Source organism: Miscanthus floridulus, chromosome 10, assembly GCF_019320115.1.
Source record: "Miscanthus floridulus cultivar M001 chromosome 10, ASM1932011v1, whole genome shotgun sequence".
NCBI classification, from domain to species: Eukaryota; Viridiplantae; Streptophyta; class Magnoliopsida; order Poales; family Poaceae; genus Miscanthus; species Miscanthus floridulus.
In genome coordinates this window covers 83,017,113-83,089,201 of record NC_089589.1, presented here as the reverse complement: position 1 = coordinate 83,089,201, position 72,089 = coordinate 83,017,113, and the positions used below count along the sequence as shown (strand labels likewise).

The window sequence follows — 72,089 nt, the reverse complement described above, 5'->3', positions numbered from 1 at the left end:
CTCCGATCAAAGACATCTCAAACTCCTTTGACATCAATTCACTAAACTCTTTGTAATAGTCTTCATTTGATGAGACAAATATGATATCATCAACATATACTTGACAAATGAAGATCTCTCCATCAAGCTTCTTGGTGAATAGTGTGGTATCGACCTTCCCAATGGTGAAGCCCTTCTCAATGAGAAAATCCCGAAGGCGCTCATACCAAGCTCTTGGGGTTTGCTTAAGCCCATATAGCGCCTTGGACAACCTATAAATATGATTAGGATATCTAGGGTCTTCAAACCCAGGAGGTTGATCAACATAGACTAGTTCATTTATGAAAACCATTTAAAAATGCACTTTTAACATCCATTTAATATAATTTCATTTCATGACGGGATGCATATGCAAGGATGATATGAATGGCTTCAAGTCTTGCAACCGGTGCAAAGGTCTATCCAAAATCCAACCCTTCCACTTGGGAGAACCCCTTCGCAACTAGCCTTGCCTTGTTCCTCACAACGATGCCTTGATCATCTTGTTTGTTGCGGAACACCCACTTTATTCCAATGACTCTTGATCTTGTGGTCACTCTTCAAGTGTCCAAACTTCATTTCGGGTGAAGTTGTTCAACTCTTCATGCATGGTATTTATCCAATCCAAATCTTGAAGAGCTTCTTATACATTTTTAGGCTCAATGCAAGAAACAAACGAGTGATGTTCAATAAATGAAGCAAGTTTTTTAGAGCGAGTCATTACACCCTTTGAAGGACTCCCTATGATGAGATCTTGTGGATGTGCTTGTAGTAGTGGTGAATTTCTTCTATCAACCACTTGAGGGGGAGGTTGTGGAGCATCAACATCTTGAACTTGTGTCACCATTTGATCATGGGAGACATAAGTATCTTCATTTTCTACTCTCCCATATTTATCATCATCTTGTGGCACCTTAGATGAAGAGGGTGGATCAATCACTTGTACATCATGTCCATCATCTTTGGGCTTGATGTCTCTAATCGGAATGTTCTTCATGGCCTCCCTCAATGGTTCATCACCTACATCATCAAGATTCTCATGTGCTCCTTGGGAGCCGTTAGATTCATCAAATTCCACATCTATGTTTCTTCAACCAAGTCGGTGGCATGATTAAGTACTCGATATGCTTTGGACTTTGATGAGTAACCAACAAGAAAACAAATATCACAACGTCTTTGGAACTTCCCTAGGTGTTGCCGCTTCTTGTAGATGTAGCATTTGCAACCAAACACTCGAAAGAATGAGACGTCTGGCTTCTTCCCATTAAGCAACACATAAGAGGTATTGCCAAGAAACTTTTGAAGAAATAGGTGATTGGATGCATAACATGCGGTGTTGATAGCTTTCACCCATAAAGCTTCGGGTATATTGTACTCATCAAGCATTGTTCTTGCAAGGGTGATAAGTGTCTGGTTCTTTCTCTCTACTACACCATTTTGTTGAGGAGTGTATGTTGCGGAGACCTCATGCTTAATCCCAAATTCATCACAATATGCTTCAATATTTGTATTGTCAAATTCTTTTCTATTGTCACTTCTTATTTTCTTGAGCTTTACTTCAAATTCATTTTGTGCTCTCTTGGCAAACTTCTTAAAACATGCGACCACTTTGGTCTTATCATGAAGGAAGAACACTCAAGTATATCTAGAGTAGTCATCAACTATCACAAGACAATTGAGATTTCCTCCCAAACTCTTGTAAGTTGTAGGTCCAAATAGGTCCAGTGAAGAAGCTCTAGCACTCTTGTTGTTGACATGTAAGCTTTCATTGGATGAGTGTTTGCAACTTGCTTGCCGGCTTGACATGCACTACAAAGCTTGTCCTTATCAAATTTCACATCCTTCAAACCTCTCACCAATTCATTCTTCATTAGCTTCTTGAGTGAGCTCATCCCAACATGTGCAAGTCTTCTATGCCATAGCCACCCAAGTGATTTTTTGGTGAATAAGCATGTCTTCAAGTTTGCATCTTCGGAGGTGAAATCCACTAGATATAGGTTGTTGTATCTAAAACCCTTCAATATAACTTGATCATCATCTTTCTTTGACACAACCACTTCCTTCTCGGTAAATAAACATTGAAAGCCAAGATCACACAATTGACCAATGGATAGCAAGTTGAAACTCAATGAAGCAACATATAGCACATTTGATATTGAATGATCATTTGATATTGTAACTTTGTTGAATCCTTGAACTTTGCCCTTTGAATTATCACCAAATGTAATCCTTTCTTGACCATCTACTTCTTCATCTAGTGAGGTGAACATACAAGGATCACCGGTCATATGTGAAAGGTCCTTGTGTGGTTTTGGTAATTGAGTGACAACCTAGGTGGACTAATTGTGTTTATGTGAGATACACAGGTGATTAGTCCACAGGTACATGTGTGTGAGCAACATATGCCATGAAGGTGAAAATGGCTTGGAGATGTTGCAAAGCTCACACATGTGATGATGAAGGAGCTCATTGCACATGAGACATGACATTGAGTCATGTGATCAAGGTGGAGAAGATCAAGACAAGACTTGGCTTGATGGACCGGTTGCAAGCGTGAAGGGCAAGTCGGAGGCTTTGGAGCGATGGACCGCATGGCGGTGAAGCTTGAGCAAGACTTGGCACCGATGGACGAAGGCAATGGTGAAAAGCAAGTGAAGTCAAGATCGATGAACCAATATGATCACTGTGATGATATGAAGTGGATCATATCATTGTTGATCGTGTTGGTGCATGTGTTGCATCGACATTGGAGGAGATGGAATGGAATGCGCAAGGCAAAGGTATAACCTAGGGCATTTCATTTCACCGGTCATAGGTGTGTAGAGAAGTTTGTGATTGGGTTTAGGATAGATGGCCGTACTATCAAGAGGGGCAAACTTGTTTGCATATCGATCATCTAGTGCCACTCGAGTGATCTAACTTTGCATCGTCGCTAGGATTGAGTGGCATGGCAAGTTGAGTGGCTAATCCTTTGAAAAATGATTGTGAAAATGCTAACACACATACACATGGTGGTTGTTGGCACATTTACAAAGGAGATGAAGTTAGAGTTGATGTGGATCAACTCGGCGATGGAACGGAGGTGAGAAGGGTTCGGAACTCCACCGGCGGAGTGTCCGCCCGTAGAGTGCGGACAGTCCGATGGTGCCACTGCCGCCCTATTCTGAAAAGATAGGGTCTCACAGAGTGGACCGGACACTAGTCACGTAGTGACCGGACGCTGGGTTCCAGCGTTCGGTCAGTAGGGGCAGTCAGCAGGCAGGCGTCGGTCTTTGACCAGACGCTGGCGCTAGAAGTGACCGGACGCTGACAGGGTGCGTCCGGTCAAGGTGATGTGTGATGACGTAGGCAGAGCAGAGTTGCTAGAGGTGACCGGACATGGTGCTGCGTCCGATCATGACTGACCGAACGCATCCGGTCATGTCTGGTACCTTACTAGAAATGACCGGACGCTGGGGTTGTTGCGTCCAGTCAGTTCAAGCTACTACGTCCGGTCGACAGATGACCATTGAGATCAGGCGAACTGTGTTTGAAGAAGGGGACACTGGCGTGCAATCGCACGACTGGACGCTGAGGTCCAGCGTCTGGTCGTCGGACCGGAGCATCGATCGTCCTGACTTTTGCCCAGTGAAGGGGTAATGGCTCTATTTGTTTATGGGGTTATAAATAGAAGCCATGGTCGGCCTTGGGCGGTAGCTTAAGCACACTAGAGCCTTGGTGGCTTGTGTAGTAGTTCTTGGGAGCCCTCCATCTCACATACACTTGATAGTGAATCATTCGATTGTGTGAGAGAGATTCTAGTGCGATTGCATCGTGAGGTTGCATCGAGTGGCACTAGGTGATCGAGTTGCAAGCCGGTGGTGCTTGTTACTCTTGGAGGTTGCCACCTCCTAGATGGCTTGGTGGTGGTCTCCGTCGAAGCCCGCAAGAAGCTTGTGCGGTGCTCCGGAGAAGAGCTTTGTGAGGGGCATTGTGCTCGCCCCGCGGGAGCCACGAAGAGCAACTCTAGTTGAGCGTGTCATTGAGCTACCCTCACTTTTGGGGTAGGTTCTTGCGGTGCCCGACGTGCGGGCTTGGCGGGTGATGCCAATTAGCCACCGAACCACCAAGTGAGCGGTCGACACAACGGGGACGTAGCGTGTTGGCAAACACGTGAACCTCGGGAGAAAAATCATCCGTGTCAACCTTGTTCTTCCCGTTGGTTTGCATCCTCGTTACACAAGCTTGTAATTACTTTCATATACATTGTGCTTGTGTAGTTGCTCTTGTAATTAGTTAGCTTGTGTAGCTTACTAGTTACCTTCTTGCTTGTGTAGCATAGAAGTAGCTCCCTTGCGTGGCTAATTTGGTTTGTGTAACCTTGTTAGTCACTTTGCTTAGTTTGTGTAGCTAAGTATTTGCGCTCTCTAATTTGGCATTGGTTGCCTTGTTATTGAGCATTGCTAGTGAGCATTAGGTGGCTTTGTGCTTTTGCTTACTAGCATGTGTAGGAGCTCTCCTTGTTGCTTAAAGTACTAGTGGCATAGGTTTGTGTGACCTTGCTCCTAGAATTGGTTAGGTGAGCTCTAGCTAGCCCTGCACCTTTGTTGCTTGATTAGTATCTTTGGAAGGTGCTAGAGAACATAGATAGAGGGGTGTAGTCTTGGCTAGACCGATAGTTTTAATTCCGCACTTGTTTCGGTTAGCCGACGCGATTAATTTTAGAAAAGACTATTCACCCCCCTCTAGTCCGCCATCTCGACCCTACAAGTGGTATCAGAGCTAGGTCTCTCATTTGTGGTCTTCACCGACCTGAGAGGATGGTGGCTTATGGGCTAGATGTTGATTGTCCACACATTTTTGATGGCACACACTTTACACGATGGAAAAATTGGATGATATGCAATTTTAAGTTTATTTGCCCTCAAATGTGGTGGATGGTAGATGTAGGCTTTTCTCATGTGTTGGATGAAGATAATCTAACTCAAGCACAAGAGAAATGCCTAGATCTCGACATCCAAGCTACTAACATCATGTATAGATCTTTGCATGATTGTATATTTGGAGAGATCATTGACATGAAGACCGCCCATGAGATTTGGAGTTATCTCAATGAGAAATATGGGACGGTCTCCGATGATGATGATGAGTCCAAGATAGAGGCACATGAGTGTGTTGAGCATAACCACAATTTGGTGATTGTGGAAGATTGCTCCACCTCATGGTCAAGTGATGATGATGATGATCGATCTACCACAAGTTCACTTGACAAGGTTGATGATGATGCCACAAGTGTTGCAAGTGATGATGCTACCCCATGCACACTTGATGGTGATGATGGTTCATGCTCAAGCCTTGATGAAGATGCTACTACAAGCTCTCCAACTACATCACCACATTGCTTCATGTCACAAGGTGACACCAAGGTAACAAATGATAATGTGGTTGATCATGTTGATTCATATGATGAGCTTGTTAGTAGACTTGCTAGCATGACCATGTCTTTAGAAAATGAGAAAGCTAAAACATTGAAATTAGAAAATGAAAACTCATTTCTAAAGAACTCTTGTGAAGAACATAAGAAATTACTTGATGCTTATAAATCTTCACATGATGAGCTAAAATTGAATCATGAGACACTACTTGCATCTCATGATGAATTATTAGAACAACATGCTTCTCTCATTAAAATGTTTACAAAGAAACTTAAAAATAATGAGAGCTCATCACATGGATCAAATGATAAATCACAAATTGTTGCTAACCCTTGTGATGTAGGCAAGAAGCATGTATCCACCTCTTGTGATGATTTATTAGATATGCCATGCTCTTCACATATAGATGCTTGTTCTACTTCTATATCTTGTGAGACTAACCTTTTGAAGGAGAACAATGAGCTCAAAAATGAAGTGAAGAACTTGAGCAATAAGTTAGAGAGGTGCTACAACTCAAAAGTCACCTTTGAGCACATGTTGAAGACTCAAAGAAACTATGGTGACAAGTGTGGCCTTGGCTTCAAGAAGAAGATGACAAAGGGCGAAAGAAAGAGAGAAAGAAAGATGAAGAAGCTACAACAAAGAAAGCTCTCTCATACCATGTGCTACCGGTGTCATGAAGCGGGACACCTTGCAAATGGTTGCCCTAACATTGAGAAGCTCAAGAAGATAAAAGAAGAAGAGAGGCTAAAGCATGTGAAGTGCTTCAAGTGTCGCACATTGGGGTCATCTTACCTCAATGTGCCCAACCAAGCAATTGGTGAAGCAACTAGAAGAGCCTCAACCAAAGCCACAAGTTGAGCAAGAGAAGACTCCCCAAGAGCAAATCAAGATCAACCATGAAGATGGTGGTGATTTGATGATAAGAAGAAGAAAACAAGAAGGGGTGGAAAGGCAAGGCATCCAATGCAAACTCAAGATGCCAAGATGATGAGCAAGAATGAAGATGAGAAGAAAGATTATGCTCACATCAAGTGCTTCAAGTGTGGAAAGTATGGGACACTTTGCCTCTAAGTGTCCTACCAAGCTTGAGAAGAAGGCTCAAGCAATCCATGAGAGGCAAGGCAATGAGAAGCACCACTATGAGCAAGGAAGAGAAGGCTCAATCAAAGAGAAAGTGCTACTCATGCCGGGAAAGGGGACACATGGCACATTCATGTCCCCTAGGTAAACTTCTAAGCCTATTTCAATTGATGATGATTATATGCTTAGGAAGGATGGTAATGGTACCTCTATGGTTGCTATTGCAAAACATCCCGCTATTCATACTAAGGCTATGCCTAAGTATGTTGCTCCTAACTTGAGAGGACCCAAACTTGTTTGGGTACCATCAAAAAGTGGATGATTGATTGTAGGTACCATCGGCATTGGAGGCTTGGTTCAAATGATATTCATCTTGTTGATTATGTAGTTGAGCCAAGTATTGCTAAGTGATGATCATTGTCCCAATGCCATGACAAATTGAGTGAAGTCCAAATGTGCTACAACATACAAGTGTCAAATTCAAGTTGTTGGTAATTTATTGGATATATTTGATGACTTGCAAATAATTGAGTTGAAGCTTGCTAGTTGGATGATCATGAGCTAACCAAGGTATATCTCTTGTTGATCATTTCATTTGGGTGCATATGAGTTGATTGAATTGGATAAATATGCAAAGTTGCTTGCTATAAGTTGATTGAATGGATAATTGATTAGTAGTCAAGGTTGGATTGATTTGTGTTGGATAAATTCATAAGATGACTTTTAGTAAGTGGTTTGAATGGATATATGTCTTATGGAAGTATTCAAACAAGTTAGTTTCAAATTTGATTCATATTTGATGAAGTATAGCTCAATTGTTGAAATATGTCCTATAATTGAGAATCTGAGCTAGCTATGATCTTAGCCATGTTTGAGTGATCAAAACTTATTGGATTGGCATTAAAATTGGTGTACATGCTCTAGACTTATGGTATGAGATGTTGTAGAAATTTCATGAAAATTAGGATAAGAAATGCTTTGGTTTTGGAGTGGTTCTTGTCAGCTATAGTGCAGCAGTTTTCAGCATATAGCAGTGGTGGAAGAATTGAAATCTGGTAGCAATCTAGAAGTCAAATAAAGCTCAAATTCTTACAGCTGCTAGATAACTTAGTGAAGTACACCTCCACAACATTTATGGTACTTGGATTTGTACTTTGGGAGATATGCTTATTTCTTTGAAGGGTACAAAATCTGTTAGAAAAGTGACAAATGTTGGATTGATCTAGAGTCACTTTGATTGAAAGGTCCTCAAGTTGGAAACATGTTTATAAGTATTGAGGCTACCTAAGTTTGGTTTTGAGATGATCTAGAAGCATGACAAGCAAATAGTACAAGGCTATTTGATTGTGGAGTGTACTTTGCACACATTCGGTACTCAAATTGAAAGATCAAGATCAAACTCAAGATGAAGTATGAAGTTTAAGTTCTAGTGACTATTGGAGAATCATTTGGTAGAAAGAAAAGGACTTAAACAAGTAGAAAGAAAAGGACTTAAAGAAGGAATCAAGGTTACTCATCAAGTTAAGTCCATCACTTGGATCAATCAATCAAGTCATTTCAAGTGAGTATCAAGAATGATTCTTGGAGAGAGGTCACTTCTCCCTAGTGTAGGGGCTTGCCGCCTATGTGTAGGTGAACCAAGTGTGGTACTTGGAAGGCTAACATGGAAGTGGTGATCCGAGGAACATTTGAGATGCTTAGTTGAAGCAATCAAAAGGGTTGATCAAGAAAAGCAAGCAACACCCAAAAGAGAGCTAGTCATGATATTTCAAGTGGTATTCTCAAATTGATACTCTCATGCAAGCAAAGATCAAAAGATAAAGCAAGCCAACCACAACAAGAAAGTGCACTTGATCATAAGTGGTATTCATTTCATATGGGTGAAGAATGAAATTCAACATGGTATCTATTGGTCTTCACCAAGCTTATAATTGGACTTCACATTGCTATTGGAGTAATGAATTGGAATCTATGTGACTATCCTCTACTCCAACATAGCAAAGGTATCATTGTAATGTGCATGATCATTTCATCCCTTACTAGTATGCGGTTAGTGCATATAGTACATGCTTCATAGGATCATGCATAACAAATGAAATGCTTAAATTCATAGCCTACCACTATTGTTTGAATGATTACTTGATCTAGTGGTTAGTATATGAATTTGTTCATGAGCTAGTGAACCCAAGTACTTGACTCAATTTGGATTGCTAACAAGTGACAAGTACAACATTGGCAAGATAACCCTTGCAAGAGGTGTGAAGAAGCTTGTCATTGGTTCAAACCGGACTTGGAAGCTTAGGCAAATCAATTTAGTTCAAGTCAATCATAGAAGCTCATGATAGTGATAAGAGTACAAGCACAAGACAACAATGCAAATGGATATCTAGTTTGTTTGTTTCAAATGGTATCTAGACTCAAGTATTTCATCAAGAATCTACAAGTAATGTCTAGATCAACTCACAAGTGATATCCTATAAGTGGTACTCATGAAGATAGCAAATGTTCAAGAAATGGTTCTTATTGATAAATCCAACAAGTGGTTCCATACTAAAAGATTCTTTCAAGTGGTATCACATCTACACATGGTATCAATCATCCAAGATGATGGTTCCACAAGTGATCCTCAACTTTAAGTGATCATCAAATGAAGAATGCATCCCTCACCTACAAGAGCTCAAGTGTATCAAATGAATGACCCATGCTATCACATAGGGGGAGGTGTACCACAAATTGATATCAAGATTAAAGATCCTATGTGTGGTATCTCAAGAAGCCCTACACAAGATACAAGTGGTATAAGTTACAAGTGGTATTTCAAGTGGTGTCATTCCACCAATCAAATGATGTCCATAAAAAATGCAAGATTCAAGCCTCAACCATCTACCCCAAATGCATACCTTTGCATCAATGAGAAGCACACCTTTTATGGAAATTGATGACAAAGGGGGAGAGATTGTACAAAGATATGAAAGCTTTGAGATTGAGATTGTACAAGGAGGAGAGATAAGATATAAAAGCTCAAAGAAGTAGAGGTTGGACATGGATATGGACAAAGAGGGAGCAACATTGAAGAAAAGAGATGGATCAAAATTTCTTGGACAAGAGAAGCACACAAGTAGGGGGAGCAAGCTCATGAACTTTGATTGATTGCATTTGATATGTGCATATTCATGTGCTTGCTTGCATTGCATAAGCTTTCAAATTCAATATGCATGCTTGTGTGGTGTATGCTAGTTGTAGAACTTGAATAATGATTTGATAACTAGCATGCATAGGATGATAGCTAGACACTTGGTATGCTTTTCAAGTAATGCTAGTACCTTGCTTTTAATGTTGATCTCACAAGGTATCTAGTGTTTTTATTTCCAAGTGATATCTAGCTAACCATGGTGCTAAGGATGAACTTAAAGGTGCAACTCCGATTGGTACACGCTTCAAAGGTTTATTCTATACACCTTAGCATCATTTAGTAGTAATTACTCTCCCACAATTTTAATCTATGCATATGTGCGAGCTTCAAATCAAACACTCTAGCACATATGTAGGGGGAGCTAATACTACCATCTTGGGTTTGTGGTACTTGTCCAAAATCATTTTCACATGGTAAAATTGCTTGGGCAAGCAACATGAATCCAAAAGAGCTTAATTTCCATATCTTTGTAGAGTTGTCATCAATTACCAAAAAGGGGGAGATTGAAAGGTCCTTGTGTGGTTTTGGTAATTGAGTGACAACCTAGGTGGACTAATTGTGTTTATGTGAGATACACAGGTGATTAGTCCACAGGTACATGTGTGTGAGCAACATATGCCATGAAGGTGAAAATGGCTTGGAGATGTTGCAAAGCTCACACATGTGATGATGAAGGAGCTCATTGCACATGAGACATGACATTGAGTCATGTGATCAAGGTGGAGAAGATCAAGACAAGACTTGGCTTGATGGACCGGTTGCAAGCGTGAAGGGCAAGTCGGAGGCTTTGGAGCGATGGACCGCGTGGCGGTGAAGCTTGAGCAAGACTTGGCGCCGATGGACGAAGGCAACGGTGAAAAGCAAGTGAAGTCAAGATCGATGAACCAATATGATCACGTGATGATATGAAGTGGATCATATCATTGTTGATCATGTTGGTGCATGTGTTGCATCGACATTGGAGGAGATGGAATGGAATGCGCAAGGCAAAGGTATAACCTAGGGCATTTCATTTCACCGGTCATAGGTGTGTAGAGAAGTTTGATGACCAGGGTTTAGGATAGATGGCCGTACTATCAAGAGGGGCAAACTTGTTTGCATATCGGTCATCTAGTGCCACTCGAGTGATCTAACTTTGCATCGTCGCTAGGATTGAGTGGCAGTGGCAAGTTGAGTGGCTAATCCTTTGAAAAATGATTGTGAAAATGCTAACACACATACACATGGTGGTGTACACTTGGTGGTGTTGGCACATTTACAAAGGAGATGAAGTTAGAGTTGATGTGGATCAACTCGGCGATGGAACGGAGGTGAGAAGGGTTCAGAACTCCACTGGCGGAGTGTCCGCCTGTAGAGTGCGGATAGTCCAACGGTGCCACTGGCACCCTATTCTGAAAAGATAGGGTCTCACAGAGTGGACCGAACACTAGTCACGTAGTGACCGGACGCTGGGTTCCAGCGTCCGGTCAGTAGTGGCAGTCAGCAGGTAGGCGTCGGTCTTTGACCGGACGCTAGCGCTGGAAGTGACCGGATGCTGATAGAGTGCATCCGGTCAAGGTGACGTGTGATGACGTAGGCAGAGCAATGTTGCTGGAGGTGACCGGACGCTGGTGCTGCGTCCGATCGCGATCGACCGGACATGTGCGGTCATGTCTGGTACCTTACTGGAAATGACCGGACGCTGGGGTTGCTGCGTCCGGTCAGTTCAAGCTAGAGCATTCGGTCGTCAGATGACCGTTGAGATCAGATGAACAACATTTGAAGAAGGGGACACATGGCGTGCATCGCACGACTAGACACTGAGGTCTAGCGTCTGGTCGATCTGACCAGAGCGTCCGGTCATCCCAACTTTTGCCCAGTGAAGGGGTAACGGCTCTATTTGTTCGTGGGGTTATAAATAGAAGCCATGGTTGGCCTTGGGCCGGCAGCTGAGCATACTAGAGCCTTGGTGGCTTATGTAGTAGTGCTTGGGAGCCCTCCATCTCACATACACTTGATAGTGATCATTCGATTGTGTGTGAGATAGATTCTAGTGTGATTGCATCGTGAGGTTGCATCGAGTGGCACTAGGTGATCGAGTTGCAAGCCGGTGGTGCTTGTTACTCTTGGAGGTTGCCACCTCCTAGATGGCTTGGTGGTGGTCTCCGTCGAAGCCCGTAAGAAGCTTGTGCGGTGCTTCGGAGAAGAGCTTTGTGAGGGGCATTGTGCTCGCCCCGCGGGAGCCACGAAGAGAAACTCTAGTTGAGCGTGTCATTGAGCTACCCTCACTTTTAGGGTAGGTTCTTGCGGTGCCCGACGTGCGGGTTTAGCGGGTGATGCCAATTAGCCGCCGAACCACCAAGTGAGCGGTCGACACAACAGGGACGTAGCGTGTTGGCAAACACGTGAACCTCGGGAGAAAAATCACCGTGTCAACCTTGTTCTTCCCATTGGTTTGCATCCTTGTTACACAAGCTTGTAATTACTTTCATATACATTGTGCTTGTGTAGTTGCTCTTGTAATTAGTTAGCTTGTGTAGCTTACTAGTAACCTTCTTGCTTGTGTAGCATGGAAGTAGCTCCCTTGCGTGGCTAATTTGGTTTGTGTAACCTTGTTAGTCACTTTGCTTAGTTTGTGTATCTAAGTATTTGCGTTCTCTAATTTGGCATTGGTTGCCTTGTTATTGAGCATTGCTAGTGAGCATTTAGGTGGCTTTGTGCTTTTGCTTACTAGCATGTGTAGGAGCTCTCTTGTTGCTTAAAGTACTAGTGGCATAGGTTTGTGTGACATTGCTTCTAGAATTGGTTAGGTGAGCTCTAGCTAGCCCGGCACCTTTGTTGCTTGATTAGTATCTTTGGAAGGTGCTAGAGAACATAGATAGAGGGGTGTAGTTTTGGCTAGACCGATCATTTTAATTCCGCACTTGTTTCGGTTAGCCAACGCGATTAATTTTAGAAAAGACTATTCACCCCCTCTAGTCCGCCATCTCAACCCTACAATATGTTGAGTGCAACCACTATCAATAACCCAATGACTTCCACCGGCCTTGTAGTTCAACTATGCACAAGAGATCAAGCTTGTTGTTTAGGGACCCAAACTTGATGAGGGCCCTTAACTTTCTCAACTAGTGACTTTGCAACCCAAATTTGCTTAGGCATATTCTTGTTGGGTGGACCTAAGAACATGACTTTCATCTTTCCACTAGAATCATTTCTAAGCATATAGTGAGCATTAAAGGCAAAGGGTCTAGCATGCTTGGGTAAGGGTTGTGGTGGTGGAGTTTGACACTCATGAGCAAAGTGTCCTTCTTGTCCACACTCAAAGCATGTCTTTGGCTTAGGCTTTGACTTGTATTGTTGTTGATGTTGAGCTTGAGTTTTCTTCTCTTGATTTGCCAAGTACCCAATACCACTTCTATCCATCTTCATCATGGTGTTCATGAGTAGCTCACTTTGGAGATATTGGCCTCTTGTGAACTTGCTCAAACTGGTCTTGAGATGTTCTTTCTCCAACTTGAGCTTCTTGTTTTCTTCTCTAAGTTCATCATGATCTTTCTCAATCTTGAGTCTCTTGTTCTCTTCTTTAAGCATCTAATTCTCAAGAGCCATATCATAATCTTTGTCAAGATTCTCTATCACAATTGTGTTGGTGGATGATAGCTTTTCAAGATCTTTCTTGAGCTTTTCATTCTCATTCTTGAGCTTGACATAATCATCATAGTTGTCGGACTCAACCACTTTCTTGCCTTTGCTACTAGAACCTTGCTCAATGCTCTCAATAATCAAGTCATCACATGATGTAGCTCTATCAATCTTAATAACATTGTTAGTAGCATCATGTGGCTCATTGGATAATAACTCATGAGAAAGAACAAGATTGTCATGATTAATCTTGAGATTGGTGTACTCTTCTTTTAGCAAATTGTAACTAGTGATAAGCTCATTATGTATCCCCTCAAGTTTATCATGTTTTTCTCTAAGCTCCTTTTTAGAGGTTTTGAGGTCCTTAAGTTTGGATGACACAATTTTATTTTCTTCTCTAAGCTCAACACTAGCTTTTTCAGCTATTTCATACTTTGCTAAGAGTGAGTCCTTCTCAAGTTCTAGCTTTTCATTTTTAGCTCTTGTCTTTCTAATGATTTTAGTGTATTGGTTTAGCAACTTGACAAGATCATCATAAGAAGGTGATTCAAATTCTTCATCACTATCACTACCACTTTCATCATTGCTAGCATTATCATCACCACTACTGTCATCATCCTTTTGTACCTTTCGTTCACCCTTGGCCATAAGCATAGGTGTGTAGAGGATGATGGTGGCGGTGTCGATGAAGATAGTGAAGAATCAATCATAAGAGCGGCCACCTTCTCCTTCTCATTTTCACTTTCATTGTTGGATGAGCCACTTGATGATTCAATGTCCATGAGCCAATCACCAACAATGTATGCCTTGCCATTCTTCTTCTTCTTGTGAAATTCCTTCTTCTTGCCATCCTTCTTCTTGTATGGCTTGTTCTTCTTCTCATCATCATCTTCATCACTTGAGTCATCTTTCTTTCCCTTGTACTTCTTCTTGTACTTGTCTTTCTTGGGTTTGGGGCATTGATGAGCTAGATGACCAAGTTCTCCATAATTATAGCAATCCATTTCGGAGATGGGCTTTCTTCTACTACTAGTGAAGAATTTCTTCTTTTTGTCATCAAACTTGACACCATTCTTATTTAGCTTCTTGAGCATCTTGGCGGTTCTTCTCACCATGAGAGCAAGACTTGCATCATCAATCTCATCATCACTTGAGCTATCATGATCAACTCTTATTTTGCCCCTCTTCTCTTGGCTAGCCTTGAATGCCAAATCTTTCTTCTTGGTGGAAGAAGATCCATCTTGTGGAGTGATGTGCATGTACATCTCATGTGTATTGATCTTCCCCAATATTTGGGTTGGTGTAGCGGTGGAAAGATCACCTTGATGAAGCACCGCAATATGCCCATACTTGTCAATGGGGAGGACACTCAAGATCTTTCTCACAACATCGGATGGTTGTATTTGTGTGAGTCCAAGCCCATTGACTTTCTCTACAAGAACATTCAAGCGTGAATACATCTCATTGGCACTTCCTCTAGGAAGCATCTCAAATGAGTTAAGCTTTTTTATCACAAGGTCATAGCATTCCTCACGCTCACTCTTGGTTCCCTCATGGAGTGCACAAATGTTCGACCATAGTGCATGGGTGTCTTTGTGGTTCCGCACATGGTTAAAGACATCCTTGCAAAGACCTCTAAAGAGGGTGTTTCTAGCCTTTGCATTCCACTTCTCGTAGTTAACCTCATCACCTTGAAGATTGGCGGGATCCTTAAGTTTTGGGAAGCATTGCGAGGCAGATCTAAGAACTCCAACATCTAAAGTCTCTAGGTATGCTTCCATGCAATTTTTTCAATAAGGAAAATCATCTCCCCCAAAGATAGGAGGAGGTCCATCCCCGTGGGATATCTTGCTCTAGGCGGTTAAGCCTAATTTATGGAGCACGAGGCTTCGATACCAATTGAAAGGATCAAGATGCCCAAGAGGGGGGTGAATTGGGCTAATTCTAAATTTATGCAATACTTAAGACCAACACTTAGCCCATATCATCCCTTGTGTCTAAAATGTGTTTCTATTGTTTTCCCGCACAAAAGTTTTGCACCCTAGGTTCCAATCCTACTCTAGCATGACAATTCTAGGAATGTAAAGACATGAAATAAATTACTCAAATGTAAATGCTCAAAGTAAAGAGAGGGAAAGGAACACGGCGAGGTTTTCCCGAGGTATCGGAGAGTCGCCACTCCCCACTAGTCCTTGTTGGAGCACCCATGCAAGGGTGTAGCTCCCCCTTGATCCGCGCAAGGATCAAGTGCTCTCTACGGGCTGATTCTTTAACATTCTATCGCGGTGAATCGCCCACAACCACTCACAACATGACTTAGGTCATCCACAAGCTCCGCCAGATGATCACCAAGCTCCCAATCACCATCGAGTCATCTAGGTGATGGCGATCACCAAGAGTAACTAGCACAAACTCTCACTTGACCAAGACGACCCTAATGAGAAGGGTGGATGCACACTTGCTACTCCCTTTGCACTAATGAGGTCTATAATCTTGGATTATCAAATCTCAATCACCTCACTTGGCTCTTGCTCTCCCTTGCACTCCAAAGATGTTTCTCAGTTGAACAAATGGGCAAGAGACCTCCCATGGACGAGTGGAGTAAGTATTTATACCCCCTCATTCATAACATAACGTTTGGAGGCTGAGTCATCACTCTGATCGAACGCTCTAGTCAGTTGTGCCCTCCACTGTGTTAGAGAGAGCCATAAGCTCTGACCGGACTCTGACCAACGTTCGGTCAGCACCCTCCAGACGCGTCCGATCATCAAAAATCCTCTCTAGAACCTTACTGATGTTGACCGGACGCAGGCACCCCAGCGTCCGGTGCTCCTCCACTCAACGTTCGGTTAGTACCAGACAACTGTAGTGGATCAAATGAACTGACCGGACTCACCTTCCAGCGTCCAGTCACAATCAGACCAGCATCCGGTCAGTACCAGACAACTGCAGTTGGTTAAATGAACTGACTGGACGACTGCAGTTGGTTAAATGAACTGACTGGACTCACCTTCCAGTGTCTGGTCACAATCAGACCAGCTTCCGGTCAGTACCAGATGATTGCAGTTGATCAAATGAACTAACCGGACTCACCTTCCAGCATCCGGTCACAATCAGACCAGCGTCTGGTCAGTCATTTGACCCTCCATTCACTTGCAACTTGAAATCCTATGTGAATGAAGTTGACTCCATTTGATCTTAGGGCTATTCCTGAGCTACCTAGTGCTAGGTTTCACAAGTGTGCACCACACCTAGCCCACTAGACTCACTTAGGTCCAGCTACTAGTCCATACCCCCCTTAATAGTACGGCCAAAGGAAAAATAAAGTCCTAAACTACTCTAAGTGTCTCTCCAACACGAAACGACACTTAGAACTAGTCCGTCGTTAACCTTGTCGTCCATCCTTTGAAAACCAAAACGATTTCCATCGACAGGGGCATGACAACCATGATTGCCCAATCAATTTCTATTATCATGACCTAACTTAAATTGCCTATGCAAAACACACGTTAGTCATAGTAATCTCGTGTCGTCATTAATTACCGAAACCAAACTAGGGGCCTAGATGCTTTCATACGAATCACTCACAAATGATCAAAAACAAAGAATAGAGAAAAAAAAGCAAGAAAATTTAAGAGGCAAAAACAAGAAAAACTAGAAACCGAGATTCCCATTTTGAGAGCCTAAACAATTGATTTTACGGGTCAAAATACCCAATAGGGCTTTTTCATAGCAGCCTTGAACTTTATCTTTTCATCAGAAAAGAATGTCTGATTTCGACTTCATATGCAAAACTTATGTTCGTTTTAGTGAACAGTGGTCAAACAAGGTTTTCACGACACATAGCTCGCTTCAATCTTGGGGTCAGGCAAAGCTTCCCTATTACCCAAATTACCCAACATAGATCACAGTTGAGCAAAACTTTTCAACAAGAGAAACAAACCTAGGGCAAAGCTTCACATGTATATGAAAGTTTGCAAATTAGGTTTCGTTAGATGAACAAGGAGGGCTACGATGCACAGGCGAAAAACACAAGGCGGCTTGCAACCTAACTAGGGCTTGCGGAGCAAGAATTCACACAAGGCGGCTTGTGGGGGCAAGTCAAGTGAGTGGTGGTGGCTTGACTTGCTGTTGGAGAGGGTGGATATGAGACAACGACGTGAACCAATACAACACGGGCGATTGAAGTATATGATAAAAAAGAACTAAACCAACAACTAGAAACGATCACAGACACAAACCCAACAAAGCAAATCGGAAACAAAATTGCAAGGAAACAAGAGGGCTATAGTACAAGAATATGTGGGTGTTTTTCCTAGATTTTATAACCAATCTAAAGGAAAAAAACAAAGATATACAAAACGGGCAACCTAAAATTTGATACCATTTGACGGAGGTGTTGGGGCAATCTTCTGAGAGGTATGATGAGTCGATTGATGGAGAACTCAAGATTCATGTTATGGAATTCTAATCAAGTATGGTTCGAATCCCTATAGCTGTTGCATCACTGTTCTCTTGGTTATCAATCATGCACAACAAAATTGACCATGCCAACTGCCAAGAAGGCTTTTTTGACAAGCTAATCAAGAACACAAACAAAAACGTAAAAGGACAATCTAATATTGCAATCAGGGATGAAGTATTTCAAACTGAATGGTTTAAGTTCTTGAATCAAAAGGACTAACCGATACCGTCGAAAAAGAACAAGAACAGGGCCCTTATTCACAACAGTGGAACTCAGCATTACAAGTGCCATAAAGAATGTCTGTTTCACGGTCAAAATTAGAACTCAACAAAACCCAAACTCTAAAGAAAGTGGTGGCCATGAATTATTAGGTCTTAGGGAAGGATATAACCCCTAAACGCACCCCTAACAGGCTCCCGCATGATACACGAGGAAACGGCTCAAAATACGGTGAGCCACTAACGTAGCACCATGACAGATTACACCCAATTGTTTTGATGATTCCCTTTGACTCAGAAGGAGTTTTGACTTAATTCTGGTTGCACTGTAAAATTTATCTCCTCAGCTTTTCGTGGATATGTAGAACGTCAAAATTGGATTCTATATGCATCGAGGTGAACTCTAACTCAAGTTGGATTGTGGCTCCATCGTGACTTGGACTCCCACGCTGGTCCTCTCCACCTCCACGCTCCAACACCCCTCCATGTCCTTCACGACCCTCTCCAATATTTGTAAGAACAAAAATATTGGTAGGTAGTAATCGATTCTCATAATCATGAAAAGTATCATTTAGGAACAAGCTCACTGATAGATTTAATTGTCACACTTAGAGCTCTATTAATTGGTCCTTGCATAGTTGACAGAGGAACAACATTTGCATCCAAAGGAGTGATGTCGTCGTCAAAAGGCGGGTACACTCAAAGATTCAATGGCGATGGAGGAGTGCTAAGGAAGTAGCCTGCGTTGAGAAAGAAGCGGGAGAGGATAGGGCCAGACTTGAGGAAGAAGGGGATCCTGGATCCCTTGCTGCAGGCCGTCGGCGGAGGGGATTCCTGGCTCCTTAGTTGCACACGCCGAAGGACACCTGCGCCAAGCGCTCGTCCTTGATGGAGTCCACCCCTCCGAGTACATTGGCATCAAGAGCTACGCTGATGGCCACTCCTCTTGGAACACGCCATCATCCATTGCGCCGGCCTCCTCACTCTCCCCTAGCCCTGGTGGCACCGATAGGTTCGTGGGTGGTAGGGTGTGGATCCATTAGGGGCGGGGCTGGTCGGAGGCGTTAGCAGGTGATTTGTGTCATGACAGCAGTGGGGTCCTCCAGTGGAGGTGTCTGGCAACGAGGATTGCGTGCCTAGGTGGTTGACAGGAGGTGAGTTTTTTTTAACACAACCCGTGGGGCAAAGCCCCCCGGAACCACCAACTTACTTAAGACAAGAACCAGCTTACAGGGGGCGAGCTATCAGGAGGATAGCTCAGAGAAAGAAAGGAAAAGAACCCACCACTCAACACAAAGAAAGAAGAAGAAAACAAGAGAGAAAGAGAAAAACAAGCCTAAACAAAAGCTAACAAAGAAAACGAAAAAACTAAGCCTAAATGGAGTCTAGCCAGGAGATGATACTCGAGTGAAGATGTTGCTGAAATCTGACTAGATGAAGCAGAACTTCTTTTCTGAAGTTGGCCTTCTAGAGACTTACGCTAGGAACCTTTCCATAAAAAATAAGGCTGTTTCTTTCTTTCCAGATGCACCAAGTTGCCACCATAAATACTTACATGAAGAAAGGAAAACCAGTCTCTACTATCTTGTTTACTATTTTCTGACATATGTCCATAGAATCATCCAAGTGATGCCAATAGAGAACCATCTCGTTGTTGCTGCTGAACAATCAAAGAAAAGATGATAGGCTGTTTCCTCGACGTTCTCATGGCAAAGAACACAGTTGTACCCTTCTTCTAGACGTTTATTACGACTTCTAAGAATATTTCTGGTGTTAAGTCTGTCATTCAGAAGCAGCCGCGCAAAAAACTAGATTTTGGGCATGCACTTGGACTGCCAAATCCATCTTAGATGCTTAGGAGGTTGGAGGCTCAGGAACTGCTGTCTGTAGAATTTTTTAACTGAATAAGTGCTGCTATTCCAGATGAAAGACCAACTGTCGTTTTCATTGGAGTTGACTGAGAAGACTGAAAACTCTGAGCTTAGCAGTTGCAGTTCATTGAAGGCTTGCCTGGTCATTGGGATTCTGAAAAGATCAACAATATCATCTGTCAAGGGCGTTAAACCCCCGGGTAGCCTGGCCCTCGGCTACGGAGTTCGTAGCCTTGGTCCGTTGTCTTCTCCGGCGAGGTTACCCTAGCCGCAGGCTTAAGTCAGTAGAGAGAGAGAGATAGTAGATTGGATTGATAATTCTTGCTTGCTTCCAATAGCCTAATACAGACTATATATATATGGCCTAAGGCCCAACCTGACGTGAGCCACAGCTCCTATAATTTAGGGAAATAAAACATAAAAGGAAACTAATTAAAAGCTATCTCCTATTTCCATGCTTAGCCACTAGGCGTGGCCCTAGCCTGGGCGTCCAGCACGCCTGCACGCTCATCCAGCGCGCGCTCAGCGCGTTCGGCGTCGCGGCGTGCATCCCTGGCCCGTCGGCTCCGGCGGTACGTGCGGCCGACCATGACATCTCTCCCCCCGTCGAGGAGCAGCTCGTCCCCGAGCTGGAACTCCGGAAACTTGGCATGGAAAGGCTCCACATCCTCCCATGTCGCCGACGCTGCAGACTCACCCTGCCACTGGACGAGAACTTGTTTGACTCCGCGCGCCACCCTGAAACGCACCGCACGTGCTGGAGTTGGGGTAATGGCGCCGTTGTGAAGAACCGGCAGGGGCGGTGGAGCATCTGGTGGCTGCCCCTGAAACTTCTTGAGCAGCCCTACGTGGAAAACATCATGAAGACGGGCGCGCTCCGGAAGAGCAAGGCGGACAGCGACGTCATTGATCAGCTCGACGACGCGATAGGGCCCGAAGAAACGCGGCTTGAGCTTGCCGGTGACCGCCTGTGGCAAGGAAGAAGCCGCGCGCTGCCGGAGTCGAAGAAGAGCCCAGTCACCGACCTGATATGCGACATGGCGGTGAACCTTGTCATAGTGCCGTTTCTGCACGGCCTGAGCCTGTTCCAGTCGGAGACGAACATCAGCCAAGAACTCCTGCCGCTCCTCCATGCTTTTGGCAACCGCCGCCACCCTCGTCTCCCCTGGCTCATAGGACCGGATAGAGGGCGGATCCCGGCCGTAGACAATGCGGAAAGGTGTCTCCCGCAGCGAAGTCTGATAGGCGGTGTTGAAGACGAACTCCGCCCATGGAAGCCAGCGCAGCCACTCACGCGGCCGATCTCCGGTGATGCACCGCAGGTACATGATAATGACCCGGTTAGCAGCCTCGGACTGCCCATCGGACTGTGGGTGGAACGCCGTGGTCATATGCAGCTTGGTGCCCAGTAGTCGCATCAATTCCCGCCAAAACGTCGATGTAAAGACCGGATCCCTGTCTGACACCATGGACTGGGGAACCCCATGTAGACGAACAATGTCCGCGAAGAATGCCTGGGCGACAGACTCAGCGGAGTAGGGATGTGCCAGCGGAATGAAATGGCAGTACTTGCTGAACCTGTCCACCACGGTGAGTATAACTGATTTCCCGCGGACCTTGGGCAGCGCCTCCACAAAATCGAGAGCAATGTCAGTCCAAACGCCCTGCGGAACAGGCAGTGGCAGCAGGAGACCGGCCGGGTGCAAATGCTCGGACTTGTAGCGCTGACAGACGGCGCACGCGCGCACCAAATCCTGCACCCGGCGCTTCATGTCCGGAAAGTGGAAGTCGCGCCGCAGCCGGTGCAGCGTGCGCTGTACCCCTTCATGTCCCTCGTCGTGGATGGCCCGCATAATTTCTTCCAGCAAGGGTGATGCAGGCGGAACAAAGAGGCGCCCACCATACTGCAGCAGCCCGTCAGCCACTGTCCAGGGAGGACCACGCGCGCCACTGCTGATCTCGTCCTGGAGGGCGATGAGCGCGGGATCAGCGAGCTGCGCCTGCCGAAGCCTGTCAACGAAATCGAAGCGCGGCGCAGAAAGTGCCAGGAGCGCCCCCTCCTCGGTGTCACGCCGGGACAGCGCGTCGGCCACAGCGTTTGCGGTCCCCTGGCTTGTACTCCACGGAGAAGTCGTAACCCAACAACTTGCCCACCCAGTGGTGCTGCGGAATAGTGGCAAGGCGCTGGTCCAGCAGGTACTTCAAACTGTAGTGGTCCGTCTTGACGAGGAAGCACCGGCCCCATAGGTACGGCCGCCAATGACGGACAGCATGCACGACACCGATGAGCTCCCGTTCGTAGGCGGCCAGGGCGCGGTGCCGAGGTGCGACTGCCCTGCTGAAGAAAGCGATCGGGTGTCCCTCCTGAACAAGAACCGCCCCAAAGCCATGGGACGACGCGTCGCATTCGACGACGAAAGTCTTAGAGAAGTCCGGCATGGCCAGGATGGGCGCCGACGTGACCGCCGTCTTGAGCGCGCCAAAAGCCAACTGGGCCGCTTCGCCCCACGAGAAGCCATCTTTCTTGAGGAGGGCGGTTAGCGGTGCAGCGACGGAGCCATAGTTGTGGACGAATTTGCGGTAGTACCCCGCCAGCCCGAGGAAACCACGGACCGCGCGCGCCGACCGAGGCACCGGCCAGTCGTGAATGGCCTGCACCTTGGCCGGGTCCATGGCCACGCCCGCCTCCGAGATGATGTGGCCGAGGTAGGAGATCGAGGTGACCCCGAACGCACACTTGGAGCGCTTGACGAAGAGGCGGTGACGACGCAGCTCGGTGATGATGGCGCGAAGATGACGAAGATGGTCCGCCCATGACTTGCTGTATATCAAGATGTCGTCAAAGAAAACGAGGACAAAGCGACGTAAAAACGGGCGAAGAACATCATTCATGAGGGCCTGGAATGTCGCCGGGGCGTTGCACAGCCCAAACGGCATGACCAGAAACTCGTAGAGGCCGTCGTGGGTGCGGAACGCCGTCTTGTGAATGTCGCCGGGCCTCATGCGCACCTGGTGGTACCCCGAGCGCAAATCCAGCTTGGAGAAGAAACGAGCGCCATGGAGCTCGTCGAGAAGCTCGTCGACGACCGGAATCGGAAACGCGTCCTTGACGGTGAGCGCGTTTAAGGCGCGGTAGTCGACGCAGAAACGCCACGCCCCGTCCGGCTTCTTGACGAGGAGGACCGGAGACGAGAACGCGGAGTCGCTGCGGCGAACGATGCCCTGCTCCATCATGGCGGCGCATTGCCGCTCCAGCTCATCCTTGTGGGCCGTCGGGTACCTGTATGGGCGAACTGCCACCGGAGCCGCACCCGGCTTGAGGGTGATGTGGTGGTCGTGGCCCCTGGGTGGTGGGAGGCCGGTCGGTTCAGCGAACACGTCGGTGAACGAATCCAACAGCTCGTCGAGGAGGGAGTCCGTGGCCACCGCAGCATGGAGGGTGGTCGCCGTCGGCGGTGGAGCGCCCTGCCAGCACACCGCGCGGCCACCTTGCTGGAACGCCATGGTGCGGGCAGTTGAAATCCCAAACAATGGGCCCCAACGTGGCCATCCAGTGCGTGCCGAGGACGACGTCGAAGCCCGCCAATGGCATGACGAAGAGGTCGACGCGGAAAGTGCTGTCGTCGATGGAGAGCGGGGCCTGGCGTATCACACCCGGGCAGGACACGCGTTCCCCGTTAGCCACCGTTGCCGTAAGCCGTGGCCGGGGCTCAATAGGCAGCCCGGTGCGCCGCGCAGCCGCCTCGCCAATGAAGCTGTGGGTCGACCCGGAGTCGACGAGGGCCACGAAGGTAGCAGGCCCCAGCGCCACCTGGAGCTGTATGGTGTTGGAGACGGACACGCCCGCCACAGCGTGCAACGAGAAGACCGGCGCCTCCGTATCCAGGGACTCCGTGGCAGCGACCTCGTCAAGCTCGACGCCGTCGATGAAGAAGAGCCGCTTGCAGACGCGGTTGTGCCCCCGCGTGTACTTCTCGTCGCAATTGAAGCAAAGCCCCCGCTTGCGGCGGTCGTCCTGCTCCTGGAACGTCAGGCGCTTCAGCGGCCGGCCTTCAGCCGCGGCCGGGGCTGGAAGTGGCGGCGCCGGCAGGGCCAAACGCGGTGCTGGTGCAGGCAGCAAGCCGCGGGGCGCAGCTCGAGCAGGCGCCTGAGTGTGCTGCTCGCGGAGCTCCAGTAGGCGCGCCAGGCTCATCGCTGCCGCCAGCGTCTGCGGATTGTGGACGCGGACGTCGAAGCTGAGCGGAGGACCGAGCCCGCCGGTGAAGAGCTGGACCCGCTGCGTCTCCTCGAGGGGCCCAGCCCGGGGTAGCAGGGCCTGGAAACGGTCCTGGTAGTCGACGACGGTGCCGATGCGGCGACACTCTGCCAGCTCGGCCAGGGGCGCCGCGCGCAGTGGGGGCCCGTAGCGCAGGTGCAGCAGCTCCGTGAAACGGCGCCAAGGCGGCGTGCCTTCATCCCGCTGGAGCTGGACGTACCATAGCTGCGCGTCGTCCTCCAAGTTGTAGGAGGCCATCCAGACCTTCTCCTCCTCCATGATCCGCTGCTGATGAAAATATGATTCACATCTATTGATAAAAATCAGCGGGTCGGACTTGCCATCGTAGCGGGGGAAATCCATCTTCTGGAATTTTGGCGGACGATCGTTGTGGTGCTCGCCCGACGCCGACTTGGTGCCGGATGACGACGTGCGGTCGGAGGCGAGGGCGGCAATTGCCTTGGCGTTGGCCTCAATGGAGGTCTGCATCGACTTCACGGCGCTGGTGAGCGCCTCCACGGACGCCTTGAGGTCGGCGGCGTCGCCCATGCCGGCTGAACAGGACGCAGCTGAGGAGGAGCCGGAGGCAGGGGACGCGGCGAGAGGGTCCCGCGGCGGCGACGCGGAAACAGCGGGCGGCGGCGAGACGGAGTGGCGCGACGAGGATCTTCTGGAACGTGATACCAGGTTGTCAAGGGCGTTAAACCCCCGGGTAGCCGGCCCTCGGCTACGGAGTTCGTAGCCTTGGTCCGTTGTCTTCTCCGGCGAGGTTACCCTAGCCGCAGGCTTAAGTCAGTAGAGAGAGATAGTAGATTGGATTGATAATTCTTGCTTGCTTCCCAATAGCCTAATACAGACTCTATATATATGGCCTAAGGCCCAACCTGACGTGAGCCACAGCTCCTATAATTTAGGGAAATAAAACATAAAAGGAAACTAATTAAAAGCTATCTCCTATTTCCATGCTTACCCACTAGGCGTGGCCCTAGCCTGGGCGTCCAGCACGCCTGCACGCTCATCCAGCGCGCGCTCAGCGCGTTCGGCGTCGCGGCGTGCATCCCTGGCCCGTCGGCTCCGGCGGTACGTGCGGCCGACCATGACATCATCACAGTGAATAGCTGCATTCATAGAGAGGCAGGGGTCTTTAGCAAAGCTATGCAAGGTGGGATATTTCAGTGACATCAAGCTGCCAAGAATGACATCATCCCAAAGACTCACAGTATCACCCTTATTAGGTGAGTCAAGCTGCCAAGAATAGCCACACCTCTATATTTCAGATGTAATCTCATGATACCCTTCCACCAAAATGAGCCCTTTTCTCTCCTTAAGTGTAGAACCCCACTGGGATAATACTTCTCCCAAATCAAGTGCACCCATTGGACATCCTTCTTGTTGTAGAATTTGTCTAGTTGCTTAAGGAGGGCTTCATTCTGCAAAGTCAAGTTGACCACTCCCAATCCTCCCTTATCTTTGGGTCTCATTACTATGTTCCATGCTGCAAGGTTATAGCCTTTTCTATTAAAGTCTTTGCCTCTCCAAAGACAATCCTTTCTATATTTGTCAATTATATCAATTACTGCAACAGGTAGCTTGAGAGAATTATTAAGGTCTAATTTGTTTCAATACCGAGGGGCCAGGCTCTATATTGGGAGATGCCGCTTCTAGTTAGAGTCCAATACCAAGGAAATGGGTCTCGACTCTCTAATTCAAAATCTAAATTCCACGTACAATCAAACAGAGGCATTTAGGAAATCTGATTCCAATTTCCAATTCTAACCTCTAATATCATCATCCAAACAGGGTATTGTAGATTTTAAATTACTTTTTTCAAAGCTGACTGTTTTTGTAAACTACTTGAACTTAAGAGTATCGATTTAATTCTCAAAATTCAAGAAGAAATATATCAATTGATGTTAATTTGAATACTAATAAAATATAGATCAATAGAGTATGGAGAGCGTTATGGCTAATCTGTGGGAGTGCGTGGAATCATGGTGAGGGAATCTTTATGGGAGAGCGTTCGGCTTACCTCATATTTGGCTTGTTCGACTTCTTTTGTCAGCCGGAACAGTGTTTTTCTCTCACAACAATTCAGCCGGAACAGTGTTTTCAGCCAGTTTCAACCAAGTTTCAGACCAGCGAACGGGGCCTAGTGGATATCTAAATGAAAATATAGAGTGTCTGTTGGAGATCCTCTTAGGAAAAAAGAAACAATCCATTCATACACAATGTGGCTATTAATCACTGAACATGATGTGACACTTTTTTTTGGGCAAAGAACGACTGTGAGAGAACTCAATAAATACAACAGAGCATATATTAGACATTCACTTTGATGAATATATCATCTGAAACTATTTTTACATTTCTGGCCTGTTTACTGATATTATTCTTGAAACAGAATCACCAACAGAAGTACTGAAGACAGCAAACAGCTGAGAGATTTTGAATACCAGCTACCAAGTGATACTGAAGATGAATTAAATGCAACATATTGGTTTGAACCTCCTGCGTGCATGATTCCAAAACCACCTTGAGCATATTGTTGCCATGATTCCGATGCTGCATCAGACAATGTTTGCACTTTTCCATTAATTTACATATGTTATATCAAACATATGCTATATCAAGATGAGTATTTAGCAGATTAAATCAATTTACATATGTCATCATAATCGAGTAGTTACTGACCTTTCTTGGATATTGTGCTGTTTGAGTCGTCAAAGCCGACGGTCCACAGGAAGTAGCCAAGCAACTGAGATCTCGCCGCAAACTCTAGCTTCTGCTGCACTACCTGTGCGCCGTCGAAACTGACCCAGAGGTCACCGTTGTAGAAATACTCTGCCACTGATTGGTTGTCATAGGTGACAACGGTGCTTTCAGAGTTCAGGTACTCTTCAGCCTCTCCATATGCAATTATCCCAGTCTGGTTGCTTTTCCTCTGCTTTGTTCCGGCAGCGGCAGTCGGCGATCCTAGCCCATTCTTGGCCTTGTTCCTGAGGAACCATGATCTTCCAAACAGAGGTATCCCCATCACCAGCTTACATGGAGGAACTCCTGCATCCAGCCATGAGATGACCCCGTAGCTCACTGAGAAGTGCGACGACTTGTCGTAGAGAGGTGCATCAGCTGTGGTGACGCTGCTGTCCCCGTGGAAGCCGAAGGTGAGGATATTCGCCCAGTCGAGGTTGTCTGAGATGTCATCTATGGGGTAGTCGAGGTTGCCGTCAGGCATGTCAAACAGGTGGTTGGAGAAGTAGAGTGTTGCTGTCAGGAGAAGAGGACCAGACAAGGAGTTGGTCGCGGATTCCTCCATGATCCTTGCTCGCCACTCCGCAAGAAGGACTCCAAGGTTCTCCATGTCCATCTGTGTGACTGGGAAAATCCACGACAAATCCAGGCCGTCGAAGCCGTTGGCTCGAGCCAGTTCCACGGAGGAGTTGATGAACACACCCCGGAGGTTCTTGTCTGAAGCCATTTTGGAGAAGGCGGTATTCGACGCATCCACCCTGTACTCATTTGTGCCGATGGACAGCATGGTCTTGGTAGAGGGGCTCCTGGACTTGACGGTACCAGAGAACGCAGCGAGCAGCGAGCCCTCCTCTTCGGTCTGCTGAGGCGCGACAGCATAGCTTGTCTCGTCGATGGACACTGAGCTGTAGTAGAGGTGAGTGTACAAGGAGGCGTCGATGCTACTGACCGGGGAGTAGCGGCTTGAGGGCGGCGACCAGTAGCCAGCTCTCACTCCAGCAGGTGCTCCATTGCCGCCGCATTGCTGCTGTGATGTCGATGCCGAAACCACTGACAAGAATCCAGCAAGGGAGATTATTGAGGATATGATGAACCCTTCTAGCTCCATTGCTGGGAGGTGGTGAAGTGGTTGCAGTTGCAGTGCGAAGCTGGACTGAGGACGAACGAAGTGGTTACAAAGTTGAGCATCGCTTTGAGCCTTTGATATGAGGGGAGAAATTCTCAGTGGTTTGGTGGGAGCAGATGGATGGCGATCACTTATTGCATTGCATAGCTGTCCCTCATCAGGCTGCCGGAATGCCGGACAGAAGCGAGGGATGCGATGCTGTGCGTATTTGCCTTTGGTAATGACTAGTAATTAGCTTGCTGGTAACAAGTAGATTAACACTCTGTTCTGGGGCTTAATTACCCTGCCTATTATTCTTTAAATTCGCTACAGGCAACGCGTGAATGGATCTGGAACTTCTGCTGGTAGGACATGCTTGGCTTATATTTGAAAAATGACAACCCTGTTGTCATTTTTGGAACTCTTTCAGAACCCTTCAGGCCTAATCTACTCCCACTGTGTCACCTCTGCTTTGAGCTCTGTGCAAAGGAAACCGGAATGTTAACTGCGGTAAACAGACATTGCTCAGCACAATTGTAGATGTGCAAAGTTTTTTCAGCAAACCTCTTCAACAGTTCAACCTTGATGATGAGGCATGGGGCTGTCACTGAGTGTTGACTTTTTTTCAGTTAGGGTGCCACCACTTTTGTTTGGTCTTGCAATCCAAAAGAGTTGTTGAGTGGGGGTTGGTATGTGCTGGTAGAACTTTCTGTTAAGCCTCTGCTTAATTTTAAGTGGATGGTTAACTGCTCACTGCATTGTTGTTATGCATTGTACTGCAGACCAGGTAGGTGCATGCGTTGCAGGCAGGCCATGTGCCCAGAGCGTCAATTATGAGGTCAGCGTGGCGACGGCGTGTCCTCTTGCGTCCGGGCACTATTTGGAACAGGAACATTTCGGAGCATTTTGGATTCCGGTTTGGGTGTGACGACGAAACGCACTGGGAGGCTGCTCACTGTTGCTCCACTTCGCCATGGATCCATGTCGGAAAGCTGGCTACTTCACGTGCTGTGCACCTGTGGCCTGTTGCTGCTGTGTTTTAGGATCGCAAAGGCTGGTTGGATGGATAGACTGACAACCATATGATTCTAGGATTTTGTTAGATTTGTTTTGCTAGCAAATATGCCCGTGCGTTGCAACGGAAAAAACACTAACACGTTCAAATCCGATAAGAGCATCTTCAAGAGTCTTTCTAAAATTTATTTTCTAAATCATTATTTAGAGAGTCATTTAAATAAAAACGCTTTCTATATTTTTACATCCTCCAACACATTTTCTATATCTTATGTATATATACTCTAAGTAGCTATCCTCGTCATATTTAGCTAGCAAGAAATCTAGAATAGAGGACATATATATTTAGATATCCTATTAAAGAAGCTGTCGATGGTATTTTTTTATCAAAATATTTATTCCTAACAATTAGGAAGAAAATAGATGAGAGTCCCCTTGGAGTTGCTTTAAAACAATTAAACAGGACCTAAAACTTATCTTTTTCATAAAAAAAATAGCAACATGTCCGTGCGTTGCAACGGAACGTATACATATCATACACCTAAAGGTTTATTTATTTAATAATATAAAAGGTTTATCATGCTACTTCAAGTGACCGGGAGCCAATTAGTTAATTGCATGGGTTAGCTTTATATATAATATATTTTGCATTGGTCCATATGTGTAGAACTTCGACCCAAGTGGAAACAAACTAAATCTGCATAAAACATTTTTAATGTAGCTATATAGTAATCTTCCTAAACAGTAGCATGTGAACCAAACTCATGGCAAAGAATTTGTAGTTGGGAAGAAATTTTGCTACCTCCTTCAAAGCAGCCAAGCAGGTGAAAACTTGGAAAATAATACATACTCCACATATTCCTACCCCGTTTGCTTGTCTGAAATTTGGCTGAAATTGGCTGAAAATACTGTTCTGGTTAAAATGTTGTGAGAGAAAAACATTGTTCCGGCTGAAAAAAGAGGCCGAACAAGCCGGATTTAAGGTCAGCCGAACAGGGCTGCATCCACATTTGTCCTCTCTCTCCAGTTCTCCAATCATCTATCTCTCATGCATGTTTTCTCTTCTCATAGCTCATCTCTCAAACCCGCACAGCTCCCTGCTTCCTGCTCTTGCTCCGACATCGACCTAGCAGATAGTCGGAGCCCTGTCAAGCGTTAGCGCGGGGGAGATAGCTTGAGGATGCCTTGTCGAGCATCGGCGCAGGGCATCTGTTGAAGGGCTGGGCACTGGGCAGTGAACTCGTGATTGGCGCATGTTGTGCGACGTTGGTCGAGCTCGAGCAGACATGTGATTGGTTGTGCGAGCGAATGAACGAGCTCGTGCAAGCTGCAAGCAGGAGCGGCGTGGGAAGCACTTTGTTTCTGTCATGCCGATGGGTTTGCTATTTGCATCGAAGTCGGCGAATCCAATCGGCTGCCCACTACCGGATTCTTTTTTCTTGTTTGAAGTCCGAACCTTTTGCTTTTGATTTTTTCTTTTGCCATGATGATTTGGTTTCTAAATTGTATTCTTCCTCGAATTCATGAATACATGGATGACGGTTTGATTTGTACATGTGTGTCGGGGTCGTAACTCTGGGATGTCTCGAGACACCGATTAGTCAGCAGGCCACATGGCCCGCAAAACAATGGCTAACAAAGGTCAGAACGACCGAGGCCCAGCGAAAGCCAAGCGGAGCGGGCCAGCCGCCAAGGCCGGGGTCATCCCCGACCTCTTCCACCCGTCTTAATACACAACCTCTCCCCGTCACGACCCCCGGAAGGGATGGAGGGAGGTCAAGCGTGGCTAGGCGCGCCTGCCCTGACAAGAGCAAGCATACCGTACTGACCCTGCAAGGACCGAGGGGATAGCAGTCACCTCGCCCCGGTCAGACAACATCCCCGTGCCATACCGCACTAACGAGACACCCACCGTCTAAATATGGACCGACTAGACGCTTGTACGATCACACCCACTACAGGGTGGGGATCCACAACAAGGGGCTCGACGAAAAGGTCATCCATACCGGCAGAGTGCCCCGACTCCGACAATCGGGGCCGTGGCCCTCGGTCCCGCAAAGCGATCAAGCGATCGAGGACCTTGGGCAGCTACCTACTTTGGGTACGACACCCCTGGGAACCAGGAGACGATGACAAAGGCCACGACGGAAACCGCGTTGCACAGGACAGCTGACAAACCGCCATCGAGGCTACAGTGCCGCCATGGCCGACACGGTAGCGCCGTGTCACACCATGCCGCAACATGGCCAGAAGACCATTACGATAGCCACGATCAGACATGCACTAGAAGACGGCGTAGCTTGCAAGCCAAGTTAGCTATGCCCTTCCTCATGCTCTCGACTCTTCGGTCGGGAGAACCTCTTCTTTATGCAAGCCCTGACCCCGAATTCTATATAAGGGCAGCCAGGGCACCCATCTCGGGGGTCGAGGGACATCCTCTAACATTCCATTCATTCACCATTATAGTGGGGCTCCTAAAGCTTCTCTTCGGACAGCCCTTCGCCTAGCATAGGTCTTTCTGTCTCTTTCACCTTTCTTGCACCTCCATTGTAAGAACTTCAGAGCATTCAAGTGAGGAACACGCACTCGATCATCTCTGAGACTGGACATTGGGCTCCGGCCTGAACCAGTATAAATCCTCATGTCTAATCGTCTTCCTAAAGCGGCGTAGCAATCGTATAAGTTTACTAGTCCGGTTTACGAAACACCGACAATGTCGGATCTGAGACCCCAGGTCTCCAACTTGTTCTCAAACTCTGTTTTAACTTTTGTTGACAAATAAGGCATTTTCATATTTATTTTAATCCATAAAAATAACGCAATAAAAAAGAGAGTGAAGTCATGAATGAAAAGACAGAAACAGTTCATGACAAATGTTAACATGATGATAAGACAAATTATAGAGCCGAAACATATGTGAAACATTGTTTTACATAGCTGAAGCATCACAGACATGATCGTTTTATATAACTGAAGCATCACAGACATGATCACAAATATAAAAGATGTGTTCTCAAATATTAAGATCATGATGATCACAAAATTAAAAGGAACCAGAAAACCAGTACTAGCATAATCATCCAAATCAACCAAACAGAGCATGTTGAATATTAAAGCAATATTGCCTAGGAACATCATGATACTGATAATGAAACTCAGAAGAGGGTGAAGGAGATTATACCCTGCGGCGGAGCCGCTCGCACCAGGAAAAGCCATGGTGGTGCTTTGCTGTTGTAGTCGTCCCGCTCGATGCAGTGCAGAAAAGGATGCCGTGAAGAGGCACCGCTACAGGTTCACCAGCGAGTAGTCGTGCCACCACCGACACTCCCCAAAAACGTAATCGCCCGTCTTCACCCGAGCAGGTGAAGCCCACGACGGAGATGCGTTCCGGAGGCCTACTCTTCCATCTCTGGTGCTCGCCGGAGATGGAACGGGAAGAACTTGCGCTGCTGGAAAGTGGTGTATTTCGCCAAGAGATTTTAACCGAGAAGGGAGGATTTGATTTATAGGCAGAGGCCAGAAGACGAGAAGCCGACGGCACCGAGGGGTCACACCTCCCTTCTGCGGTGGGAGAGATGGAGACGGAGAGCCAGGAGTCACGGGAGTTACCAGAAACTCCTCCAATCAATTCCAATCAATTCGTCAGTTTCAAAAATAAAGGCCTCGCCCGCCCGTCCGCTCGCTCGCCGCCGCCCGCCCGCCTGCCTGCCTGCCTGCCTGCCTCGCCTCGCCACGCCACGCCACGCCACGCCCACGCGCACGGGCCCAGGCCGGGCCGGGCGGCGGCGGCGGCGGCGGCGCGCGCGCGCGCGTGTGGCATCCAGGTGATCCACTTTTACTTCTCAAATAGATCGACCAATGACCAAGTATTTAAGTAGAGTCGCCTCTCGATTAAATTCCCATATGGTATAAAACCATTAATGCACATGTACGGACTATAGAGTTTAATAGAGTTATTAAATAAATGGGCCAAGCCCATAATATCTAACAATCCCCACCAAACTCTAGGGTACGCAGTTTGGAGTTCTCAGAACCACATTCCTTTTATATACCAGTGTTTCGATGGAGACTGTTAAGTTGAACATCCATCTAGAAGGCTAGCTACACTCATCCACAACTGAACAATGGACAGAACCTTGAATTGACAGTTTTGTGCGAGATGAGTTTCACATAGCCTCTTAACTGATACTAGGCTGCCAAGTGCCTTCCCTCTGTTTGAAGCATATAAGTCACACTTCGAGGCCTTTTCATGAGCATCTAGAGATTACCCACATCTCATAGATTGTGACTAGCAATCGAGCTCATATAGGTGTGTTCCTTATAGGATGTTCTGTAGGACAACATCCCCGCTATACCAAGCCGCTCGGATCACATTAAGAACTTAATCATCCTGCCTAACAGTATTGGAGAGACGGTGCATCTCCAACAAACTGAGCTATAATCTAAGGGGTCTCTCCCTCAGTCAATCAATAGCTTGTTTCGCCATCCTAATTCACGGGATCTCCGATCACATAGGATAGGTTACCACTGTTGATGGCTCTATGTGGGTCTCAAACCCAGTTCCCTCGACGCACCTTCTATCACATTGCGTGACAGACCCTTAGTGAATTGATCTGCCAGATTATTTGATGTATGGACATAGTCCAATGCAATTACTCCGGAGTTTCTCAGTTTTCTGACAGTCTTCAAACGTCTCTTCACATGCTTTGTGGACTTCATGTTATCCTTAGAACTGTTTACCTTAGTGATCACAGTTTGATTATCACAGTTCATGGAAATTGCTGGGATTGGTTTCTCAACAATCGGCAAATCCATCAGGAGATCACGGAGCCACTCTGCCTCAGCACTAGCGGTATCCAATGCGGTCAGTTTTGCTTCCATTGTAGACTTCGTTAAGATAGTCTGCTTGCAAGACTTCCAAGAAACAGCACCACCTCCAAGTAGAAACACATATCCACTCGTGGCATACAGCTGATCCGCATCAGAAATCCAATTAGCATCACAATAACCCTCTAGTACCCTCGGATACCCGGAAAAGTGAATGCTGTAACTCATTGTCCCTTTCAAATAGCGCAGCACTCTCTCAAGAGCATTCCAGTGAGTATCTCCCGGATTTGACACAAACCGGCTCAGTTTGCTTACAGCGAACGAGATATCAGGCCTGGTTGCGCTAGCTAGGTACATAAGAGAACCAATTATCTGTGAATATCTCAATTGGTCTCTTGCAATTCTGTGATTCTTCCTCAAATGAATACTTGGATCGTACGGAGTAGGAGCAGGCGTACACTCATTGTACCCAAATCGGTTCAAGATCTTTTCCACATAGTGAGACTGCATAAGAGTTACCCCACCATTTCCTTCCTCTCTTGAAAGCTTAATGTTGAGAATAACATCAGCCTCTCCCAAGTCTTTCATCTCAAAGTTACTCGACAAAAAATCTTTTACTTCTTTAATCACATTTAGATTGTTGCCAAATATTAATATATCATCCACATATAGGCATAGTATCACACCATCACCACCACCAAACCGATAATATACACATTTATCAGCTTCATTCACAGCAAAGCCGGCTGATGTTAAAGTTTTATCAAACTTCTCATGCCACTGCTTGAGGGCTTGCTTTAGGCCGTACAGGGACTTCAATAACTTACAAACTTTACCCTCTTGACCATTTGCAATAAACCCATCAGGCTGATCCATGTAGATCTCTTCCTCAAGCTCTCCATTTAGGAAGGCTGTCTTGACATCCATCTGATGAATGAAAAGACCATGTGAGGCAGCCAGGGATAGCAACACACGAATGGTCGTCAATCGAGCAACAGGTGAGTAAGTATCAAAGTAATCTTCACCTTCCTTCTGTGTATAACCCTTAGCAACAAGCCTAGCTTTGTACTTCTCAATTGTACCATCAGGCCTCAGCTTCTTTTTAAACACCCATTTACAACCCACAGGTTTGCAACCAAATGGATGGTCAACCACTTCCCACGTCCCATTGGACATAATGGAGTCCATTTCACTTTGCACTGCCTCCTTCCACATGTCAGAATCAGGAGAAGAGTATGCCTCAGAAATGGTTGTGGGAGTGTCATCCACGAGATATATAATAAAGTCTTCTCCAAAGGATTTTGCAACTCTTTGCCTCTTACTCCTTCGAGTGACAGTATTATCATCCTCCTCAGGATTTTGCTCAAGCTCATGGGTGTTATCATCAGCGTGTATATTTGATTCATGAAGTTCAGGAATAGGATCATGACTAGACATGCTAGATGCACCTATTTTCATTGGAAATTCATTCTCAAAGAACGTGGCATCTCTAGACTCCATGACCGTTCCAACAGCCATATCAGGAGCACTAGAATTTATTATTAAAAAACGATAGCCCACACTATGAATGGCATAGCCTAAGAAAACACAATCTACAGTTTTTGGTCCAAGCTTTCGCTTTTTGTTTATTGGCACGTTCACTTTGGCCAAACAACCCCAAACGCGAAGATAAGAAATATTTAATCTCTTTTTCTCCCAATCCTCAAATGGAGTTATTTCTTTGTTCTTTGTGGGCACTCTATTTAGGACATGATTCGCAGTTAAAATTGCCTCACCCCACCATTCCTTAGATAAACCAGCTGTCTCCAACATGGCATTCACCAAGTCAGTTAGAGTGCGGTTCTTTCTTTCAGCAATCCCATTGGATTGTGGTGAGTATGGAGGTGTCCTCTCATGAATTATACCGTGCACCGCGCAAAACTCAGAAAATTCATTAGAGAAATATTCTCCCCCGCGATCGGACCGCAACCGTTTAATATGCTTTTCAAGTTGATTCTCAGCCTCAGCTTTAAAGGTTTTAAAATAATGTAATGCCTCATCTTTTGTTTTAATTAGGTACACATAGCAATATCGAGTGCAATCATCTATGAACGTTATGAAGTATCTCTTACCACCTTTTGTCAAAATTCCGTTCATTTCACAAATATCGGAATGGATGAGATCAAGTGGTGCCAACTCTCTCGCCACAGCTGCCTTGTGAGGCTTGCGAGGTTGTTTTGCCTCAATGCATGTATGACATTTGGAGCTTTTGGCAACGTCAAATTTAGGAATTAAATTCAAACCAGCTAAGCGGGACATGCAACCAAGATTAATATGACATAATCGAGAATGCCAAACATTCATCTCAACATTAACGTTATCAACGACATTATTCACTGCAAGAGGTAAAGTATCAACCAAAGACAAGCGGAACAAGCCTCCGCTCTCATAGCCTTTTCCAACAAAGGTTCCATACTTTGACATAACACATTTATTCGACTCAAACACAAGTTTAAAACCGTCTCGACATAGCAGAGAGCCACTAATAAGATTTTTCCTTATTGAGGGGACATGATGCACGTTCTTGAGTTGCACGGTCTTCCCCGAAGTAAGCTTCAGATCCACCGTACCAACACCATGAACACCAGCACGCGCGCCATTCCCCATCAGCAAGGCTCCACTCCTCCCGACCTGGTAAAAGGAAAACAAGGACTTATCAGCACACACATGTATATTTGCACCTGTATCAACCCACCAATCAGGTGAGGAACAAACTGTAAATGCAGATAAATTACCATACCCAGCAGCGTCTGCATCAGTCTCAATGGTGTTGACTGTCTTCGCCTTTGGTGGGGGCTTCCACTTAGCCTCAGGACACTCTCTAGAAAAGTGCCCAGTGTTCCCACAAGTGAAGCAGTTCATCTTTGCCTTGTCTAATCCCATCTTCTTATTATTACCTTTCTTGAAGAAGGTAGTGGATTTCTGCTTAAGCTCCTGCTGGGGCTTCTTCTTTTGTGGCTTAGGACAAAACTTTTGCACCACATGTGCACTAGTAGTCGCCTCACCATTCCCGCCCTTGCTCTTTCCCTTAACATCCTTTGCTCTTGCCTTGTCCTCAACATCAAGAGTGCCAACAAGTTCAGCAATGCTAAACTGCTGCCTCTTGTGTTTCAAGGTAGTAGCAAAATCAGTCCAGGAAGGTGGCAGCTTAGCAATAATACAACCTGCCACGAACCTGTCAGGAAGAGGACAGCCGTACAGCTCCAATTCCTTCACCAGTCCCTGTATCTCATGAGCCTGTTCGACTACAGGACGGTTATCAACCATCTTGTAGTCATGGAACTGCTCCATGATGTACAGCTCAGAACCGGCGTCGGAAAGACCGTACCGGGCCTCAAGGGCTTCCCACACAGCTCTGCCAGTCGGGAGTGGTATGTAGGCATCAACCAGAGAATCATTGATGATGCTCAACAGTGCAGCCTTGCACATGGTCTCAGCATGTCCCCAAGCCTGCTCATCCTCATCGGATCTCACAGTAGCAGGCTGCTCATTGAGCACATGACCACAGCGCATGGCCGACAACCACAGAAGGGCTTTCTCACGCCACCTCTTGTAGTGAGTGCCCTCAAACGGCGTAGGCTTTAGCATGCCCGCAAAGCCAACAGATGAAAATGACCTGAAATTACGTTTTTGGATTGTTGACAAATAAGGCATTTTCATATTTATTTTAATCCATAAAAATAACGCAATAAAAAAGAGAGTGAAGTCATGAATGAAAAGACAGAAACAGTTCATGACAAATGTTAACATGATGATAAGACAAATTATAGAGCCGAAACATATGTGAAACATTGTTTTACATAGCTGAAGCATCACAGACATGATCGTTTTATATAACTGAAGCATCACAGACATGATCACAAATATAAAAGATGTGTTCTCAAATATTAAGATCATGATGATCACAAAATTAAAAGGAACCAGAAAACCAGTACTAGCATAATCATCCAAATCAACCAAACAGAGCATGTTGAATATTAAAGCAATATTGCCTAGGAACATCATGATACTGATAATGAAACTCAGAAGAGGGTGAAGGAGATTATACCCTGCGGCGGAGCCGCTCGCACCAGGAAAAGCCATGGTGGTGCTTTGTTGTTGTAGTCGTCCCGCTCGATGCAGTGCAGAAAAGGATGCCGTGAAGAGGCATATAGGCAGAGGCCAGAAGACGAGAAGCCGACGGCACCGAGGGGTCACACCTCCCTTCTGCGGTGGGAGAGATGGAGACGGAGAGCCAGGAGTCACGGGAGTTACCAGAAACTCCTCCAATCAATTCCAATCAGGCCTCGCCCGCCCGTCCGCCAGGCAGAGGCCAGAAGACGAGAAGCCGACGGCACCGAGGCGTCACACCTCCCTTCTGCGGTGGGAGAGATGGAGACGGAGAGCCAGGAGTCACGGGAGTTACCAGAAACTCCTCCAATCAATTCCAATCAATTCGTCAGTTTCAAAAATAAAGGCCTCGCCCGCCCGTCCGCCCGCCTGCCTTGCCACGCCACGCCACGCCCACGGGGCCGGGCCGGGCGGCGGCGGCGGCGGCGGCGCGCGTGTGGCATCCAGGTGATCCACTTTTACTTCTCAAATAGATCGACCAATGACCAAGTATTTAAGTAGAGTCGCCTCTCGATTAAATTCCCATATGGTATAAAACCATTAATGCACATGTACGGATCATAGAGTTTAATAGAGTTATTAAATAAATGGGCCAAGCCCATAATATCTAACAACTTTAACTCCAACACATCTTTGTGACCTGTAGGAAATCTCAGCTTTCAGATTGGCTGCCCGCTACAGGATTCTTTTTTCTTGTTTGAAGTTCGAACCTTTTTGCTTCTGATTTTTTTTGCCATCATGATTTGGTTTCTAAATTGTATTCTTCCTCGAATTCGTTAATACATGGATGACGGTTTGATTTGTACATGTCGTATCTGAGACCTCATGTCCGTCTCCAACTTGTTCTCCAACTCTGTTTTAACTTTAATTCCAACACGTCTTTTTGACCTCTAGGAAATCTCAGCTTTCAGATTGTAAAAAGAGTAGGAAAGTGAGGGTTGGATGAAAATTTTAGGGTGGTAGAAATTTTGTCTCTTTAATATTAGGTATAGATACGAAGAATTATGTTTCGTACTTTTCTTCAAGATGTATTTTGGCATGGACAAACAATTTGCTTGTTTCGATATGCGATGCTATTCTTGAATTACAAACTATGTGAAATTAAGTGCTGAAAATAATCTTTTCTCAACCACATATGACCCTGCCATCTGAGTGCATAGTATCTGCAGTTAATCAGTGTAGTACTGTAGTTTTGCCACCCAATGCAAACTCACCCGAGACTGAGTACCACATCTAGCTCCTTTAAATCTGGAACTTGTCGTGTTTTGGGTTCAATATTTTCCACTACAATAACCTCACATCTTCTATATAAGAACTTTCAATTTGTCCACAATCACTGTTCATCTGACGCTCCCCAAGACTTGTAGATCAGTAGTACCAGGTACCAGCTTCGTGATGAACAGTGCTCAACCTGATAAGGAACAGCACCACCCGATAAAGAACAGTATCAACCCGATACAGAATAGTGCAAGTAACAGTATGCGCCCGTTACAGAACAGTACACACCCGTTACATCTTTTTCCTTCTCTTTTTTCCCGCCCTCCTTCCCACGCGCAGCGTGGGGGCTCACGCTAGTTTTAATGGTTAATTGGGTGCTCTGTTGTTAATGATGCAGTAGATAATAAGCAAACGGAAGCATCGTTATACCAAAGACTCAAGAGACATTTTTTGAGCTCTTGCTTTGTCTATCATAAATAAGCTTACAGTTGTCGCACTAGATTTACCTTCTTGATTAATTTATGCTGAGTTTATACATCAAAAGATGTATTTTGATTTATTTATCCTTTACAGTAGTTAACATTAGGACCGCTGATGTAAGGGACCGTGACGCATAAGAGGGGGTGAATTAGGAAACTTAAAACTCTAACTCTGACCTCTTTTTCTAACCTTAACAAAACCTATGCAAAAAATAAATTATCTAAATATGCAACTATGGTTTTGCTAGTGTGTTGTTATCTCTACTACAAAAGGAGTTATGCAAACAATGTAAACGCGGAAGCTAGAGAGTAAGGTAGAGATATGCAAACTTTCATCGATGACTCCACTATTTTTACCGAGATATCGAGAAGCGCGCAAGCTTTCCCCTAGTCCTCGTTGGAGCCCCTCGCAAGGAATCCCTCGCAAGGGCCAAGCTCCCGGTCGGGTAACTTTGTGGATAGCCCCGGGCCTTCCCCACCCGTAAGTCGGTCTCCGGTGTGTCTTACGGCAAGCCTCTTCCGGACCGCTCCCGCTGTCTTCACTATCAAGCTTCCGGCTAAAACGCCGCGGGTCTTGTTCCCTCCGGTACACGGTGGCGGCCACACCACAAACGCGGTTGGTGTGATCTCGCAAGACTACAAGCCCCTCCGATGTACAACAATGATGCGCGCAAGCACCGAGTGGTAACAGGTATGCAAACCTCACTAAACACTAGGCCTAAACCTAGAGTAAGCGCATAAGCGGTGGTCTAATCAACCTAAGCACTTTGCAAAGCACCTACGCTAATCACCTAATGAATCACTAAGAACTATGCAAGTGGAGATCACTAAAATAGTGTATCAGCACCCTTGTTATGTTTCCTCAGCTCTCCACATCTCAAATGGCCAGTTGGGGGTCTATTTCTAAGCCCCATGAAGAAAGTAGTCGTTGGGGACGAAACCCAGCTTTCTGTTACTGACCGGACACTGCTGTCGTCCTGAGCGTTGAGCACGCGTGTTGATCGAACTCTAGGCCGAGTCCGGTCTCACTCGATCGGACGTGTCCAGTCGTGCTGGCACCGCTCTAGAACCTTTTTGAACATGAACAGACGCTACTATTCCTGTTTCCGATTGATCACCCTCCAGCGTCCGGTCAGTGCTGACCTATTACTATGACAATGAATAGAGTCATCGTCGCGTTCGGTCACTTGAGACCTCAGCGTTCGGTCACTGCTTCGCTCAGCGTCCAGTTATAGCTACCGATGTCTGCTGTTGCCGAGCAACTGATCGGACGCATCTGGCCCCTATAAGGGCCGCGTCCGATCACCTCTGTCGAGCTCGTTTCTTTGTGATCTTGCGTCCAGCTTGGTTCCCATCTTCATACTTGGACTATGCTTGATATCTTGGGTCTTCTCTTGTGATTCTAGGGTCTTGCTTATGGTGTTGATCGTAGAATCATCATGTCGCCTTCATCCAAGTCATGTCTTGCACCCTATTGAACTACAAAACAATTACTTGCAAATTCATTAGTCCAATTTAGTTGTGTTGGTCATCAAACACCAAAATCCAAAGTAAATGAGCCTAGGGTCCATTTTCCTTACAATCTCCCCATTTTTGGTGATTGATGACAACACGACCAAAGCAAGCAAATAATAAAAATTTTGGAATTTAAAAACTATCTACTTGCTAGGATGCAATGCAAAGGGCAAGATTATATGATGCTAATAGATGCCACATGTAAACATCTTTGGAAACTTATCTTGCCCTTGCAAATGTCCCCATGTGGCATTATAGATTTAAGCCTCCCCCTAACTCCATGATCCACTATCCTCCCTTTCTCAAACCATTACCACTTGTAATTTATTACCATTATGATCGGGCTTGCTTTTGGTCCTACAAATTCTCCTCCTTTGGAATCAAACACCAAAAAGGAAGACATTAGTAGCACAAGGGAGGGTCAAACTTTGTGATCCTTGTATGTGGAGTGAAATAGGTCATAAGATTTGACTCTCATATTACATAGACTAAGCTCCCCCTAAATATATGCATACATATGATGAAGAATATAGTTTATGCATAATTGGCAAATTAATGCTCAAGGGAGTTTAATCTATATAATGCATGGAGAAAGCATATAAATACCAAAGTAAAATCAACATGATAATATCGGTTTAGAAATACCACATGTGGAAACCAATTTGATTTATACCACTTGCAATAGGTGGTGGATATTTGAAGTATGATGCTTAACTCCGGAGACTCCATTTTCCTTGCAATGAGACTACTACACACATGATAAGCTTGAAAAGGTGTTAGTATCAAAGCATCCAACTTGTAGAGTAACCTCCTCCTAAATTTGTGCACACAAGTATGGAATACTTGTAGGAGACATGCACATTGATTTTTAAAATAAAAAATACCACTTGAAAGATGACATCACATGAATGTGAGAATTATTTTCGAAGGTGATATTAGGGAGAAATTATCTATAATTTAGACTTTGGCACATATTAGATGAACAATTATAAAACAAGCTGTGTGCCATGCTTCTAAAGAATTAAAACCATGTAGGTTTGCTCCAAGGGTTATGAGTGAAACCGAGCAAGCCTACCATAAGATATACCTAGTGTATGCATGACAAAAGATTTAAACATGCAAATGCAAACCTAGGCATGAAAAGGAACTAGATGCTAATTGAAATTACAAAAAAATAAATCTAGTTACCTAACATGGGAAGGGGAATTTGGGTCCATAGTATTCACTAACCCACTTGGCAATTACCTTGTCCATAATGATGCACCCCATGAAATGCACCCATACTTTGCCAAGTCTCCAAATTCCCCGAAGTCCATCGGACTTCTCACTTCCCTTTCAGGATCCAAACCTTCTTGGTGCTCTTCATGTTGGAAATGATCTCCTTTGGCACCCAAGTGCGTTTGGTCCCATTGTTGGCTTGCTTGTTCACCTTGATGGTCACCACCTTGTCATTTTTCTTCTTCTTCAAGAGATAAGGTGTGGAGGCCTTTTTGTCCACCTTGTTGGTGTAGGTGTTGGAGAGCTTGCTTGTTTCCTTTTTGTTTTTCTGTTTCTTCTTAGCTTCTCCCCCATTCTTCACCTTGCACTCATAGGACTTGTGGCCTTCCTTGGGACACACGTAGCAAACCACGGTTTGTCCTTCATCAAGCTTCTTCACTCCCTTGATGGTGTTATTTTGATGAAGTTGAGCTTGCTCTGTTTTGCCTTTTACTTGAGTCAAGTCCTTGATAAGGCGAGCCACTTCTTACTTGAGTTGCTCATTCTCCATTGCAACCTCTTGTGTGCATATTTCTACAACAACTTTCTCAACACAAACTTGGTTGCACAAGGGTGAGTCTAAACATAAATCATTACAAGAAGTAGAGGCATCATTTTTAATCATGTCAAAAATTGAACCTTTCTTTTTAGGTGCCTCGGTGGGTGTTGTACCGACGGCTTCAAGATTTGCAACTTTAATAGTTAGCTCATCACAATGTTTGCACATGGTTTCCATTTTAGCGAGCAAACTTTTATAAGCATCTTGTGAGCTAGCCAACTTTTCCTTTAATTTTTCATTTTTCTTTGCAAGTTGCTCATCATTGACTGTGCAATTATTTGTGTTTGCATTAGTCTCAAGTTGCTCAATTTTAGTAGATAACTCCATATTAAGATTGGCAAAAGTTTCATATTGTTCAAGCAAAGTAGCATAAGCTTGTTGTGAGCTATCTAGTTTTTCTTTTAATTTTTCAAGCTTCTTTTGTTGACTAGTGCAAACTTTGGCAAAGTTAAGATTTTCTTGCACAATTTCATCGTAAGAAGGTAGCTGATCATCACTATCACTATCATTGTCACTATCACTAGGGATATGATTTTTGTTACCTCATGCCATAAGGCACACACGTGAGGTGCTTGATGATGAGTGCTTGGCCTTCTTCTTCACTTGAAGAATCATCCCATGACCTTATTGATGTGAGGGCTTTGTCCTTGCACGCCTTCTTTTTTGTCTTAGGTGTGGGCTTGTTTGGACAAACTTCCACAAAGTGCCCTAACTCGCTGTATCCATAGTATCCTTTCTTTCTTTGCTCATTTCTTTGATTGGTGAAGATGAAATCTTGAATTTGGAAGGGCACACCCTTGACATTGAGCCTTTGGATCATCTTCTCCACCTTGTTGATAAGTTTGATTGATTCTTCATCAAGGTCAGAGGTGGAGGAGGAAGATTGATCATCATCACTTGAATCATCATCATCATCCTCATCTTCTTCTTCATCTTCACTTGAGGAGCTTGAGCTGGAGCTTGTCTCAACTTGTTTGCCCTTCATCTTCTTTTTCTCACTACATGCGAGAGCTTTGCCTTTGCTTGATGACGAGGCTTCTTCTTGACCCATCTTCCGTGACATTTCAAATGCCACTATCTTGCCAATGACTATGGCCGGGGTCATGGTGCTCAAGTCCTCCATGTTGTGAAGGATGGTGATGATGCTTGCATATTTCTTTTGTGGTAGCATGGAGATGATCTTCCTCACGATGTCCGCATCATCTAGCTTCATTAATCCTGTTGAATAGAGCTCATTGATAATTAGATTCAAACGAGAATACATATCATGAACAAGCTCATCATTATTCATTTTAAAGGAATCATAATTTTGTTTAGTTAGACAATGTTTTTTCTCACGGACATTAGTTGTGTCATCATGGAGCTCTTGGAGTTTTAACCAAATTTCATGTGCCATATTTAAAGTGAACACTTGGTTAAACACATCCATGCTAAAAGATTCAAACAAGCAATTTTTAGCTCTAGTATTGAAATTAATTTCTTTTTCTTCACTCTTTGTGGGTTTATCGGGATTCTTAATAGGTTTCATCCCATCATGAGTGACTCTCCAAACACCCAAATCTACCACCTCAAGGTGACAAGCCATTCTAGCTTTATAGTAGGGGAAATTAGTGCCACCAAAGTGTGGAGGCCTAGAGGTATCCATCCCAACCACTCTAAATAGCGTCGGCTCAATGACGGTGAAGCCAAAGGTCCAAATTGAGCCAATCGGCTTTGATACCACTTGTAAGGGACCGTGACGCCTAAGAGGGGGGGCGGGTGATTTAGGCAACTTAAAACTCTACCTCTAAACTATGGCCTCTTTTTCTAACCTTAGCAAAACCTATGCAAAAGATAAATTATCTAAATGTGCAACTACGGTTTTGCTAGTGTGTTGCTATCTCTACCGCAAAAGGAGTTATGCAAACAATGTAAATGCAGAAGCTAGAGAGTAAGGTAGTGATATGCAAACTCCCGTCGATGACTCCTGTATTTTTACCGAGGTATCGAGACGCGCGCAAGCTTACCCCTAGTCCTCGTTGGAGCCCCTCGCAAGGAATCCCTCGCAAGGGCCAAGTTGCTAGTTGGGTAACTCCATGGATAGCCCTGGCCCTTCCTCACACGCAAGTGGGTCCCCGATGTGCCTTCCGGCAAGCCTCTCCCGGACCGCTCCCCGCCGTCTTCACTATCAAGCTTCCGGCCGAAACGCCGCAGGCCTTGTTCCCTCTGGTATACGGTGGCGGCCACACCACAAACACGGTTGGTGTGATCTCACAAGACTACAAGCCTCTCTGATGTATAACAATGGTGCACATAAGCACCAAGTGGTAAGAGGTATGCAAACCTCATAAAACAATAGGCCCAAACCTAGAGCAAGCGCATAAGCGGTGGTCTAATCAACCTAAGCACTTCGCAAAGCACCTACGCTAATCACCTAATGAATCACTAAGCACTATGCAAGTGGAGATCACTAAAATGGTGTATCAACACCCTTGGTATGTTCCCATATCTCTCCACATCTCAAATGGCCGGTTGGGGGGTCTATTTATAAGCCCCATGGAGAAAGTAGCCGTTGGGGACGAAACCTAGCTTTCTGCTACTGACCGGACGCTGCTGTCGTCCTGACTGGACGCGCCCGGTCATCCCGACCATTGAGCATGCACATTGATCAGACTCTGGGCCAAGTCCGGTCTCACTCGATTGAACACGTCTGGTCACGCTGGCGCCGCTCTAGAACCTTTCTGGACATGATTGGACGCTACTATTCTTGCATCCGGTCGATCACCCTCTAACGTCCAGTCAGTGCTAAGCTATTGCTATGATAGTGAATAGAGTCCTCAGCGTCCGGTCACTGCTTTGCTCAGCGTCCGGTCACATCTACTAACGCCTGCTGTTGTTGAGCAACTGATCGGATGTGTCCGGTCCTTATAAGGGCCGCGTTCGATCACCTCTATCGAGCTCATTTCTTCGCGATCTTGTGTCCGACTTGGTTCCCATCTTTGTACTTGGACTATGCTTGATATCTTGGGTCTTCTCTTGTGCTTCTAGGGTCTTGGTTATGGTGTTGATCGTGGGATCATCATGTCGCCTTCATCCAAGTCATCTCTTGCACCCGGTCATCAAACACCAAAATCCAAAGTAAATGGGCCTAGGGTCCATTTTCCTTATAGCTAACAAACCATCATCGAGGCTATAGTGCCACCACAACTGGCACGATTGCTATGTCACACCATGCCGCAACATGGCCAGAAGACCATGACGATAGCCATGATCAGACATGCACCAAAAGACGGCATAACTTGCAAGCCAAGTTAGCTAGGCCCTCCCTTAGGCTCTCGACCCTTCGGTCAGGAGAACCTCCTCATTGTACAGGCCCTGACCCTGAACTCTATATAAGGGTAGCCAGGGCACCCATCTCGGGGGTTGAGGGACATCCTCTACCATTCCATTCATTCACCATTGTAGTAGGGTTCCTAGAGCTTCTCTTCAAGCACCCCTTTGCCTAGCATAGGTCCATTCGTCTCTTCCACCTTTCTTGCACCCCATTGTAAGAACTTCAGAGCATTCAAGCGAGGAACACACACTCGATCATCTCTGAGACTGGACGTAGGGCTTTGGCCTAAACTAGTATAAATCCTCTTGTATATTGGATGCTACCATCATCTTCCTAGAGCAGTGTGATAGTAGTATAAGTTTACTAGTCCAGTTTACAAAACACTAACAGTTGGCACGCTAGGTAGGTGATAGTCGCGCACTCTCATTTGTTGAGAAGGAAGCGATGGCTCCTCGCACTACCGGTGGACTCGCTGGTGAAATGGCCCTCGGCGGCCACATCCGCTGCAAAAACTACAAGTTCACCAGCATAAAAGGGTCAGCACCCGCGTCTGCCTGCGGCTATGACCCAAACCTCTACCATAGAGATCTAGGACATGTAGCCCACAGCGGACACACTCTTGGAACTACCTCCGGTGGTAGCATCCTCGTTCGGGAAACCAAAGGTCCACGGCTCGCAATGAACCTACCCAGGGAATGGCCTCAACCGACCACATCCTTTTGAGGAACCACGCGGTTAACCACACCAAAGGGCCGACGCCCGCGTCCGCCCTCAGTTGCGACCCAAACCTCTGTCCCAAAGGTCTAGATCCCACGTTCCATGGCGAACATACTCTCGGAACTACCCTCGGGGGCTGCATCCCAGAGTGCACCCACATGAGGGGCCCAGTTGAAAGGTCCTAATATGGCTAGAGTGGGGTGAATAGCCTATTAAAAATCTACATGATCACTAGAGCAATTTGATTAGTATGACAAATAGCGAAATGCAAACTTGCTCTAGCTCTACAAGGGTTGCAAGCCACCTATCCAACAATTCTAGTTACTATAATCACTAAGCACACAAGAGGCTATGTTGTTACTCACTAAGAGCTCTCAAACTTGCTACACTAAAGAGCTCCACTAGATGAACTTAAACTACAAAGCAAGCTCTCAATTCTAGTTACACTAAAGAGCTTGCTACAACTAGTTTGTGGGAATGTAAATGAGTGAGTAGGGTGATTATACCGCCACATAGAGGAGTGAACCAATCACAAGATGAATACCAATTCAATCACCGGGAGAATACCAAAGGGCAAGAGACAACCAATTTTTCTCCCGAGGTTCATATGCTTGTCGACACTCTAGTCCTCATTGTGTCGATCAACACTTGGTGGTTCGGTGGCTAAGAGGTGTTGCATGAACCTTGTCCACACAACGGGACACTGCAAGAACCTACCCAAAAGTGAGGTAACTCAATGACATGAGTAATCCACTAGAGTTACCTTTTGTCCCTCTGTCAGGAAAGGCACAATACCCCTCACAAACACCAGAGCCAGCCACGAACAATCACCAACTCATGCTGAAGCTCCTCCACTGCTCCAAGCCATCTAGGTGGTGGCAACCACTAAGAGAAACAAGAAACTCATAGCCACAACGATCCCCAAGTGCCACTAGATGCAATCACTCAAGCAAATGCACTTGGAATCACTCCCAATCTCACTATGATGATGAATCAATGATGGAGATGAGTGAGAGGTGTTTGCTTAGGCTCACAAGGATGTCAAGTATGTCAAAATGCAAAGAGAGTGAGGCCCAAGCTGGTATCTTCCTATTTATAGAGCCCTAAGACTCAAAGAGTCATTGGGCACTTTTGGGGTGACCGGACGCACTAACCAGACGTAGCCCAATGTCCGGTCAGCCAGCGTCTAGTCGATCCGATGGTCGCCAGGTGTCCCTGTTTAAACCTCAGCCATCGGATGCCAATGGTCACTAAACGTTCAACGCGCAGTCAAACAACCGACCGGACGCACCGCTCCAATGCACCTGACGTAGAACCATGCCACGTCCGTTCGATTCTAGTAAGATTCCAGAGACGTTTTTTGTCGACCGGACACGTCAGGTCATGAGTGACCAGATGTGTCCGAGAGTCCGGTTAGCTCCCCGTGTCTCTTCCTATGAAAACCCTATCGACATCAGCGTACATTAGCTGCGACCTAATGCAGCCACTGCACGTCCGATCATGCGCTGACCCCTGCGTCCGCTTGCCTGAAGAGGCGACCTGACTCACTAATGGCAGCGTCCGGTCATTCCTTGCCTTTCTCGGCCGCAGCGCACCACCTCGCTATAATTGACCGGACGTGCCCAGGGTGAGTCCAGTCACTGTGCGGCCAGCGTCCGGTCGTGGACTTTCTCCTCCTTTTCTTTTTCTAAGTCCACAACGACTTCACCCTTGCTTCCCAATTGCTAACCACAAAGTGTAGAACTTGTGTGCATGTGTGTTAGCATTTTCAAAGAATTTTACAAGGGTCAAAGTTAGCACACTAGGTTCCTAAATGCATATGCATGAATCATGTCACCTAGTGGCACTCGATAAACCGTTTATCCAAAGATTTCCCCTCTTTATAGTACGACTATCGATCCTAAGTCACTCACACCCTCTATGGTGTCTTGAGTGCAAAACAAAAACCTATCATATACATTTGCTTTGATCTTCTTGGTTTTTGTTTTTCTCTTTCTTCTTTTCCAAGTTGAGCTTGATCATCATCATCTTATGTCCATTTTCAACTCCATGGACCTCACCTTGCTCAATCACTTGGATTGCACCAACCTAGCTGATATCATCGCTCATGACAAAGGTTAGTGCTAGGTTTCATCAGTTATCCAAAACCAAACTAGGGCTTTCACCGGTGCCCTCTCTCATTACTAGCCATAGCCGGTTAAATTCCCAAGTGACCCGATCTGACTCACGTGAGGCAACCAGACACGATCCGCTCGTGGAGTCTGTAGAAGAGGGCACGCATGCATGATCTATGACGTAGCACTGCCTATCACCGTCCCAGTGACCCTTTCTAGTAGTGATGCTAGGAAGCACCAACAAGCATCTCTATCACCATCACTAGGGATGACAACCTAGTAAAGTAATGCCAGGAGATGTAGGTAATTAATAGGTGGCTATTAAAACAAGTGACAAGTTAATAAATACCAACAAGCATTTCTGGCGTCACTGCATGGGAAGGTAGCTAGGCAAGAAGCAAGTATTGATAAACTTATACTTATTGATGTGATTGAGATAACCATTGACCTCTACTCAAGTAGAGTTACCCTTGTTCGGTCTACTTTTTATATCTTATGCAGGGTAATGTATGACCAGTTTTGATCTTCCGATGAACTACATTGAAGATCTAGAAGCATTAATCGGGAGAATTAAAGCTAAACTCAAGAAAGTCTCAGCTTTAGATTTAGAAGACAACCAGACAAGGAGAAGCTTAACACCAGAATTTGAAGCCATGGCTGACAAGACTCTCCATGAATTGTCTGCTCCAACTACGGCCAACATCCGTACTAGACCGACAGCCAATGTCAGAGACAATGGATTCGAGCTCAAGCCAGCTCTCATAAACATGGTGTAAGCAAGACAGTTTTGTGGAAATGCACATGAAGATGCGAGTGCTCATCTCTAACACTTTCTGGAGATCCGTAGCACTTTCACCATCAAAGGTGTAACGAGAGACGCCATACTACTTCGCCTTTTCCCTTTCTCACTCTTGGGAAAGGCGAAGCAATGGTTCTATGCCAACAAAGATAGAAATACTACATGGGATAACTGCTCCACTACCTTCCTAGCAAAGTTCTTTCCCATAGGCAAGACTAATGCTCTGCGTGGGAGAATTTCAAGTTTTAGTAGCAACATGATGAATATGTCCCTGAGGCATGGGAACGTTTTCAAGACTACATATCAGAATGCCCTCATCATGGGATGGAGAATTGGCTACTCATGCAAACTTTCTACCACTAGTTGACCAATAGTACCCATGAGACTATGGACGCTACTGCTGGAGGTGCATTCCTGTCACACACTCCCAGTTGTGATAGCTCTTGTAGAGAAGATGGCCTCCAACCAAGGTTGGAATGAAGAACGAGTTCAGACCTGCAAGAGAGGCGGAGGTATGCATCAACTCAAGGAGGTAGACATGCTATCTACCAAGATGGACCTGCTCATAAAGAAGCTCGAAGACCAATCCAATGAAAAGCAAGAAGTCATGCACATTCATGATTCTCGCATGACATGTGAAGAGTGTGGAAACACTGGGCATTCAGGGAACAGTTGCCCTAAATTTAATGTGGATGTGAACTACATCAACAACAATAACTATCATCCTCAATAGAATCAAGGATGGAACCAGCAATAGAGGCCAAACTACCAAGGTAATTATCAAGGTAACAATTATAATAATTTCAATCAACCACCTTTGAGAGAATTAATTCCTAACCAATCCAAACTTTTGAAGGGATTATCTAGAAAGGTAACTACCAATGATAAGATTCTAGAGAACATAAATAATAGAATGGATAGCTTTGCTTCTGCCATTAAGAACTAGTATAGCTTTAATAAAATGATAGAATCACAAATAGCTCAGCTGGCAGCTGCTGTTTGCCTGTTCCTCCATCCGACAAAGGTAAGATTCTAGGGCAGCCAGAAGATCTAGAAATTACAAATCTTATCGATATTCACAATGCAACTTACTACTACACGGAGCCATCGACAGGAAGGTGGATAGATTATACCTTGCCGGACAAGAAAGGTGATCCAGGGAGACCTATCATCCCCATCGCCATTGGACCTCACATTCTCCAAGAAGCTATCTATGACTTCGGAGCAAGTGTCAACATCATGCCTAAGGTAATCTATGAGAAAATTTTAGGAGATCCTTTGTTGTACACAAACATGCATTTGCAGCTTGCAGATCAGTCACTCTGCTACCCCCAAGGGAGTTCCTAAAGATGCCATTGTTCGAGTAGGACAATCATATGTTCCCATAGACTTTGTGGTTTTAGAAACAGGTGGAGATGTAAGGGCACCCATCATCTTGGGCCGACCTTTACTAAGCACCGCAAAAGCCATCATCTACGCAGACAGTGCCAAGATCCGCTTCACAATCAAGGATAGAAAGGAGAAGTTTTCTTTTAAGAATCAGATCCTACAATCTCCTAGTCATCCATAAAAAGCATACCTGCCCGAAGAAACAACAGTGACCAAGAAGAAAAACAATAGGAGAAGGAGGAAGAACAAGACCAGGCTATCACCAGAAGAATCAGTCAACATGATCAACACACTCCGATCTAAGTACGACCACCTCCTCGCTTCACCATTCCTTGCCAAGAAGGATGATCCTGGCGTACCAATGATTGAGTGTACCATTGGACAAAGAATCTTCCACAAGACCTTATGTGACATTAGATCGGGAGTCAACATAATGTCCAAGGTAACATATGAATACTTATTTGGTAATGAACCTTTGTACCTAAAGTGGACCGTGACGCCTAAGAGGGGGGGGGTGAATTAGGCAACTTAAAAATCTAACTCTAAACTATGGCCTCTTTTTCTAACCTTAGCAAAACCTATGCAAAAGATAAACTATCTAAATGTGCAACTACGGTTTTGCTAATGTGTTGCTATCTCTACCACAAAAGGAGTAATACAATCAATGTAAATGCGGAAGCTAAAGAGCAAGGTAGAGATATGCAAACTCCCGTTGACGACTCCAGTATTTTTACCGAGGTATCGAGACATGCTCAAGCTTCCCCCTAGTCCTCGTTGGAGCCCCTCACAAGGAATCCCTCATAAGGACCAAGCTCCTAGTCGGGTAACTCCGTGGATAGCCTCGGGGCTTCCCCACGCGCAAGTGGGTCTTTGATATGCCTTCTAGCAAGCCTCTCCTAGATGCTCCCCTCCATCTTCACTATCAAGCTTCCGACCGAAACGTCGTGGGCCTTGTTCCCTCCGGTACACGGTGGCGGCCACACCACAAATGCGGTTGGTGTGATCTTGCAAGACTACAAGCCCCTCCGATGTACAACAATGGTGCGCGCAAGCACCGAGTGGTAAGAGGTATGCAAACCTCACTAAACACTAGGCCTAAACCAAGAGCAAGCACATAAGTGGTGGTCTAATCAACCTAAGCACTTCGCAAAGCACCTACGCTAATCACCTAATACAACACTAAGCACTATGCAAGTGGAGATCACTAAAATGGTGTATCAACACCCTTGGTATGTTTCCTTAGCTTCACGCCTCTCATTTGGCCGGTTGGGAGTTGTATTTATAAGCCCCACTGAGAAAGTAGTCGTTAGGGACGAAATCCTGCTTTTCTGCTACTGATCGGATGCTGATCACGTCCTAACCAGACGCGTCCAGTTGTCCCGACCATTGGAGCCGTGATCCATTGATCAGACGCTGCCAGCATTCGGTCACATGCCACCGGATGCGTCTGGTCACAAATTCACCGCTCTAAAACCTCTCTGTACTTGATCGGACGATGTTGTCCTATGTCTGGTCGGTTTGCCACCAGCGTCTAGTCGCTGCTGCTATTGCCAAGCCTCCTGATCAGAGCGTCCGGTCTCTTTTCTCCAGTGTCCGGTCACCTTTGTGAGCTCGTTTCTTCGTGATCTTGCGTGCGGCTTGGTTCCTATCTTCATGCTTGTACTTTGCTTGATATCTTAGGTCTTCTCTTGTGCTCCTAAGGTCTTCTTTGAGGTGTTGATCATCAGATCACCACGTCACCTTTGTCCAAGTCACATCTTGCATCCTATTGAACTACAAAACAATCACTTGCAAATTCATTAGTCCAATTTGGTTGTGTTGGTCATCAAACACCAAAATCTAAAGTAAATGGGCCTAGGGTCCATTTTCCTTACAATCCCCCCTTTTTGGTGATTGATGACAACATGACCAAAGCAAGCAAATAATAAAAAAATGAATTTAAAACCTATCTATTTGCTAGGATGCAATGCAAGGGGCAAGGTTATATGATGCTAAAAGATACTACTTGTAAGACTACATAAAAACTTATCTTGGCCTTACAAATATCCCTATGTGGTATTATGGATTTAAGCCTTGCTTTCTACAAATTCTCCCTATTACATAGGCTAATCCATAATCCACTATCCTTCCTTTTTTGGACCATTATTACAAATTAATGCTTGCTTTTGGTCAAGGTTATATGATGCTAAAAGATACTACTTGTAAGACTACATAAAAACTTATCTTGCCCTTGCAAATGTCCCTATGTGGTATTATGGATTTAAGCCTTGCTTTCTACAAATTCTCCCTATTACATAGGCTAATCCATAATCCACTATCCTCCCTTTTTCGGACCATTATTACAAATTAATGCTTGCTTTTGGTCCTCTAAATTCTCCCCCTTTGGAATCAAACACCAAAAAGGAAGATATTAGTAGCACAAGGGAGGGTCAAACTTTGTGATCCTTTATGTGTAGAGTGGAATAGGTCACAAAATTTGACTCTCACATTATATAGATTAAGCTCCCCCTAAATATATGCATACATATGGTAGAAGGCAAAGCATATGCATAATTGGCAAATTATTGCACAAGGAAATTTAGTCTATATAATGCATGGAGAAAGCATATAAATATCAAAATGAAATCAACATGATGATATCGGTTTAGAAATACCACATGTGAATAGGTGGTGGATATTTGAAGTATGATGCTTATCTTCGGGGACTCTATTTTCCTTGCAATGAGACTACTACACACATGATAAGCTTGAAAAGGTGTTAGTTTCAAAGTATCCAACTTGTAGAGTAACCGCCCCCTAAATTTGTGCACACAAGTGTGGAATACTTGTAGGAAATGTGCACATTGATTTTAGAAAAAAAATACCACTTGAAAGATGACATCATATGAATGTGAGAGTCATTTTCGAAGGTGATATCAGGGAGAGATTATCTACAATTTGGACTTTGGCACATATTAGATGAACAAGTGTAAGACAAGCTATGTGCCATGCTCCTAAACAATTTTAAACCATGTAGGATTGCTCCAAGCAATAAGAATGAAACCGAGCAAGCCTACCATATGAAATACCTAGTGTATGCATGACAAAATATATAAGAATGCAAATGCAATCCTAGGCATGAAGAGTAACTAGATGCTAAAAGATACCAATTGTAGAAAAAATCAAATCTAATACCAATTGAAATAAATTGAATCTAGTTACCTAACATGGGAAGGGGAATTTGGGTCCATAGTATTCACTAACCCACTTAGCAATGTCTTTGTCCATCATGATGCACCCCATGAAATGCATCCACACTTTGCTAAGTCTCTAAATTCCCGAAGTCCATAGGACTTCTCACTTCCCTTTTGGGATCCAAACCTTCTTGGTGCTCTTCATGTTGGAAATGATTTCCTTTGGCACCCAAAAGCGTTTGGCCCCATTGTTGACTTGCTTGTTCACCTTGATGGCCACCACCTTGTCATTTTTCTTCTTCTTCAAGAGATAAGGTGTGGAGGCCTTCTGTCCACCTTGTTGGTGTAGGTGTTGGAGAGCTTGCTTGTTTGCTTCTTCTCTTTCTTCTTTGCTCCTCCCCCATTCTTCACCTTGCACTCATAGGACTTGTGACCTTCCTTGTGGCAGATGTAGCAAACCATGGTTTGTCCTTCATCAAGCTTCTTCACTCCCTTGACGGTGTTATCTTGATGAAGTTGGGCTTGCTTCGCCTTGCCTTTCACTTGAGTCAAGTCCTTGGTGAGGCGAGCTACTTCTTGCTTGAGTTGCTCATTCTCCTTTGCAACCTCTTGTGTGCATGTATCTACAACAACTTTCTCAACACAAACTTGGTTGCACAAAGGCGAGTCTAAACATAAATCATTATAAGAAGTAGAGGCATCCTTTTTAGACATGTTAGAACTTTTCCTTTTAGATGCCTTAGTGGGAGTTGTACTAACGGCTTCAAGATTAGCGACTTTATTAGTTAGCTCATCACAATGTTTGCACATGGTTTCCATTTTAGCAAGCAAACTTTTATATGCATCTTGTGAGCTAGCTAATTTTTCATTTTTCTTTACAAGTTGCTCATCATTGATTGTGCATGCATTTGTTGTTGCACTAGCCTCAAGTTGCTCAATTTTAGTAGATAGTTGAACATTAAGATTAGCAAAATTCTCATATTGTTCAAGCAAAGTTTTGTATGCTTCTTGTGAACTATCTAGCTTTTCTTTTATTTTTCCCAAGCTTCTTTTGTTGACTAGTGCAAACTTTAGCATAATTAAGGTTTTGTTGCACAATTTCTTCATAAGAAGGCATATCATCATCACTATCACTCTCACTAGAGGATGAGCTTTCGTTACCTCATGCCATAAGGCACACACAAGAAGAGCTTGATGATGAGTGCTTGCGCCCTCGCCTCTTGTGATGGTGTTCTTCTTCACTTGAAGAACCATCCCATGTCCTTATTGATGTGAGGGATTGTTTCTTGCATGCCTTCTTCTTTTTCTTGGGTGTGGACTTATTTGGACAAGCTTCCACAAAGTGCCCCAACTCGCCGCATCCATAGCATCCTCTCTTTCTTTGCTTATTTCTTTGATTTGTGAAAATGAGATCTTGGATTTGGATGGGCACACCCTTGACATTGAGCTTTTGGATCATCTTCTCCACCTTGTTGATTAGTTTGATTGATTCTTCATCAAGGTCGGAGGTGGAGGAGGAAGATTGATCATCATCACTTGAGTCATCATCATCCTCATCTTCTTCTTCATCTTCACTTGAGGAGGTTGAGCTTGAGCTTGTCTCAACTTGCTTGCCCTTCATCTTCTTTTTCTCGCCACATGTGAGAGCTTTGCCTTTGCTTGATGAAGAGGCTTCGTCTTGACCCATCTTGCGTGGCATTTCAAATGCCACTATCTTGCCAATGACTATGGCCGGGGTCGTGGTGCTCAAGTTCTCCATATTGTGAAGGATGGTGATGATGCTTGCATATTTCTTTTGTGGTAGCACGGAGATGATCTTCCTTACGATGTCTACATCATCTAGCTTTGTTAGTCCTATTGAATGGAGCTCATTGAAAATTAGATTTAAACGAGAATACATATCATGAACAAGCTCATCATCATTCATTGTAAAGGAATCATAATTTTGTTTAGCTAGACAATGTTTTTGCTCATGAACATTAGATGTGCCGTCATGGAGCTCTTGAAGTTTTAACCAAATTTCATGTGCCGTATTTAAAGTGGACACTTGGTTAAACACATACATACTAAAAGATTCAAACAAGCAATTTTTAGCTCTAGCATTGAAGTGCATTTCTTTTTCATCACTCTTTGTGGGTTTTTCGAGATTTTTAATGGGTTTTATCTCATCACGAGTGACTCTCCAAACATCTAAATCAACCGCCTCAAGGTAGCAAGCCATTCTAGCTTTATAATAGGGGAAGTTAGTGCCATCAAAGTGTGGAGGCCTAGAGGTATCCATCCCAACCACTCTAAATAGCATCGGCTCAACGACGGTTAAGCCAAAGATCCAAATTGAGCCAACCAGCTCTGATACCAATTGAAGTGGACCATGATGCCTAAGAGGGGGGGTGAATTAGCAACTTAAAAATCTAACTCTAAACTATGGCCTCTTTTTTTAACCTTAGCAAAACCTATGCAAAAGATGAACTATCTAACTGTGCAACTATGGTTTTGCTAATGTGTTGCTATCTCTACCGCAAAAGGAGTAATACAATCAATGTAAATGCAGAAGCTAAAGAGCAAGGTAGAGATATGCAAACTATTGTCGATGACTCTAGTATTTTTACTGAGGTATCGAGAAGCGCTCAAGCTTCCCCCTAGTCCTCGTTGGAGCCCCTCGCAAGGGCCAAGCTCACGGTTGGGTAACTCCGTGGATAGCCTCGGGCCTTCCCCACGCGCAAGTGGGTCTCTGACATGCGTTCTGGCAAGCCTCTCCTGGATGCTCCCTGTCGTCTTCACTATCAAGCTTACGGCCAAAACACCATGGGCCTTATTCCCTCCGGTATATGGTGGCGGCCACACCACAAACGCGGTTGGTGTGATCTCGCAAGACTACAAGCCCCTCCGAAGTACAACAATGGTGCGCGCAAGCACCGAGTGGTAAGAGGTATGCAAACCTCACTAAACACTAGGCCTAAACCTAGAGCAAGCACATAAGCAGTGGTCTAATCAACCTAAGCAATTCGCAAAGCACCTACACTAATCACCTAATACAACACTAAGCACTATGCAAGTGGAGATCACTAAAATGGTGTATTAACACTCTTGGTATGTTTCCTTAGCTCCACGCCTCTCATTTGGCTGGTTGAGGGTTGTATTTATAAGCCCCACTAAGAAAGTAGCTGTTAGGGATGAAATCCCGCTTTTCTGCTACTGACCGGACGCTGATCACATCCTGACCGGACGTGTCCGGTCGTCTTGACCGTTGGAGCCACGATCCACTGATCGGACGCTGCCAGCGTCCGGTCACATGCCACCGAACACGTCCAGTCACAAATTTGCCACTCTGGAACCTCTCTGTACTCGATCGGATGCTGCTGTCCTGCATCCGGTCAGTTTGCCGCCAGTGTCTGGTCGAGCGTCCAGTCACTGCTGCTGTTGCTGAGCCTCCTGATCGGAGCGTCCGGTCGCTTTTCTCTAGCGTCCGGTCACCTCTGTGAGCTTGTTTCTTTGTGATGTTGCGTGCGGCTTGGTTCCTATCTTCGTGCTTGGACTTTGCTTGATATGTTAGGTCTTCTCTTGTGCTTCTAAGGTCTTCTTTGAGGTGTTGATCATCAGATCACCACGTCACCTTTGTTCAAGTCTCATCTTGCATCCTATTGAACTACGAAACAATCACTTGCAAATTCATTAGTCCAATTTGGTTATGTTGGTCATCAAACACCAAAATCTAAAGTAAATGGGCCCAGGGCCCATTTTCCTTATAGTACCCTACATATATGTAATTGAAGATGGTGGATCAATCAATCCGATTCCCGGAAGGCATGGCAAAATATGTCATGGTAAGAATACATGATCACTTTGCACCTGTCGACTTCATGGTTCTGGACATGGGAGAAGAAGAGGATGATACACCCATCATCCTAGGAAGGTCGTTCCTCAACACCACCAATGCAATCATCTACGTCGGATATGGACAAGTCCACTTCCAATTCCCTAGAGAAAAGGTACACTATTATTTCAATAGTTATACTACTTATGAACAGCCGAAGAAGACCCACCCTAGGAGGAGACACCTAACGTCCCGACATCAAAAGAACCAACCCCTATGGAATGAATGGGAAGATGAAGAACCTGAAGAGCCTATAAAAGATGAACCTACTCTGCCAAAGTTAATTCCACAAACCAAGTAGGTATGGAAGGAAAAGGTGACGTCGTCTGTGTCAACATCACAAGATGTGCAGCCATTTGGGTCTCCACCATTGAGACCGGATGATGCACCCAAGGAATGAAGGATTTTCCTCTAGCCGAGTCCTGTCTAGAGAACTTAAAATTCTGAACCCTCGCCATGATGTAACATCAGTAGTTATCCATATTTACTTTTCCGCATTGCATAAATTATTTGTCTCTTTAGCATATTTACTTTTCTGCATTAGCATTGCATTAGTAAAAGAGAATAAAATTTTCATTATTGCATTATAAAAATCCTAAGCCCATGTGAATAATTCTATGGTGTAAAAGCCCGCGGGAATATTCACCGTGGTGGCATAAAAATTAAAAATGCCATATATGCATATTTTCTTTTTGCATTATATAAATAAGAAAATCCAGAAATATATTAGATAGACATCTTGCTAGAAATTTTGTCTAAACCCACAAGCACAACTAATCTCCAAATTGTTGACCGCTAACCCCTTATCCTAATCTATGCCACGAGTTTAGGTGTTTTTGATGGAGTATTCTATAGGATGATAAATAAGACCAAGAGAAAGTTCACTCGGCTAAAGTCTTCTCGCTCCACCCATGGAAGAGAAGGACATACGCTGACAAACCCGCTCTGAGAAAGATCACTCAACATTCAACAATCGACCACGGCAACATCCAGCTTGGGGGAGGAGCATCCCTTGTGTATCTAGCTAAGTATTTCTTTCCTTTAGTTTTACTGTTTTTGAGTTTGCTTTATATTAGCTAAAGAAATAAAAAGATGCATAGGAAACTAAAACAAAATAAAAATTTGTCTATATTAGTAAGGTGTGATCTTAAAACCTAAAAACAAAATAAAAAGACATGTCTAGTTTTCTGTTTTAAAGAGCTCAATAAATAAAATACTCTAAGATAATCTCTTGTAATGGAAATAATGAATAGTTGCTATTGATGGTTGTTAATATGAATCATAAACCGTTAATATATCCTACATATACACTTAATTCCATCACCAAACATAGTTATAGGGTTTAAACTAATGAATTCCATGAGCTTTGGTGAATATGTGAATGTAGAAGGATTTATCTAGAAAACAGCTCCCGGGACCACCGTCATACACTCTAAATAGGCAAACTGACATCAACAAGTGATTCAACCCGTGAAACCTACGAAAGATGACTCAAGATGTAGCCCAAGCCTCGCCACCACAAGGAGGAGCCCACCTGGCACCATAGTGGGCCAGCTGGCCCAATAGGGAGGTCGCCCGGCCTATGAGGGTGCCCCTCACCCTCTGCCACCGCGTACACCTTCCTAAGATCTAGACCGTTGATGCAAAGACAGTTTTAAGTCGGTTCATCCAACGGTGGTCGGGAGAGTTGACGTGGATCGATGATATGGCAATTCCTTGCCCCCTACTCCTAGAGTCCTTCCCCATTACTCCACCTTGATTCCTTGGCCGCTACTCTACCTCTGGCCTATATATAGCAGCCCCTACCCCCTCCCTCACCAGATCCCTAAAAGCCTAATTCATATCCTCCTCATCAGGATTAGAGCCAGCTCTCAAGATGTAGAAGTAGAATAGCTCTAGTTGAGAGTTAAGGAGAGTTGAGCCATGCTTAGGTTCTGGAGAAATCTTCGGAGGTTGGGTATATCTTTGTATCTCCCCTTTGCAAGACTTATGTTTTAATATATTTATCTTCTCTATCTACTTGTAAGCCTTTCATGTGTATGGTTAGTATAGTTATCATACCTTAGCATGGGATCTCCGCTTGCATCGAGTGCTTTAGTTATCATATGTGACTAGAGTAGTAATCTATAGTATAGACATGGTGTCTAGACTATAGGTTACCTGAGATTACGCTCAATCCTACAGTTAGTTGTGGTAGCCCCTGGGGTGACAGCTCTGTTAGGCCATTGTAATCCACCATGTTAGGATTGATGTTTGTAGAGCTTTAGGCAGCCTCCCCCCAACTACGCTTTCTCATCCCCCTCGAGAGTTGGAAAGGTATTGTTGCTCCAAAGGGTTACTGTGTATGATTGCTATATTTACCCATGATTAGTTATACCCTATAGAACCAAAGTAATAGAGAAGTATTTAGGAACCTTGAACTCACTCGTTGTCCTCTCAACTTAGCTAGACTACTCATTTATTATGTAATTCTCTTGAGTGTGAGTCATTATTCATAACTCTTATCATAAACAACACTTACCCCCACTTTAGTTTAGTTAGTATACTAGTTAGTAGATACATTATGGTGAATTATCAACTTCTTTAAACATTGTTTTCCTGTGGATAAATACGATACTCTGGAATACTCCTAGGTGAAAGCTACAATGGTATCCGTGCGCTTGCGGATTTATCTGTGTGCGTTTAAAATATACCAACAAGCTTTCTGGCACCGTTGCTGGGGAAACAATTGGCATAAAGACTTTGATATTGATCTTAATGTCTACTAATCTAGTTATCACTAGCTTTAGTAGGATTACCCCTGTTCTGTCAAATTGTGGAAAAGACAGGACAGCAGATGCCGTTGCGACCTTTCGGTAAGTTTCCACAAGAAAAATAAGAGATGAAGAGAAACATCGAAGAACCTAGGTTGTCTGAACATTAATGATCCACCAACACTGGAACCCTACCATCTCATAGGTATTGCATATATATATATTATATATATATATATATATATTATTCTAACCATTTGTAGATTGGAGAAAAGGTCAACGTCACAAGAATTCAAATCACATCTCAAGTGATGGAAACAAATGCTGCACAACTCACAAATTCCATGTGAGTCATGGTAAGTATGATCTAATCATGGTAAGAGAGTCTTGCTCATGGACTTTAAACTTGATGAGTAGTTATCTTTTAAGTTTTCGCATTCCATTGCATGTTTACTTTGAATAATCCATGCATCCACCCCATTTAGTTTGGATTTTCTTATGTCAAATCCACAGCATATTTAGTTCCATGCATATATTTATCCCATTTCCATCTTTAATAAACAAAGAAAAATTATGAGCACATGAAGGCTCATGCTGAGTAAAAAAATATCTCACCTTGATCATGCTCTTTCATCTCTATTTGAATAAATCTCTGTAATGCTTTCATGTTACTTTTGTCTGCCATAGTATGCTTTGGTTTGGAAGTACTGTACATACTTCCAAAGGCATTTAAATTAAGCATGGTGCTTAGGTTAAATAGCCTTCCTTAATCCAATTAGACATGGAGTCTAGTTTGGTTATTGAACTAAAAATTGCTTGTGTAGACACTAGTTATTTTGTTGGAATAACCCCTGTAGAAAACTCTCACATTCAATTTGGGGAAGTTCCGAGATTAACTGACATCAGAGATGAAGCAAGGCATATGATGAACTCCAAATAACTTCGCGCAAAGAAGACACAGCTCATTCATCATGAATGGAAGAACTATAAGTATCAAGGTTTATTCACTTATCTTTTGTTGCAAGTTATGTTTGCCTTGAACCATGCTAGAATGCAGCAAACACATGAAACATGATAAATAGAATCTATGCTAATGTAATCCTAAAACCATTCTTTCAATAGCATAGATGAAAAAATCACAAAAAATTATGGACAACAACCCGTGGTTCAAATTTGTTATACTCCCTCGGGTATGTGTCCACTAACATTTTGCAGGAAACAATGAATATAAGCCATGTCTCTTCATTGTTTGACATGAACCCTCCAAACCACCACTTCAGCTATGGGACAAAGAAAAAGGAGACGAGTGCCATAAAACGGATCTACAATAAAAGCACTCACTCATAGGAAGTGGACGAACAAATCAACATGCTACAAGTAATGTGTCGCACCCAATTTTGCATAGCAAAACCAAGTACTCATATATGTGCGCCCAGGATGTCCAAACACACACATATATCACAAATTGTAATAGCACCAAAGTAAAGTACTTATTACATCGTATATCTCATCACAATGTCAATACAAAGTTTGCTCAATGGCAATATTATTACAAACATAGCAGAAATACTACCCAATCTACCACAAGGACTCCAACTGGTGAACATCTCCCTAGTAGTCCTGGACATCCTCCGGAAAATCTTCATATCCACTATCTGTTACCCATCTAGGATTTTCATTGGATGTAAAGCAAGTGTAAGCTCACCATGCTTAGCACGTATATCAAAGGGATCTATGAGGCTCAAAGGCTTGACACTGTTTGACTGCGGTTCGTAATTTTAGTTGATCAAATTTTAGCATCCTAAATCACTACTTTAGTGAACAATCCCAAATCCCATGTGATATTAAGGTATAATCATGTTTATATCAATTCCCAACCATCCACAGTAGCCACTAATCATGAAGGATCCAGACCGCTCGTATCCATGAGCACGACTATTATAACAAGTTAAATATTGCTGCAGAAATTGTACAACTTTACCCACCGAGTCATGATTCCCAATGCCAGGGTTTGCAAAGCCCACTACACCTCTACCTAGGAAGTGTGGTAGGGTTTCACTATGTAATCCTTAGCTAGTCACACTAACAAGTCGTAGCTACTAAGGTTTCAGCCATCTAGCCGTATGTGGCCCTCCTCTAGGAGTGGCACGTGTGGGCACGTGGCACGGTACACACACCCTAGCAGGTAAGGAGACATACCAACTAGTGCCCCCCTCTTGCCCTTATAGAAAGCTACAGATGAGCTAGTACAATCTAGTTAACAGGTTAAAGTCAGAGCCATATGACACTCGGGGTTGGACAAAACCTCTTGGGTGGCCACTTCAGGATTAAGTCCTTATGGAGAGGCACTAGAGTACTCAACCCCGTACTCTAGCCCCCTAACTATTGCTAAAAAGCTTCATGTTATCTCATTGCATAATGTCTTTAGTCATGTTTAACTATTATTCTATGTTAAGCATTGCAGCATCTATCCAAAATGCATACCCTAACCCTAGGTAACAAGGATATGTGGTACAAGTAATCATCTAGGTAAAGTCCTTAAAGCTATATCAAATTTGACACATGCATGAATATGAAGTGTAATAATTCATAGGTACAAGGGGCCTTTGGTATTTTGCCTTTTTCAAAGTTGTCCTAGGAGTACTATTGATCCTATTGTGGGTCCTCAGTCACCTCAAATGACTCACCCTCTAATCGTGTTCCAAATCACCAATCAAGCATCAATCCAATCATTACATGCATACAACATAGACTTCTATTAGAATAGTACACCAAATAGTAGAAACATAAGTTGAAAATCTTATAAAACTATTCTATGTACTGCTACGAACACATGAGCGAAAGAATCACTCAAATCAGACTTAAAACGCTAAAGTTATGCTTGAAATAAGGTGCAATGGCATTTCTGTAAATAAATTGAACTTATTTTGAATTAAAATAATTAAAAATATGAATTTACATGGCTACTGGACTGTGCGTACTATTTCTAGAAAATACAGGGACCTAAACAAATAAAAATAGGACTAAATAATAATTAATTTGAACTATTATGGACTGCGGGTTGATTCACCAAAAATAGAAGGGTTTTTCTGCAAAACTAGCATGGCTTGACCGTGGTTTGACCACGTCTGCTGACTGGGTGATACATGGCATGCACGGACTAGTGCGGTGCACCACGCGTGCGGTGGACGCACTGACACGGCACCATTGGCTGGGTCTATGGGTCCACTGTGGATGGATTATGATCCAACCGGCACGGTTAGATCTCGGCCATCCAGAATAGATCCGACAGCGCCGGTCGCACGGAAGGACCACCGACAAGCATGCCATGGCCAATGGCGAGGTGGGAACGGCGGCAAACACTGGTACGGCACTTTGGAATTCCCTGATCGAAACTGAATGCACAGGGATGATCCACAGGCGTGTGCGAACACGATGCAAGGCAAACCAAGGTGGGGGAACGCACCGATGGGTCGGTTCCATGGTGTTGCCATGGCCAGCGGGGTCTGGAGGTCGCCGATATGGCGTTCCAGTGCGCAAATTGATGAACGGATGGCATGGGAAGAACTAGGAGCTCACCGCAAGTCAGGAAGAAAGGAGCGCGGCATCTGAGAAGGTCTCCGAGGCACGGGCCATCATCGATGGCGGCTAGAGAGAGAAAACAACGGCGTGGTGAGGGGAAATCTGAGCAAGGGTGACCAAAACGTGAAATTGGCGATACCTACGGCTATGGGAGAACACGGTGGAGCCTCGAGTCATGTTGGCGTCGAGGTTCGAGGCGTGGGAGAGGGTGAATTACGGCGGCGGTGAGTGTGAGCTCGAGCAGATGGGAAAGGGGAGAAGAATGGGGTGCGACTTGGGTTTTAAAGGTCGGGCGAGGTGCTGTAGCTGGAAGGGGAGCAGGGCGCTCGGGCAGGATTGTCCGCTTGCCTTGCATGAGCGCCGGTGGCTGCTTGCCATACTTGGCCGCGCCATCGCCGGGCATCGAAGAAGGAAATGAGTGCTGCGGAGAAGAAAGGAAAGGGGCATGGGGTGGCTGACATGCGTGGCCAGCGAGGCAGCGAAGAGAGAGGAGAAGGGAGCGCATGTGGGCAAAGGCCAAAGTGGAGCAGGCAAAGTAGGCTAGGGCATTGGCCTAGGCCACACGCACGTGCATGTGCGACATGAAGCAGACGGCAAGGCGCGGAGCGGGCCGGCGCAGAATGAGCCGGTGCGGGGGAGAAAGGAAGGAAACGGGAGGCGGGAAGGAAGGGAAGGAGCGGCTAGGCAACCAAGTAGGCCAAGCCTAGAAGGGGAGGTAGGAAAAGGGCCAGGCCTAATTCCTAGGCTGTGCTAAAAAGGAAGAAAGGCAATTTTTTTCTAAATCAAATTCTTTTCCAATTCTAGTTTTCAAATCTAGCCAAATTCAAATGATATTTGAATTCAACTTCATCCATTCTAGCCCTACACTCAACCAAAAATAATATGCTTCGGCATGAATGCAACTAATCATGTTTCTAAACCTTATAGTTAATTTTATTTACCCAAAATTTATTATTTAGCCTATGTTAAAAATACATACAAAATTCAATAAATGCTCAAAATTAATTGCTAATTTGCAGTTGAAATTTTTGGGTGTTACAAACCTACCCCCCTTAAGATGAATCTCGTCCTTGAGATTCAGATGGTTCAAAGAGATTGGGATAGTCAGATCTCAGATCTTCCTCTCTTTCCCATGTTGCCTCATCCATAGAGTGTCTGTTCCACTGAACCTGGCACATTCTTATTATCTTGCTTCTTGTGATTCTCTCCGCTGTTTCCAAGATTCTTACTAGATATTCTTTGTATGATAGATCCTCTCGGATATCTAGTTCTTCCAAAGGTAGTTGTTCCTCAGGTACTCTCAAACATTTCTTAAGTTGCGACACATGAAAGACATCATGAACACAAGAGAGTTGTTCTGGTAATTCCAGTTGGTAAGCAACTTCTCCTCTCCTGTTGATGATCTTGAATGGTCCCACATACCTGGATGACAACTTTCCCTTAGTATGAAATCTCTTAACTCCTCCCATAGGTGAAACTTTGAGATAAACAAAGACACCAATTTCAAACACCAAATCTCTTCTTCTCGTGTGAGCATAGCTTTTCTGTCGAGATTGTGCAACCTTCAAGTTTTGCCTTATGGTTTGTACTTGTTTCTTTGCTAGTTGCAAAACATCTAGTCCAAAGACTTGACTTTTCCCTGTTTGATTCCAAAACAGTGGTGTCCTGCACTTTTTGCCATACAACGCCTCAAACGGTGCCATCTTAAGACTTTTCTGGTAGCTATTATTATAAGAGAATTCGGCATAGGGCAAACTTTTATCCCAACTTGTTCCATACTATAGAGCACAAGCTCTCAACATATCCTCTAAAATCTGATTTGTCCTCTCTGTCTGCCCATCTGTCTGAGGATGATAAGTTGAGCTAAAGTTCAACTTCATGTCCATGGACTCATGCAATTTCTGCCAAAAATGTGATCTGAACTGATCTGAAACAATCTTTGGTACTCCATGTAAACATATAATCCTTTCCATGTATAGCTCTGCTAACTTTGCACCAGAATAAGTTGTCTTGATAGGAATGAAATGTGCTACTTTTGTCAGATGGTCTACTATTACCCAGATAGAGTCATATCCTCTCTGTGTACGGGGTAATCCCACTATGAAATCCATTTCAACTTCTTCCTATTTCCACTCGGTTATCTTCATAGGCTGTAGTAAACTTGCTTGCCTCTTATGCTCTGCCTTTACTCTTTAGCATGTATCACATATGGCCACATGTTCAGCTACATCTCTTTTTAGTCCATATCACCAATATCTCTCTTTAAGATCAAGATACATTTTAGTACTCCCCGGGTGTATGGAATAGGCCAAGTCATGAGCTTCCCTCAAAATAGACTCCCTAATAGACTTCACTTCTAGCACACAAATCCTTTTGCCAAACCATACTGTTCCTTGACCATCCATGTGGAATCCTAGGGCTTTACCAATCACTATACGTTTAGCGATATCCTTGATCCTCTCATCATTCAGTTGTCCCTTACGAATCTCTCGTTCTAGAGTAGGTTCTACCTCTAACTCCATGGTGTTAGCCACAATACCCAAGTTTAGATACTCGAACTCCTCACACAACTCTTTAGGTAGTTGAGTTGTATAGGCCATGTTCACATAACTCCTCCTACTCAAGGCATCTGCTACAACATTAGCCTTTTTCCGGGTGATAGTGTATATCCAAGTCATAATCCTTGATTAACTCTAGCCATCTACGCTGCCTCAGATTCAGATCTGACTATGTGAATATATACTTCAAACTCTTATGGTCCATATAAATCTCACACTTATGACCAATTAGGTAATGCCTCCAAATCTTGAGAGCATGTACCACAGCTGCTAACTCTAGATCATGAGTCGGATAATTTAACTCATGTTTCCTCAGCTGTCTGGATGCATAGGCAACAACTCTACCCTCTTGCATAAGAACGCAGCCTAGACCTTACCGTGAGGCATCACAATAGATAGAGAAGCTTTTGGTAAGATCAGGTAAGACTAGCACTAGGGCAGAAGTCAGTCTCTTCTTCAATTCCTCAAAATTGTCCTAACATTGCTTAGTCCATACAAATTTGGCATTCTTCTCTAACAGAGCAGTCATAGGTTTTGCTAACTTAGAGAATCCCTCGATAAATCTCCTATAGTACCTGGCCATACCAAGGAAACTCTGAATCTCACATACATCCTGAGGTAGCTTCCAACTCAACACATCTCTAACCTTCTTGGGATCTACTGCTACTCCTCCATTAGAGATTATGTGACCAAGGAAAGATACTTCTTTTAGCCAGAACTCACATTTGCTAAACTTAGCATAGAGCTGATGTTCTCTAAGCTTCTGCAACACTAACCTCAAATGTTCCTCATGTTCTTCTTCATTCTTAGAGTATACTAATATATCATCAATGAACACTACTGACAAACTTGTCAAGGTACTCCATGAATACTTTGTTCATCAAATACATGAAGTAAGCAGGTGCATTTGTCAAACCAAAGGACATGACTGTGAACTCATATAGTCCATATAGGGTCACAAAAGCAGTTTTGGGGATGTCAGTATGTCTTATTCTCAACTGATGGTAGCCAAATCGGAGGTCGATCTTGGAAAACACACAAGCTCCTTTCAACTAGTCAAATAGTTCATCGATTCTAGGCAGTGGATACTTGTTCTTAATTGTGGCCTCATTAAGTGATCTGTAATCTATGCACATTCTCTGTGTACCATCTTTCTTCTCTACAAACAATACTGGTACACCCCAAGGTGAAGAACTAGATTGGACATAACCCTTATCTAGCAATTCCCTTAATTATTTCTTAAGTTCTGCTAATTCATTCACTCCCATTCTATAAGGTCTCTTAGCTATGGGTGCAGTTCTAGGTAAAAGTTCAATTATAAACTCAATGTCTCGTTCAGGTGGCATACCTGGTAACTCCTTAGGGAAGACATCTAGATATTCATTTACTATCTATATATCCTCTATAGTTGTGCCCTCCAATTGATTAACCTAGTAGATTTATGTGGCTGACTGTGTTGTCATATACTCAACTTTCTCTCCAGGTGGAGTGGTAAGATTCACAGAACTGTTCCCACAATTAATGACTACCTTCCAGGACCTTAACCAATCCATACCCAAGATGACATCAATACCAGATGAGTCTATGACTACAAGGTTAGCTTGAAATTCTACCCCCCTTATGCTAAGACTAGCAGCTAAGCATATCGAATTTTCTTTCATTTCCCCTCTGGGTGAGTTTACTAGCATGGGTTTCTTCATAACACATACAGGCATACCATGCTTCTTTTATGAATGTATATGCTATGAAGGAATGCAAAGCACCAGAATCAAAAAGTACTGTAGCTGAGTTTAAGTTGACCGGAAACGTACCGATCACCACATCCGGTGCCTCCTGAGCTGTTTCAGCAGTTACATGATTCACCTTCCCCCGGACATAGTTCTGCTGCATGTTAGCCATCCTCTTGGGGCATCTATTTGAGTAATGTCTCGGCTCTCCACAATTGAAGCATCTAGTATCATTAACTGCATTTGGCGCCTTTGGTGCGCTATTCTTCTATGGAGCATTGGGGGCATTATTCCTCATAGGGATGTTGTTGGATTGCTGCTGGCGCTAAGTTGGTGCCATGTACTGCTGCTGCTGCTGTGCACACTAGGGTTGCTGGTTGTGGTTAACTAGACCAGACTGACCTTGATAGCGCTGCTGTGGTTGAGTATAGTTGAGGATTGGCATGAAAGCGAGAGTTGCTCCCTGGATTGCTATCCTTGAAACTTCCTCTTCTTATCTTCCATCTGGCGGCACTTGTTCTCTATCACCAAGGCCTTATCCACCAACTGCTAGAAACTAGCAAATGTATGAGACAACAGCTGGTACTAGAGACCATCATTCAAACCTTCCATGAATAACTCCTGCCTCTTCTCATCCTCTTCCAGCTCAGTAGGGGCATACTATGACAATTGTATGAAGTTGTCATGATATTCAGAAATAGTCATGCTCCCTTGCTTGAGAGCCAAGAACTCCTTCTTTAGCATCATCAATCCCGCAGGCACATGGTGAGAGCAGAAGGCACTGTGAAACTCAGGCCAAGTGATGGGATTAGCTTTAATATGGCCAAAGCGGAATGAGTGCCACCAATCCAGTGCAGCTCCCTGCAACTATCTAGAGGCATACAGAACCTTCTCCTTGTCATCGCACTAGGCAATATCCAATTGCCTCTCAATAGCACGTAGCCAGTCATCTACCTAAAGTGGGTCAGTGGAGTGCTTGAAAACAGGTGGCTGTCCTTTCAGAAACTCTCCCCTCTTATCTCTGACTTGAGGGGGTGCATTCCCATTCCCATGCCCCATGTTCTGCATGTTCTAGGCCATCTGCTGAAGGCAACTGTGTCTGCATCATCATAAACTACTCCATTGTGACTAGAGGTGGTGGTGGCAGGTCCTCGCCTCCCTGGTTGTTCCTCCTAGTGTTCACCATCTGTTGATGCATCGCATAAGTCTCACATATCCAAGCATATAACTTTTAAAAGATAATGGTCTAATAAGAGTAGGTGTTACTAGATCAAGACAAGAGATATGTGTAGGGTACACAAAAAGATAATTGTTGTGAACTTTTTCGGCGAGTTGGTCAAACAGCAGTGCAGTAAAACAAGAATATCTCACTCTCTATTTATCATCTAATTGTGTATTTTATCTTTCTGGAAATATTATGAAATTCTCTACAACTTTCATTTAGAACAATTTTTCAGATTTTGACGTTTACTTAGTCAAAAACAGACAACAAGTAGTACTGTTCCAGAATTCTGACAGCATAGAAATCTCAACTTACAACAATTGTATCTCACAATTTATAATAGGTATTGAGGTGATTCTAGAGCCAAAAGAAAGATGTAGAAGTCTACTTATCTCCATAAAATTTTCATGACCATTGGACATCTAGAACATGAGATATAAACTGATAAAGATGGACTACTCAGAATGATACAGAATGGACAGCATGATAAAAAGAAACCCAACTATTTATTCATAATATCCTTAAGCCTTAGCCTTGAACTAAATGACCGTGGACATGCCCACAAGTCATCACAATCATATCAAAAATCCAAATTAAACATTGTTTATTATGACAATCATCCAACCACACAAGTATCAATTGTTCAACCAGTAAAAGAAAGAAACTAACACTCTCTCACACATCTACGTGTGTTTATTACATATTTTTAAGACTTCCTCCTATGGGTATGAGTCGATGTTGGTACTGGTGTTGGGGTCTCCAAATTCTCCTCTGTTCCTCAGGGGTGACTGAGCAGGTACACCTAGCGCTTCCACATCTAGACCTCCTTGATGTTGCTTTAGTGTAGCACTAGTCCATCATGCGCGCCCTTGCGCGCGTCGGTTATCCAACCAAAGATGTAGTGCAGGATTGAACAATCATCTAATCTTTAGCAACTGACATGACAAATACTTAGGGCCGTAGCATGATGATGGTATGTACATATATTTTACATAGATAGATGTGATAAGCGCGGTAATGGTCCACCTTAGATGCACAGGTCTGGTTTGTAGAGCTAACATAACAGTTGACAACACTTGCAAGCTTTATACATTAGGGTTCATGCTAGGTAGCAACGGCAGTGATGATATGATGACACATAGTTTATACACACAGTGACAGGTCTAGGTAATTAAACATTGTAGGTCAAGCACTCGGTGATGACCTTGTCGGTGATGACCTTGTTAGCATCTCGCTTCTCGGTCTCAGAGGTTACTGTCCGTGGAGACAGAAGCTTTTCCAGGTGGATGAATCTATATGCAGATTTACTTTTGTTAGCTCTCTGTGGTTTGCGAGGCATAAGATAAGGAGATTCAGTTTGAGAATTCGGAAATTTACCAGATCCTGGAGGCATGATGTGTGCATTGAGAAGGCAAGTAAAAGCAGTCTAAAAACAGGCAGTAACCTGACATGGTTGAAGAGGTTAACACGAGCAGAAATAAATGACATAGATGCATGAATTGAAATGTAAAGTAAAATGTTAAAAAAAGGCTCTCGCCAAAACAACAGATCGTATTGGAATCCTAGGTGATGACTGAATCGGTAGGAAATTACTGCTTCATCGCTACACGGCAAGGGCAAAGAAATTAGTCTCTACACTAAATAGACATGCATAATTTGGATAGTGGGCAGTCCAAGTTAGCCGGCTGCATTGGCGTTCACGTTGTACATATACAGGCTGGAAAGTAAACCCAACAAGAGGGTCTAGTGCAATACAGAGCAAACACAGCTATAAGTTGGTCTATGAAGTAATGGCAGGAGAATCTGAGAAAACTAGTTGCACGCACACATAATCGAGCGCAAATGGCCATCAAACT

The 72,089-nt window shown here is 44.6% G+C and overlaps 2 protein-coding genes and 1 non-coding gene across 3 annotated transcripts; all 3 read right to left on the bottom strand.

The window, feature by feature from the left end:
• Positions 1-23,162: 23,162 nt before the first annotated feature.
• LOC136484973 (uncharacterized) lies at positions 23,163-26,285 on the bottom strand. The gene is made up of 2 exons (XM_066481929.1): positions 26,168-26,285; positions 23,163-25,256 (listed from the first exon to the last, which is right to left on the bottom strand). The coding sequence occupies exon 2, from the start codon at positions 24,685-24,687 to the stop codon at positions 23,251-23,253; it is 1,437 nt and encodes a 478-aa protein (XP_066338026.1). The 5' UTR covers positions 24,688-25,256; positions 26,168-26,285; the 3' UTR covers positions 23,163-23,250.
• Positions 26,286-26,383: 98 nt separating this feature from the next.
• LOC136484972 (nod factor hydrolase protein 1-like) lies at positions 26,384-28,093 on the bottom strand. The gene is made up of 2 exons (XM_066481928.1): positions 26,830-28,093; positions 26,384-26,700 (listed from the first exon to the last, which is right to left on the bottom strand). The coding sequence occupies exons 1-2, from the start codon at positions 27,995-27,997 to the stop codon at positions 26,525-26,527; spliced, it is 1,344 nt and encodes a 447-aa protein (XP_066338025.1). The 5' UTR covers positions 27,998-28,093; the 3' UTR covers positions 26,384-26,524.
• A 22,080-nt stretch (positions 28,094-50,173) lies between these two features.
• On the bottom strand, positions 50,174-50,281 carry LOC136490316 (small nucleolar RNA R71). Its single transcript, XR_010767605.1, has one exon. It is a non-coding gene; the product is annotated as a small nucleolar RNA R71 (small nucleolar RNA).
• Between the last annotated feature and the right edge of the window lie 21,808 nt (positions 50,282-72,089).

Bases quoted from the DNA above. Each gene is read 5' to 3' on its own strand.
- LOC136484972 (XM_066481928.1), bottom strand. From the start codon at position 27,997: ATGGAGCTAGAAGGGTTCATCATATCCTCAATAATCTCCCTTGCTGGA. The intron at 26,701-26,829 runs GTCAGTAACTAC...TGTCTGATGCAG, and splicing joins CAGCACAATATCCAAGAAAG to CATCGGAATCATGGCAACAA.
- LOC136484973 (XM_066481929.1), bottom strand. From the start codon at position 24,687: ATGGGCGACGCCGCCGACCTCAAGGCGTCCGTGGAGGCGCTCACCAGC.